Here is a 53,742-nt window from a genome sequence, read left to right as displayed (position 1 = left end):
TTTTAGTTTTTTTTTATTTTTTAAGAAATTTTTCGCTAAAAAATAATAATTTTATATATTAATTATAAATTTTTTTTTTTTTTTTTTAATTTTTTTTGTAATGTTTTTTTATTGATTTTTTACTTATAAATTAAAATTTTTTTTTTCATTTTTATTTTTGGTAAAAACAAATTTTTTAATTTTTTTTTTTTTTTTTTTTTTTTTTTTTTTTTTTTTTTTTTTTAATTTTAATTTTTTAATTTTTTTTTAATTTAATTTTTTTTTTATTTTAATTTTTATTAAATAAATAATTAAATTTAAATTTTCAAATTAATTTTTTTTAATTTTATTTTTTAATTTTTAAATTAAATATTAATTATTTTAATTTAAATGCAAAATTAATTTATAGTTTTTTAAGATTTAATTAACTTCAAAAAAAAATACTAGTGGGCCCAAAGTAAGCCCCACATATGTGACTATGCCACAATTGCTCTATGTTGGGGAGTGATTTTCCTTTTATAGACAAAATCATTACTCTCCAATATATTTATAAAAGCTGTGAGAATTTGACGTTTTTTGTGATTTACCGACTAATTACCGACTAAATATATTTCATTGGTAATTACCAACGAAAAATTTTTCGTAGGCATTTTTTAAAAAATTTTATTTTCTATTTTGTCCTTAATATTACCTACGAAAAGCATTTCGTTGGTAATTACCGACGAAAAAAATTCGTAGCAAAATTTTTTGAGCTTTTTAAATTTTGTCTTATCTATTTTCTCCTTAATATTACCTATAAAAAACTCTTTGTTGGTAATTGCTGATAAAAAAGTTTTCGTAGGTAAAATTTTTTTAGTTTTTTAGAATTTTTTTTCTATTTTTTTCTTAATATTACCTACGAAAAGCTTTTTGTTGGTAATTAGCGACGAAAAATTTTTCGTAGATATATTTTTTTAAAATTTTATTTTATATTTTCTCCTTAATATTACTTACGAAAAGCGTTTCGTTGGTAAATATCGATAAAAAAATTCATAGCTAAAATTTTTTTAGCTTTTTACAATTTTTCTTCTCTATTTTCTCCATAACATTACCTACGAAAAACTTTTCATTAGTAATTACCAAAGAAAAAGTTTTCGTAGGTGTCGCAAGGGTTTTTGCGGTCGCCTGGACCGAAGTGAGAAAAGTGAGGAGTCGCTACTTTAATTTTGAGGGAAATTAAAGAAAACCATTTGTAAAGGTAAATTAAAAAGAAACTACTTCGAAAACAGAGATTCTAGTGTCTGTATACGGGTGGGGAAGGTATTAGGTATTCTACCTCGTCCCTCAACGAGGGTAAGCAGATTTAACTTTATACTCTTCATAAATTAAAATTGGTAATTTGGGGGGGAGGGGGGGGGTGGTGGTGGGTTTGGAGTGACGATATTAGTCCTTCGTATGGATAAAAGGAATATTTGATATTTCACTATTCAGGGCTGCCCAAGAACACTAGTACTTGAGATGACCCTTAGTGAGTAGGAGTCGTGTAGCGGATTTTTATTTAGGGATTACTTTGTATATTGAAGTTGTGATATTTTAATTTGGATTTTAGTTAAGAGAATACGGGTAAGAAATTTCTCCCAATCCTTTGATATATTTTGTTAAGAGTTTGAGCGGGAGATTTCAAATAAGACTCTCCTCCGATCTCCACATATGTTATTAAGATTTTTTACTAAGAATCGAGTGAGAACTCTCCCCCGGTCTCTTAAAGTATTCAGCTTAAAGTTTGAGTGAAGGATCTCGGATAAGAACTCTCCTCCGATCTCCACATATTTTATTAAAATTTTGGTTGAAAATCGGGTAAGAACTCTCTCCCGATCTCTTAAAGTATTATACTTAAAGTTTGAGTGAAGGATCCCGAATAAGAACTCTCCTCCGATCTCCACATATTTTATTAAGATTTTGGATGAGAATCGGGTAAGAACTCTCCCCCGATCTCTTAAAGTATTCGATTTAAAGTTTTAAGTGAAGGATCTCAGATAAGAACTCTCCTTCGATCTTCACATATTTTATTAAGATTTTGGTTGAGAATCGGGTAAGAACTCTCCCCCGACCTCTTAATATATTATGTTTTTTTTTTTTTTTAAATTAAACCGAGCTCGGGCAAGGACTCTCCCCCGAACTCTTAATGTGTTACGGAATTACATTTTATAAGAACTATGAACTAATGATTCTAGTGACCGAGGGCGCAAGAAACCCCTGCCAAGCTCTTCCTGACCCACTGAGCCTTATAACTAGGGAGTGGATGCAAGACCAAACTTCTCATCGATCTCCTATGTGATCGCCTTATCAGAATTCTTTGATTGGCGATATCCGATCTTCTAATCACTAGTCGGGGATCCGATCCTATCTTGATTCCCGCTCTATTATGTTATCACCTGGGCTCGTTTCATAGCCTGACCTCATAACTTATTTGTTTGACCTATTATTCGACCTTTTGTTACACCTATCCTTTTGTCATTTTCATTTGATTGAAAACTCTCATATCGAAATACTCCTGCCTACATCCTTTTGAGTATTTACAAGTTGCCTGTGAATTGAACGTCTACTCTTGAAGGAAATGAAAACTAAATGAAATTTGCAAATGAAATAAACGAAGACACAGGAAATAACTATTGGCCTAGACAATCTATTTTGAGATTTTAGTGCAACTAGATATAGAAGAAATTTCAAAACAAAGCTGAAGAAAATAAACAAGGGTATTCAACAAAATAATAGTTTAGACGTTTACCTGTGGGAAGTTGAGGAGACGGCTTGAATGACTTCAGAATCCACAAACCTTGCAAAGATGAAAGCTAACCACCGAAAGACTAGTACTTACTCGAAGTAATGAGAACCAAGTTGGAATGAAGTTGAGCTTGGAGAGTAATGTACTGATATTACGGCGGTGAGGATGAAACTGAATGAAAATGGTCTTACAGAGTAATGAACAGGCACTGAAAATGAAAATTTCAGGGTTCAGAACTCCTTTGATGAAGATACTTAAAAAAACAGGTTTCTGAAGTTTCTCAACACTACAAAAGCTCAGAAGGGCAAAGTAGCAAGACTGAATCAAATTTCAGAGTCTTTCCACTATAATCACCACCACCTTTTTTTTGTCCATCCCCTCTACAGTATTGCATGCAAGTATTCATAGGGAACGGGTGCTATAATGAAGGGTCAGGATCTCACCAGGGGAGATGGAGGGTTTAGATTCAAAAGGACATAATCTGATGTCTAGGAATTAAAGAGAATCAAGGTGGAGGGCTGGGATCCCGTTCAGAATATCCGTCCTTTCTTCTTTTAATCCAACGGCTCAGGGTCTTGCCTTACAAGATGGATCCGAAGGCTGGGAATAAAAAGCGCCGAACCTGTCGTCTACTTTTTGATCCAAGGGCTCCGGATTCATCCTTACGATTATGATCAACGGTGGAGATCGAGATGTATAGGACTGCCATAACTGTTTTGGCGTTTGTCAGCTAGGTGAGCGTTTTTGCAGATGAGGCGTGTGGTGAGGATCTAATCACATCTGCAATGCTTTAACTAACTCGGCTCTGATAATGAAGAGAGTTGATTGAAAGTTATTTAATCTTTCTATGCTTTTCGATCTCTATTTCTTCCGATCTCCCTATTATGACCCTCTCCTTTTCCGATCTCTCTCGTATCGGGTCCCCCCTCATTTCCCAATCTCTCCCATTCTAGATTTTTTCTCTTTATCTGACTTGTTTTGGTTAAAGCAATTAATTCCTCAGTTACCGATGCATCCGCTTCGGTTTCTGTATGCAATAAATACCCAGGCCCTATATATATGCACCTACGGAAAATCCCCTTAACACTTCAATTTTCCTCCTCCAATTTTTTTTCAATTCTCCATTTCTCCAATTCTGGCTTCTCTGGTAACAATTCTGATTATGTTGGCTACTTTTGATCTTTTGCTGACTGTTTCCTTCGCCCTTCGCCTGAAAATTTATGGCCTTGGCGATATGAAAACCATAAGGACATCATCTGATGACAGTGAGGGAACCGGCCTTGGCGATATGAAAACCATTCGTGCCGATCTCGAATCGGTCTACCAGTATAATCGGTGGACCGATTTCGGGCAAGAGGACTGCTAATTTCAATCTTAATATTGGTGACCGCCTCTTGAAGTTCATTTGGCCCCCAACCACATTGAGAGTTATAGTCACCCTATCTGAGCTGCACATCTATCCAACACTTGTGGCTAGCTTTCTGATCAAACACATCTTTTGATTCAGCCACAAGACTAGGCTTTGACATAGGCCATTATCTGGAGTAGTCCTAAACTAGGTAAAATGTAGTGCTGATCTTTAGAGATCGCCCAAATGATGTAATTTGGTCTTTAAAGATTCCCCCAATGATGTATTCCAATCTCTTGAGATTGCCTAAATGATGTAATCCGATCTTTTGGAAATGAAATGAAATTTTATTTAAAGGTTTTTATTTTATTATTGCATTAGTTATTTTTTGATCTCTGATATGCATGTCCGATCTGATCCCTAAATGAATCGCCATTAGCCAATCCATGGTTTTGGAAGTTTGTTCAATCCGAAGACCTCGGCTGCCTGATCTCATTTATTCCATTTTTATTATGTTTTCTAGAACCTTCTTGCGATGTGTCAAGGAGGCGTGCCGGTTCCGCTAACCGATGCGTCGCTCAGGACTTTGTGAGCATTTAATGCTCATACGGGTATAAATAGGGGAGAGGCACGTCAGTCATTTCCTTATGTCATTTTTAGAACCTCTCTAGCAATCCTAGCGTTTTCTCTCATTTTTTCAAGTTTTTCAGGCACCGATCACATTCTGGTAAGGATTTTGATTCGTTTCTTGGTTAATTTCTTTTGTTTTCCTGAAAATGAGTGGCGCTGAGGGTCAAAGAGCTGCGAGCCCACCTTCCATCCATATTTTGTGGACCTCAAAAGAAGGCGATGTGACAGGGCCAAGAGGACTCCCCAGTACAGCCATCGTTTCGATTACTAGTCCGGCTGCCAAACCGAAGCGAGGAGTGTCTTCTAGAAGAGAAAACCTGCCAGTGGATGAATTACCTTCGGTCCTGAGAGAGACTGATCTTCAATCTGTAAGCCAAGAGTACAATCTGCGGATCGACTCTTTTGAGCTGATCAAGTGCCATGGCGACCTTCGAGCTGATCACTTCTTTGATGAAGGCGATCTCCTCATAGTATACGAAGAACAACTGAAGGCCAGACTCCGTTTTCCTTTGGACAAGTTTTACAAAGCCATCCTAAAGTTCCACAACGTCTCAGTAGCTCAAGTGCATCCGAACTCCTGGTGGACTTTAATAGCTTTCCGGGGCCTCTGCCGAGCTAAGGGACTGGAACCCATGGCTAAAGTCTTTATCGAGCTACATAGGCTTGCCTGAAGGAAGGATGACGAGTTCTGGTTCTTTCAGGCTTAGGCGAACTGCTCACTCTTTACCGATCTCCCTTTTTCATTGAAGAATTGGAAGGACCATTTTTTTATATTGAGGAGCAAGATTCCAAACGGCTTTGAGGGTATCCCACGGAGTTGGCAACACCTGGTCGCTCCGATTCCGAAGAAGATCACCTTAAATAAGGACGAAGACGCCATGGTGAGAGAGTTAAAATCTCAGGTGTCCACCCAAAAATTCTCGTGCTTAAACGCTGTTATGGCCGAACTGAAGTATTGGATTATGCGGCTGATCACCAACGAAGACTACGAGCTTCAATTCTCTGACCTTGGCCCTAGTACAATCCATATCTCTAGCCTCTGAATCTTAGCGAACTCACTGACTTCATCCTTTTTACAGGTATGGCAGGTGGCGACACTTCTAAGGAGAGCCGTAAGCGAAAGAGGGAGGTCTTTCGAAAGTCGCGGGCGATGAAGGAGGCCACCATTACTGCTGCTCAGACTCCTTAGCGTGAATTGGTAGAGGTGCCGAGCTCTCCTCCCCGACCTTAGAGCAGGCGATCCCAGAAGTAGAGGTCGTTGTTCCTCCTCCTTAGCAGATCGAACTTCCACCTCCCTCGCCTCCTCCGATCTCTTCCAATGTGGAAGAGGACTCTTCTGGTCCTACTGTCAGGACACTTTCTCGGGGCGCTTAACTCCTGATCCAATCACTAAAAAGGAATCATTCCACCCGAGGGAACCCCGGGTTAGCCAAAGTCATGGGCGCCTCTATTTTCTTCCAAAAAGATCAGAACAGATTGGCAGAGGAGAGCATCGATGATATTCTAACTCAGACAATGAGCTTGGGCTTGGAGGCTTTTGCCAATCAACATGTTATCCGAGAGAAAGCCCATGCCTTAAGGAGAGAGATTCTTAAGGCGGTCCAGGATGCCTCAGCTGCACAAGCTCAACTCTCCTCTGCTAATGACTACTTCATCAGAATGGAAGATCAGATGAAGCATTACGAAGAGAGGATAGCGGAGGTGGAGTGAGAACTTAAAGACTCCTAGGCTGGTCGATCTGCCGATCTCACTCATTTCGATGAGGAACTTTGGGCAAAGGAGGAGGAGCTCCGAGCCAAGGATGAAGAGCTCCAGGCCAAGTAAGAAAAAAGCACAACGAAAGAGGTTAGGGCATATGTGAACGCCCATAATGATCTCCTGGCTGAGCTGAGGAAGCGTTATCCCGAGGAGGACTTCTCTTGGATGAACCAGCTCATTCTAGAGGTCAAAAAGGAGAGCGACGAGGAGCCGAAGAGAGAGAGAGAGAGAGAGAGAGAGAGAGTCAGAGAGTGGATGATGTACCTAGGGAGCAGGTTGGGGGTGATCCACCTGCTGAATGACTTATATATGTTTTACTTTAAAATGAATAGAAATCCCTTTTTGTTTAATTTCTTTGATGAGATCGGAAAGCGTCCAATTTGTCTGAGTACTTAATTGATTGAATGTATTTAAGTATTAAACTTGAAAGCAACCATTAATCAGAGCATAAGAGATTGGAAAAAACATTATGCGCGAGCATGAGATTAGACTAAGCCATAACCAAACCCCGGGTAAAACTTTGGAATATTAGAATTGAAAAGACTTGACATTGACTTAAACTTTTAAGATAGGAATCATCATTAGACTAGATAACAACCTTAACTTTGTTTTAAGGAAAATCTGGGGTCTTCAAACAAGAAGCCTGATCACCTCATTAGTCGGACAAAGTTTTACAATATTTGTATAGAGAGATCTAGGAGCATTAGTAGGCAAGACTGGATGGTCCGGAGACCCAACATTGATTCGAACCCCCTCTAATAAGAGATCAGAAAATAATTAACTTAAGCATGAGATCAATTTATTTCATAGTCGAGCAATTAGTGAGCTCAGAAAAGCCATTTATGATCGAAGGACATCAGTTGAGAGCGGATAATAAAATGAAAAGTTTAAAAGTTCCTTGACTTCGAAGGTCAGCCAAAATATGGTGTCTACAGCTGCCCCTCTTTACATAATTTCTATTAAAGAGAATGAAGTTCTCTTATATAGGAATTCTGTAAAGATTCAGACCCATATTTTGGACGATTGGGATATCAAAACCAGAGATCAATGATGAAAATTAAATAATGAAAAGTAAAATCAACTTGTGATCGAAGAACCAGAGGTTGATGACAAAAATTTAAAATGCTGAAAATTAAAATCAACTTGGATCAAGGAACTAAAAGTTGATGACAGAAATTTAAAATGCCAAAAATTAAAATCAACTTGGATCAAGGAACCAGAGGTTGATGGCAGAAAATTTAAAATGCCGAAAATTAAAATCAACTTAGATCAAGGAACCAGAGGTTGATGGCAGGAAATTAAAATGCTGAAAATTAAAATCAACTTGGATCAAGGAACCAGAGGTTGATGACAGAAATTTAAAATGCTCAAAATTAAAATCAACTTAGATCAAGGAACCAGAGGTTGATGACAGGAAATTAAAATGCTAGAAATTAAAATTAACGTGGATCGAGGAACCAGAGGTTGATGACAAAAAATCAAAGTGCTAAAAATTAAAATCAACTTGGATCAAGGAACCAGAGGTTGATGACAGGAAATTAAAATACTGAAAATTAAAATCAACTTGGATCAAGGAACTAGAGGTTGATGACTAGAAATCAAAGTGCTGGAAATTAAAATCAACTTGGATCAAGGAACCAGAGGTTGATGGCAGGAAATCAAAGTGCTGAAAATTAAAATCAACTTGGATCAAGGAACCAAAGGTTGATGGCAGGAAATTAAAATGCTGAAAATTAAAAGCAACTTGGAGCAAGAAACTAGAGGTTGATGGCTAGAAATCAAAGTGCTGGAAATTAAAATCAACTTGGATCAAGGAACCAAAGGTTGATGACAGGAAATTAAAATTCTGGAAATTAAAATCAACTTGGATCGAGAACCAAAGGTTGATGACAGAAAATTAAAAATGTCCTTACAAAGTAGACCTTACAAAAGATGTTCCTCCAGTCAAAGTGTACTCAACAAAGTTTCGAAGATAGATAATTAATGGAGAGAGTCAGAACGAGTCCCAAGGCTTGGTTTACAACTTCCTCTTTTTACTCACTTCTTCAGGGTGTCCCTCTAGGTTTTGGCTCCTTACTTATTCTGCAGAAAGGGCCCTTGCGGGTTTTTGCTCTTCTTTACACATCTTGCTAGGAGCCTCCTTTCGAGTTTTCACTCCTATATTTTTTTTTTTAATCTCCCGGCCATCGTTCGTCCCCTGCAAATCTCATAGCATAGTACATGAAGTTATCAATATTCAAATCCTGATCTTATAATAAAGTTTTAACGATTTAATAGCACATAAATGAAGGGTAGATAAGAAAAATAGAGTGAAGGAGCAATTTTATTATGGCTTGAGAACAAAGGTACTGTTTCAAAGGAAACGGGTACAAGGATAAATCTCACAAATTCCTTGTAGCTAACTTTGAACTCACTTAACTGCCCTTATTTCAAGTAATCTTTTAACGAACGTTCGTGCTGTAGTGACTTATTTCCTTTCCTGGTCTCGTGGTCCCTTCCTTATTTTTCCATTTTCTGGTTCTAGGGGCGCCCTTTTGGGTTTTCACCCCTAGATTTTTATTTTTTATTTTTATCATTTTTTTCGCTCGCTTTTTCAGGATGCCTTTCAGGTTTTCACCCTTTGCTCATTTTGCAGAAAGCGCCCTTGGTGGTTTTCGCCCTCTTTCGAATGTTTTGCTAGGAGCTCCCTTTCGGGTTTTCACCCCCACATTTTTTTTTAGGCATAATACCTTTTGACAGCATCTGCATTCACGGGTCTTGGGAATTCTTTGCTGTCTATATGAGTCAAGATCAGCGCACTGCCAGAAAATGCCTTTTTAACCACATAGGATCCCTCATAAGTTGGCGACCATTTTCCCCTGGAATCATTTTGATTTGGGAGGATCTTTTTCAAAACCAGATCTCCCGATTAGAATTCACGTGGGCGAACACCTTTATTAAATGCCCTAGCCATTCTCCTTTGGTACAATTGCCTATGACATGCTGCTATTAGTCTTTTCTCATCTAGTAAATTTAGTTGGTCCAACCTTGATTGAATCCATTCTGACTCATCAATTCCCGACTCTTTCAGAATTCTCAGGGAGGGAATTTCCACTTCTATAGGTAAAATAGCCTCCATTCCATAAACCAATGAGTATGAGGTTGCCCCAGTCGATGTCCTTACGGAGGTCCATTAAGCATGAAGGGCAAAGGGAAGCATATCATGCTAATCTCTATAAGTGATGGTCATTTTCCTTATTATCCTCTTGACGTTTTTATTAGCGGCTTCCACCGCTCCGTTCATCTGAGGACAGTATGGTGAAGAATTGAGATGCTGGATTTTGTACTGATCACATAAATTTCGGATCTTTGGACCGTTCAAATTCTTAGCATTATCTATGATAATTTCGCTGGGGAGGCTGTATCGGCAGATGACATTATTCTTGAGAAATTTGAGGAATGTGTTCTACGTGATATGTGCATATGACGTTGCCTCAACCCATTTAGAAAAGTAGTCAATAGCCACCAAGATGAATCTGTGCCCATTGAATGCCTTGGGATTAATAGGACCAATCACATCGATGCCCCACATTGTGAAAGGCCAAGGTGAGATAAGATTAAACAACTAATGAGGTGGGACATTTATCGGATCAGCATAGATTTGACACTTATGACACTTTCGAAAGTACTCGATGTAGTCTTTTTCCAAAGTGGTTCAGAAGTATCCCGTCTCATGATTTGCTTGGCCATCATATGCCCATTAGCGTGAGTTGTGCAATTCCCCTCATGAGTCTCAAAAAGGATCCTCCTTGCTTCTTTTGCATCCACGCATCTCAATAATTTGCCATTGGAGCTCCTTTTGTACAAAATTTCACCACTGGGGAAGTATTTCAATGCTAATCTCCTGATTATTCTTCTCTCATTTCTGCTTGCCCCGAGAGGATATTCCCTGGTTTTGATGTAGACCTGGATATCATGATACTAGGGTTTGCCATCAGTTTCTTCTTCGATCATGAAGCAGTATGCCGGCTCACTCCTTGCTTTGATTTGTAACTCCTGTGTTATTTGCCCCTCTTCCATCTGAGTCATGACAGCTAGAGTGGCTAAGGCATCGGCGAACTGGTTCTTATCATGGTTGAGGTGGGTGAAGGAAATCTCTTTGAATTTCTTGATCAATTCCAAGAGGTACTTTTGATATGGGATCAGTTTTGGGTCTTTAGTTTGCCATTCCCCTTTGACCTGATAAATGATCAAGGCCGAATCTCTGTACACCTCCAACTTTCTAACCTTCATTTCGATGGCAGCTTGTAAACCCATCACACAGGCTTCATACTTCGCAACATTGTTGGTGCAGTCGAACCTTAACTTGATGGCTATTGGGAAGTGTTTTCCATCAGGGGATATCAAAACTGCCCTAATCCCATTACCGGACAAGTTAACTGCTCCATCGAAATACATTTCCCATACATCAGTCGATTCTTTATCCTCACTGCTGACCTCATTAACATACTCATCAGGGAATTCGAAATCCAAGGGTTCATAATCTTGGATCGGGTTCTCTGCTAGGAGATCAGCAATAACGCTCCCCTTTACTACCTTTCTTGTCATGTAGACAATGTCATATTGAGAGAGTATGACCTGCCATTTTGCTATCCTCCCAGGCACGAACGGGCTTTCAAATACATATTTGATCGGGTCCATTCTGGAAATCAGCCATGTTTTGTGATTCAACATGTAATGCTTGAGTCGATTTGCCGTCCACACCAAAGCGCAACAGGTTTTCTCTAGGAATGAGTATCTCGACTTGCAATCATTGAATTTCTTGCTTAAATAGTAAATGGCTCTTTCTTTTCATCCTGTGTCATCGTGCTACCCCAGAACGCACCCCATTGAACTCTACTGAACTGCCATGTACAAAATCAGCGGCCTTCCCATCACTGGAGGAACCAATATTGGCGGGTTTGACAAATACTGTTTAATCTTTTCAAAAGCCTCTTGACAAACTTGATCCCACCGAGCAGTGTTATTCTTCCTGAGTAGCTTAAAAATGGGTTCAGCTTTAGTAGTGAGATTGGAAATGAATCTCGAGATATAGTTCAGTTTTCCCAGGAAACTTTGCACTTCCCTTTCTGTCTTTGGGGATGGCATTTCTTGAATGGCTCGAACTTTGTTTGGATCCACTTTTATTCCCTATTCACTTACTATGAATCTCAATAGCTTACCAGATCTAGCCCCAATCACACACTTAGCTGGGTTCAGTTTCAGTTAGTACTTCCTGAGCCTTTCGAATACCTTTCTCAACACTTGTACATGACTTTCTCCCTCTCTAGACTTGATAATCATGTCATCCACATACACCTCCACTTCCTTGTTTATAATGTCATAGAATAATGTAACCATAGCGTGTTGATAGGTAGCTCCAGCATTCTTTAATCCAAATGGCATGACCCGATAACAAAATACCCCCCACTGAGTGATAAAAGCAGTCTTATCTTTGTCTTCTTCATCCATGGGCATTTGGTTATACCCGGATGCCTTATCAATGTATGAACATCTACCCAATCCTGCAGCGTTATCTACCAGCACATCTATGTGAGGGAGAGGGAAATCATCCTTCAAGCTCGCCTTGTTGAGATCCCTATAATCAACACACACCCTGACTCTTCCGTCCTTCTTCATTACTGGGACAATGTTAGCTATCCACTGAGGGTATTTAACCACTTCCAGGAATCCAGCATCATACTACTTTTTGACCTCATCCATAACTTTGAGTAGTGTGTCGGGATTCATTCTTCTCAACTTCTGCTTCACTGGAGTTGTCCCAGGAATCAGAGGGATCTTGTGAGTTACTATTTGAGGATCCAATCCAGGCATATCATCATAGCTCCATGAGAATATATCCAGGAATTCTTTGAGCAAGCTGACCATACTCTCTAACTCTCCACTTTCCACAACCTTAAGTTCCCTTTTCATTTCTTCAGTGCCTAGATTTATGGTGTGTGTTTCATCCCTGCAAGGCACTAGGGAAGGCTCATCTTTTTCACCCCTTTCTCCTATAAGTTCTTCTTCAGAATCACTTGAAGTAATGGCAGTTACGGGAGTTTCACAATTAACATAAGGAACTTCTAAGTCAATTGAATTATTAGACGCGAATTGGTCAATAGTCCTGAGGAAATAAAAGTGGAGTATATTAAAAGAATGGATTTTAAAGGAAAAGAGAATTGGATGCAAAACGTGCTATTAATTCATTAATCTATTTATCATAAAAAAGGGTCCATTTACAGCATTACACTTGTCACCATGGACAAAATGATCAAGTGTTGATAACAAAATGTACTTCACTCGAGATTGAGCACAGGAATGTCTTCTGCTTCCCAATTATCCAATTTTCGCCCCTCAGCAATTGGTGAGTTCAGTACCTCAGACAGGGAGTCCAGCTATATGACATCAATGGATGGTTATTCAGGAGATTCTTCACTTTCTTCTGGATTCTCGATGACCGGTTTGGTGAAGACATCCATGATTTTTGGGACAACTTTCATTTTTACAGCATTTCGGTCAAACCGTTGATCCCAGAGCATGTTCCTCATTCAGAATCTCCATCCATGAGAGCATCTTCCTCATATCCCAGTCCGAAGTGGCCGATCTTCTGAATAGCCGGTGCGGGTTCAACAATTCCTTGTAACGCAGCAACCAATCCCTTGCCCTTCTCATAGTCACTTTTGAACATTACCTTTGCAACCATAGCTGTAGCCCTTTCATCTCTCGGGGGAGTTCCTTGTAGCTCGAGTGCTTGGAAGGAGCTTTCCAAGGACCTTTTAATTGTTTTCACATAGGGAACCGATTAAGGCTTAGTGACTAGCATGGCTTCTTCCCCTCTCACTGTGATGATTTTTTCGCCCATAATGTACTTGATCCTTTGGTGCAAAGTTAAAGGCATCGCATTTGCCGAATGCATCCAGGGTCTCCCCAATAGCATGGTGTAAGTAGGCTCGATGTCCATCATTTGGAAAGTGACGTTGAAGGTGCATGCCCCAATCTATAGTGGCCAATCGATGTCCGCACCTCTCTTTTAGTACCATCAAAGGCTCTTACCACTATGGCACTTTGGCAGATGGCTGAAGGATCAACGAGTAGTCTTGCCAAGGTGGCATTAGGCAAGACATTGAGGGCCAATCCGTTGTCTATCAAGACTTTGGCAACTATGCACCCTTTGCATTTAACCGTCACATGTAGGGCTTTGGTGTGCTTCAAGCCAGCCGGATCTATCTCATCTTCCGAGAAAGTAACAAAACTGGATGCCTGAATTTGCCCAACTATTTTCTCAAATTGCCTCGGTGTGATATCAGGGTTCACAAAGGCCTGGTCCAGAATCTTTTGCAAGGCTTGGCGATGCACTTCCGAGCTTAAGATTAGCGACAGTAATGAAATCCGAGCAGGCGTCTTTCTCAGTTGCTCAATGATGTCATACTCACTCTGCTTCATTATTTGTAGTAGCAATTCTTCCTCTTCTTTTTATTCAGTAGGCTCCTCTTTCTCAACCCTCACAGCCTTCTCCTCTGTCCTTTCTTGTGGCTCTCCCATTTTTACTTTCCCCTTCTTCTTTTCAGCCTCATTATTCCCATAACATCTCCCACTTCTGGTTATAAATTCTACTTCTTGATCTGGTGGAGAGGAGTTGCTGGTTGGGTTTGGTTAGGGAGAAGTATCGTTGGAGGGTCCAGTGTAGGTCATTTCAAAATGCTCGTGAGGAGCAAAGCATGGTTTGGGAGGAGTGATGGGTTGAGCGTGGGTATGGTTGAGGCTAGGAGTTGAAGTGCTGCTGGATGCCTCCTGAGTAAAGACTTAGAGATTATAGTTCCAAGGCACTACATGGGTGTTTGTGACTGGGAGTTGAGGAGGGGTTCGGGTGACTATTATTGGTGGTGTTTGTGTGTTGGGAGCAGAGAAGATTAATCTTGGATTAGGGGTGGAGACATCTCGGTCGAACCTGGCTGTATTTACTTCACCCTCCATCTTTGATCTCCGTTGACATCTCAAAACTTTGAGGGACAACACTCTCCGAACTTCTTGCCGGAATCCCTCACAATTGCGTAGCTCATAATCAGCTGCTCCTCCATGGTAGGGGCATCCCGTATCACTTTCTGACCCCGATGTCTGAGGGCAGAGGTAACCCTCTCTTACTGCCTTTGCAAAAATCCTCTCGAAATGAGGAATTAGCTGATCTACCTCCATAATTGACCTTTCATCTGAAGGCTCTATCATATTTACACCATTGCCTATTCCATGATTGGGCAATAGGTTTGAAGTGACATTGGGAAGAGAGCCATTTCCTTTAATCTTTAGCCACCCATTTCTGATGAGGGCACGTACTCTTCCCCTGAGAGCTCCACAATTGTCAGTTGAGTGCCCGAGTGCCCTGCTATGATATTCACATTGGGCACTAGCGTCATACCACCTAGGATATGGTGGCTGAATCGAGTCTAGGGGGATAGGAGGTTGAAAAGTGAAAGAGGTTAAAGCTTGATGGGAATCAACCATTATAGGGAGTGGGGGAGGTAGTGGCAAATTTGGTTCTGATGCCGGTCTATTTTGGGATATCTCCTTTATCAGTTTCATGAGCTCTGAGACTTGGTCTCTCAATTCGGAAACTTGTCCCTATAGGTTTTGGACTTATTCCAAATCTTCCATTATCTTCTTTGTTCGAGACCTTGTTAAGTACATTCATTTTGGTTGAACTGCTTGCTTGGTCAGGCTTGCTTTGCTTGGAGCAATATTGATTTCCTGTGGGAAATAATTTTAAATCAGTTTGAAATTCTATTAGAGTTAGGGATCCTAACTGGACAAAGGATACGGTGGCCTATAACCTCCAAAAATGGAGTCCGCAGAAAGATAATTGTGTCAACTTTATCATGGCATCGCTCGATAGTCCGACGGTGAATGACTGGATTGAATGCGTGTCTATGATACTTGTCCATATGGCACATTCATCTTTTCATACAACCCTAGCGAGGATAGTTCCTATGGGAGTTATACTATTCATTCATATTTAGCTAAACAATGGTCCAAAGTGATTCATTAATCAAACAGTTCATACATAGCATTCTTTACAATTACCTAGGCTCAAGGAGACTCTTTAAAATACAATGACATTTTTTTGAGATACTCATAGAGTCTTTCTTCTTGTCTGGCGAGGTTGAATGTCCTCAAGGCATATTCAGATTCTGGCATGAGCTCTTGTTTCCCTTGGGCTATCATTCTTTCTAGCTAGTCAACATTTTCTCTCAGCTCTTGATGAAGGGTTGCTTGCCTTTCTTTTTCTTTTCTTTCTTTAGCACACTCTTTCAAAATATCATTGATAAGTTGTGCCTGCTCCTTTAGTTCAAGCTTCTTCTTTTTTCTTTCTTATTTATACTCCTCCATGAGTATCTCCTGGTATTCCATTTTCTCTTGCAACTTTCCATTCCGAACTCCTGCCTCTCTTATTGCACCTTGGAGGGAGATCTTTTCTTTTTCACACCGTGTTTCTTGTTCCTCAAATTTCACCTTTTCTATAGTCATTTCTTCCTTGAGCCTTTTCACCTCCTTTTTCAGGATTTCCTATCGATCTTTGAACTGCCTTATCCGTTCTTGTAGTCGCTGGTTCTTGGCATTCGAACTCTGTAGAGAGCTGACCAACTTGACATTAACTTCTTTTGAAAGCACTTCCCGATGGGGTGTGTTGCACTTTGGTTTGGCAGGTTCGAAAATTGGGTATCCCTGATCTCTGCTTGCCCTCCATCTGAGGTAATCTTCCATGGTACTTAGCCCTTTAGGTGACCGTTCAATCATGGTAACCTTTTCCCAGGACTTGCGAAATGATTTCAGTTCTTCCTCTTTGCCGGGTTCATGAAAGAAATGAGCTTGATGAAGTACTTCAACATTGGGTGCAAGCTGGGTTGAACCGAATTGCCTTATTACCAAAGCTGGGATGTAACTTGTATATCCGGTCAATCCGATCAAAGGTACCAAATGATTGTCCCCTGTACTGGACAAAATAGGCTGACCCACAGACCATAACTTCCTCCAGTAGTAGTTGTGACTGTTGAAGCTTAGAATCTGCTCTTGCCATTGCAGTTCATTCTTTGGACTTATTGTCAATCTAGTCATTTTTTCAATGAGCGGCTGGTTGGGATACCAAGTTAATCCCTTAGTTTCCAAAGGACATATGTGGCTGAGGATCCAAAGATGTAGCAATTGGAAATAGCACTTGATGGTTCCCTTACCTTGTTGTCGGCAATAGGTTAGGGTCAAAAGGGTCTCTGCAAGGATTGTAGGTATTGGATTAACGTTTTGCTTCTTTACTACCCAAAACATCTCTGTGACACTGTGAGTTATGACTCTCAAAGGTCTGGGAAATAAGATCAGGCCGTAAATCCCCAAAGTTAGTGTCAACGAAACCTGTTCCCATTGCCTGTTTTGAATGTACAGATCCAAATATGTCTTGATGTAAGTCCAATACCACCCATGTGTGCTTCCCTTGATGGTTTCTTTTGCTTTTGCTTCCTCTACAGGAATTCCAAGCATATGCGCGAACCATTTCCAAGTTTGTCTATGCTCAAGGTGTAGGTAGATCCGATTCTGCACCACATAAGGGATTTCTAGCAGCGCTTGATATTCTTCTATAGTGGGAGTTGTATCTATGTTGTTGAAGGAGAACACCCCATACTTGGGATTCCAAGTTGATAGCATGGCCTTTAATGCCGGAACTTGTATTCTAACCTGTATCAAGGTTACAATCCTTCCATACTTTTCCTCAAACTTTGCCTTGACATGATCGGGAAGTGATTTCTAACTGCTGGATAGATCCTCAAGACCGGTCGTTCTAACCTCAAACTTGCTTGGATCGAATGGAGATAATGGGCCGATATCTGCCCCTATGTCATCAATCTATGGGGATTCTGAACTATGAAGTTGTTCGGACCATTGTCTAGCATTCCTTTCTTGCCTTGGAACTCCTTCTGTTGACTGACTCGAGGATGCCATATTAAAGTTTCTGTTTTACCCTTTGTAGATTCCAATTCACAACTTCTGTGGAGAAAATTTGTTAGCAGAATAAATTCAGGTAATTTTGAATTATACTGCTGGTGTGGTAATATCCATACACCTATAAAAGTAGGAAGGTGTTTAGATCATTCTAACAGTATGATTCAAAATTACCCTTTATAAAAAAAATTTAAAAATACAAACAGAGAAAGGTAAAAGCAAGTATGTCCCTTTTGTCCTAAAATAGGGAGAGCCCTAGTACCGGGTAAGTCCTATCTAATTGAATAGTTTTATCTTATAAGGTAGTTCGCTACGGCTTTGAGCTACTGTGATAGTTTAGCTCAAGGTCTAATTTTCTAAAAGCCACAGGTTCCCAAATTGTCCCTACTGTAAACAGTAGAGCCCCATTCCACCACCACGATACTAACAGGAAAATTCCACGAGTATCACAGTAGATGGAATAAGTTTCAATCTGAGCATAAGCCTTCACGGATACTAACGGGGTAAAACCCATGGGTACTGCTACATGACTCCCTCCTATTTCCTAAAAGGGTAAGAAAGTCTGGGTATAGGGCTGAAGTGTGTGAGGACATTATGTAAGTGATCAGTGTGTGAAGGGACATATTTACCTCTTCCCTGTACGGAGGGAGTTTTAGATGGAAATTACTGTGGGAAATAAGAAAACCAAAGTAAGCAAAATGATTAGAAAGAATAATAATAATTAATATATCAAGACTTTCAAATTTTGCAAGTTAAACCCCCTAATTACAGTTTTAATTTATATGAGCATAAAATTAAATCTATTTTTGGACCTCTAAACTAGGGTTAAAAACAAATCCCCAGTGGAGTCACCAAGCTGTCGTAAGGGTTTTTGTGGTCACCTGGACGAGTTCTCACCGAAGTGGGAAAAGTGAGGAGTCGCCATTTTAATTTTGAGAGAAATTAAAAAAAAAAACCATTTGTAAAGGTAAATTAAAAAGAAACCACTTCGAAAATAGAGATTCTAGGTTTGGGGTCCGTATACAGGTGGGGAAGGTATTAGGCATCCCATCTCGTCCCTCAATGAGGGTAAGCAGATTTAACTTTATGCTCTTCATAAATTATATTTGGTAATTGTGGGGGGGGGGGGTGTTGGAGTGACGATGTTAGTCCTTCGTATGGATAAAAGGAATATTTGATATTTCACTATTCAGGACTGCCCAAGAACACTAGTACTTGAGATGACCCTTAGTGAGTAGGAGTCGTGTAGCGGACTTTTATTTAGGGATTTGTATATTGAAGTTGTGATATTTTAATTTTTATTTTAGTTAAGAGAATCCGGGTAAGAAATTTCTCCCGATCCTTTGATGTATTTTGTTAAGAGTTTGAGCGGGAGATTTCGGATAAGAACTCTCCTTCGATCTTCACATATTTTATTAAGATTTTTGATTGAGAATCGAGCAAGAACTCTCCCCCGTTCTCTTAAAGTATTCTGTTTAAAGTTTGAGTGAAGGATCTCAGATAAGAACTCTCCTCTGATCTCCACATATTTTATTAAAATTTTGGTTGAGAATCGAGTAAGAACTCTCTTTCGATCTCTTAAAGTATTCTACTTAAAGTTTGAGTGAAGGATCAAGGATAAGAACTCTCCTCCGTTCTCCACATATTTTACTAAGATTTTGGATGAGAATCGAGTAAGAACTCTCCCCCGATCTCTTAAAGTATTCGGTTTAAAGTTTTAAGTGAAGGATCTCAGATAAGAACTCTCCTCCGATCTCCACATATTTTATTAAGATTTTGGTTGAGAACCGGGTAAGAACTCTCCCCCGACCTCTTAATATATTATGGTTTTTTTTTATAAATTAAACCGAGCTCGGGTAAGGTCTCTCCCCCGAACTCTTAATGTGTTATGGAATTGCATTTTATAAGAACTATGAACTAAAGATTCTAGTGAACGAGGGTGCAAGAAACCCCTGCCAAGCTTTTCCTGACCCACTGAGCCTTATAACTAGAGAGTGGATGCAAGACTGAACTTCTCACCGATCTCCTATGTGATTGCCTTATCAGAATTCTTTGATTGGCGATATCCGATCTCTTTTAATCACTAGTCGGGGATCCGATCCTATCTCGATTCTCGCTTTATTATGTTATCACCTGAGCTCGTTTTGTAGCCCGACCTCATAACTTATTTGTTTGACCTACTATTCGACCTTTTGTTACACCTATCCTTTTGTCATTTTTATTTGATTGAAAACTCTCATATCGAAATACTTCTGCCTACGTCCTTTTGAGTATTTACAAGTTGCCTGTGAATTGAACGTCTACTCTTAAAGGAAATAAAAACTAAATGAAATTTGCAAATGAAATAAACGAAGACACAGGAAATAACTATTGGCCTGGACAATTTATTTTGAGATTTTAGTGCAACTAGATATAGAAGAAATTTCAAAAGAAAGCTGGAGAAAATAAACCAGGGTATCGACAAAATAATAGTTTAGACATTTACCTGTGGGAAGTTGAGGAAATGGCTGGAATGACTCCGGAATCCACAAACCTTGCAGAGGTGAAAGCTGACAACCAAAAGACTAGTACTTACTCAAAGTAACGGGAACCAAGTTGGAATAAAGCTGAGCTTGGAGAGTAATGTACTGATATTAAGGTAGTGAGGATGAAACTGAATGAAAATGGTCTTACAGAGTAATGAATAGGCACTGAAAATGAAAATTTCAGGGTTCAGAACTCCTTTGATGAAGATACTTAAGAAAATTGGTTTCTGAAGTTTCTCAACACTACGAAAGCTCAGAATGGCAAAGTAGCAAGACTGAATCAAATTTTAGAGTCTTTCCACTATAATCACCACCACCTTTTTTTTTTGTCCGTCCCCTCTACAATATTGCATACAGGTATTTATAGGGAACGGGTGCTATAATGAAGGTCAGGATCTCACCAAGGGAGACGGAGGGTTCAGATTCAAAAGGACATAATCTGATGTCTGGGAATTAAAGAGAATCAAGATGGAGGGCTAGGATCCAGTTCAGAATATCCATCCTTTCTTCTTTTAATCCAACGGCTCAGGGTCTTGCCTTACAAGAAGGATCCGAAGGCTGGAAATAAAAGTCACCGAACCTATCGTTTGCTTTTTGATCCAAGGGCTCTGGATCCATCCTTACGATTATGATCAATGGTGGAGATCGAGATGTACAGGACTGCCATAACTATTTTGGCGTCTGTCAGCTAGGTGGGCATTTCTGCAGATGAGGCGTGTGGTGAGGATCTGATCGCATCTGCAATGCTTTAACTAACTCGGCTCTGATGATGAAGAGAGTTGATTGAAAGTTATTTAATCTTTCTGTGCTTTTCGATCTTTATTTCTTCCGATCTCCCTATTATGACCCTCTCCTTTTCCGATCTCTCTCGTATCGGGTCCCCCCTCATTTCCTGATCTCTCCCATTCTAGATTTTTCCTTTTTATCTAACTTGTCTTGGTCAAAGTAATTAATTCCTCAGTTACCAATGCATCCACTTTGTTTTCTGTATGCAATAAATGCCTAGGCCCTATATATATGCACCTACGGGAAATCCCCTTCACACTTCAATTTTCCTCCTCCAGTTTTTTTTCAATGCTCCATTTCTCCAATTCTAGCTTCTCAGGTAACAATTCTGATTATGTTGGCTACTTTTGATCTTTTTCTGACTGTTTCCTTCACCCTTCACCTGAAAATTTATGACCCCGGTGATCAAAAAACCATAAGGACATCATCTGATGACAGTGAGGGAACCAGACTAATTTACCAATCAAGATCGAAAGTGACGATCGTACCGATCTCGAATTGGTCTACCGATATAATCGGTGGACCGATTTTGGGCAAGAGGACTGCTAATTTCAATCTTAATGTCGATGACCGCCTCTTGAAGTTCATTTGGCCCCCAACCACATTGGGCGTCCCGACTGCAGCTCGGTTCTGGTCGATGACATCGGTAATGACTCCGCTCACTTCCATGAGAGTCATAGTCACCCTATCTGAGCTGCACATCTATCTAACACTTGTGGCGAGTTTTCTAATCAAACACATCTTTTGATTCAGCCACAAGACTAGGCTTTGACATAGGCCATTATCCAGAGTAGTCCTAAACTAGGTAAAATGTAGTGCTGATCTTTAGATATCGCCCAAATGATGTAATCCGGTCATTAAAAATTCCCCCAATGATGTAATCCGATCTCTTGAGATCACCTAAATGATGTCATCCGATCTTTTGGAAATGAAACAAAATTTTATTTAAAGGTTTTTATTTTATTATTGCATTAGTTATTTTTCGATCTCTGATATGCATGTCCGATCTGATCCCTAAACGAATCGCCATTAGCCAATCCGTGGTTTTGGAAGTTTGTTCAATCCAAAGACCTCGGCTACCCAATCTCATTTATTCCATTTTTATTATGTTTTCTAGAACCTTCTTGCGATGTGTCAAGGAGGCGTGCCGGTTCCGCTAACCGATGCGTCGCTTGGGACTTCGCGAGCATTTAATGCTCATATGGGTATAAATAGGGGAGAAGCGCATCAGTCATTTCCTTATGTTATTTTCAGAACTTCTCTAGCAATCCAGCGTTTTCTCTCGTTTTTCAAGTTTTTCAGGCACCAATCACATTCCGGTAAGGATTTTGATTTGTTTCTTGGTTAATTTCTTTTGTTTTCCTGAAAATGAGCAATGCCAAGGGTCAGAGAGTTGCGAGCCCACCTTTCGTCCATATTTTGTGGACCTCAAAAAAAGTTAATGCGACAGGGCCAAGCGGACTCCCAGTCTGATCATTGTTTCGACATCGTCCTTTGCCGAGGTAGGCGAGCATCTTCTAGAAGAGAAAACCTGCCAATCGATGAATTGCCTTCAATCATGAGAGAGACCAATCTTCAATGTATAAGCCAAGAGTACAATCTGCGGATCGACTCTTTTGAGCTGATCAAGTGCCATGGCAACCTTTGAGCCAATCATTTCTTTGATGAAGGCGATCTCCTCATAGTATATGAAGAACAGCTGAAGGTCGGACTTCGTTTTCCTTTGGACGAGTTTTACAAGGCCGTCCTAATGTTCCACCACGTCTCGGTAGCTCAAGTGCATCCGAACTTCTGACGAACTTTAATAGCTTTTCGGGGCCTCTTCTGAGCTAAGGGACTGGAACCCACGGCTAAAGTCTTTGCCGAGCTACATAGGCTTGCCCGAAGGAAGGATGATGAGTTTTGGTTCTTTCAGGCTAAGTCGAACTACTCACTCTTTACCGATCTCCCTTCTTCATTGAAAAATTGGAAGGACCATTTTTTTATATTGAGGAGCAAGATTTCGAATGGCTTTGAGGGTATCCCACAGAGTTTGGCAACACCTGGTTCTCCGATTCTAAAGAAGATCACCTTAAATAAGGACGAAGATGCCATGGTGAGAGTGTTAAAATCTCAGGTGTCCACCCAGAAATTTTCTTGCTTAGAAGCGGTTATGGCTGAACTGAAGTATTGGATGATGCGACTGATCACCAACGAAGACTATGAGCTTCAGTTCTCTGACCTTAGCCCTAGTATAATCCATATCTCTGGCCTCTGAATCATGGCGAACTCACTGACTTCTCCTATGTGCAGGTATGGCAGGTAGCAATACTTCTAAGGAGAGCCACAAGTGAAAGAGGAAGGTCTCTCGAAAGGTGCGGTCGATGAAGGAGGCCACCATTACTGCTGCTCAGACTCCTCAGCGTGAATTGGTAGAGGTGCCAACCTCTCCTCCCCAACCTCAGGAGCAGGCGATCCCAAAAGTAGAGGTCGTCGTTCTTCCTCCTCAGCAAATCAAACTTCCACCTCCCCCGCCTCCTCCGATCTCTTCCAATATGGAAGGGGAGTCTTCTGGTCCTACTGTCAGGATGCTTTCTCGGGGCGTTCAAGTCCTGATCCAATCACTAGAAAGGAATCGTTCAACCCAAGGGAACCCCGGGTTAGCCAAAATCATGGGCGCCTCTATCTGCTTCCAAGAAGATCAGAAAAGATTGGCAGAGGAGAGCATTGACGATATTCTAACTCAGGCAATGAACTTGGGCTTAGAGGCTATTGCCAATCAATACGTGATCCGAGAGAAAGCCCACGCCTTATGGAGGGAGATTCTTAAGGCGGTCTAGGATGACTCAGCTGCACAAGCTCAACTCTCCTCTGCTAATGACTACATCGCCAGAATGGAAGATCGGATGAAGCATTACAAAGAGAGGATAGCGGAGGTGGAGCGAGAACTTGAAGACTCCCGGGCTGGTCAATCTGCCGATCTCGCTCATTTAGATAAGGAACTTTGGGCAAAGGAGGAGGAGCTCCTAGCGAAGGATGAGGAGCTCCGAGCTAAGGATGAGGAGCTCTAGGCCAAGGAAGAAGAAAGCACAACAAAAGAGGCTGAGGCATATGTGAATGCCCATAATGATCTCCTGGCTGAGCTGAGGAAGCGTTATCCCGAGGAGGACTTCTCATGGATGAACCAGCTCATTCTAGAGGCCGAAGAGGAAAGCGACGAGGAGCCGGAGAGAGAGAGAGAGAGAGAGAGAGAGAGAGAGAGAGAGAGAGAATCAAAGAGCGGATGATGTACCTAGGGAGCAGGCTGGGGGTGATCCACCTGCTGAATGACTTATATATGTTTTACTCTAAAATGAATAGAAATCCCTTTATGTTCAATTTCTTTGATGAGATCGGAAAGCGTCCAATTTGTTTGAGTACTTAATTGATTGAACATATTTGAACATTAAACTTGAAAGCAATCATTAATCAGAGCATAAGAGATCAGAAAAAAATTATGCGCGAACATGAGATTGGACTAAGCCATGACCAAACACCGGGTAAAACTTTGGAATATTAGAATTGGAAAGACTTAACATTGACTTGAACTTTTAAGATCGGAATCGTCATTAGACCGGATAACAACCTTAACTTTGTTTTAAGGAAAATCTGGGGTCTTCAAACGAGAAGCCCGATCACCTCATTAGTCGAACAAAGTTCTACAATATTTGTACAGAGAGATCTGAGAGCATCAGTAGGCAAGACTGGATGATCCGGAGACCCAACATTGATTCAAACCCCTTCTGATAAGAGATAAGAAAATAATTAACTTAAGTGTTAGATCGATTTGTTCCATAGTCGAGCAATCGGTGAGCTCGAAAAAGCCATTTGTGATCGAAGGACATCAGTTGAGAGCGGATAATAAAGTGAAAAGTTTAAAAGTTCCTTGACTTCGGAGATCGGCCAAAATATGGTATCTATAGTAGGTAAAATTTTTTTAGTTTTTTAGAATTTTTCTTCTCTATTTTTTTTAATATTACCTACAAAAAGATGAAAAAATTTTCGTATGTATTTTTTTTAAAATTTATTTTATATTTTCTTCTTAATATTACCTATGTAAAGTGTTTCATTGATAATTACCGACAGAAAAAATTCATAGCTAAATATTTTGAACTTTTTAGAATTTTTTTTCTCTCTATTTTCTCCTTAATATTACCTATGAAAAGCATTTCGTTGGTAATAATATTACCTATGAAAAACTTTTTGTTCGTAATTACCGACGAAAAATTTTTTATAGGCATTTTTTATTAAAATTTTATTTTCTATTTTCTCCTTAATATTACCTATGAAAAGTGTTTCGTTGGTAATTACCAACGAAAAAAATTCGTAGCAAAATTTTTTTGAGATTTTTAGAATTTTTCCTCTCTATTTTCTCCTTAATATTACCTACGAAAAACATTTCATTGGTAATTACCAATGAAAAAAATTCGTATGTATATTTTTTTTAATTTTATTTTCTATTTTCTCCTTAATATTACCTACAAAAAGTGTTTCATTGGTAATTGCCAACGAAAGATTTGGTCAATATTTTTTTTATTTGGTCGCTAATTTTTTCGCCAATGTTAGGCACCACTTTTACCTATGAAATTACATCGTCGGTAAAGTGTTCGTTGATAATTTTGTCAGTAAAAATTGATTTAAATTTCATTTCTCTTTTTCGTAGGTAAATCATAGGTAAATTACCAATGAGATTTTGTGGTTGGTAATTTTCGTAGTTATTTTTAACATTTCTTGTAGTGAATGAAAGCTGACAACGTAAGGATTAAAGTGATAATATCTGAATACCAGCTGATAGGCAGCTTAGTCAAATTTTCACCAGAATGCTTTGTAGGAAAATTTCTTCTCTTCCTTAGAATATATTTTGGTTAACAATTCAAGGTAAGATTTGTTCCAACATGTTTCCCAATGCATTGGGAGTCATTTGGATGTCGTGTCATCCTTGGAGGTGGCTGAAAATAGCCAAAATCTGTGAAATCCCATTGGTAGCTAAATTAGGGTTCACGAGTCACTTGACAAGCTTAATCTCCACAATCGACTGTTTTGAATGATTTTGATCCCCATGTGTTCATTGGAGGTTGGGGAGGAGGATGGTGATGCATCCCAACAAAAATAACACATGACATGAGGGTGGGCGAAGAAAAAAAAAAGGCTTCAGTGCAAAAAAAGTGGTGGCTTTCAATATGTCATGAACGTGGAAAGGATAGCTTGCACGTGCTATTACTCATGTGGGCTCTCTCTCTCTCTCTCTCTCTCTCTCCCTTCCCTATTCATAGGAGACAGATTTAAATACCCACATAAATCTATTTTAAAATATTAAAATTATCAAAAGATTCTTATAGGTCTTGACTTATTTTTCAAACATATAAAATTATTAAAAAGTGTCGTACAGATTAAACAAAATTTAATATGGCTAAAATGCAAAAGATGAAAAAATAAATAAATAGAACTCTCTCTAAAACTCTCTTTATAGAAATTCTCTCAACTCACAACCTAATCTGAGGGAGAGCTACAGAAATTCTCTCAACTCGCAACCAGATCCTTAATCTGAGGGAGAAGTTACTTCTTGTTGGTGATAGCCCATCCCTCCCTCCTTTAGATCTTTTCTTTTTCCTTTCTTTTCTTGTTTTTGTGTTTTTGTTTTTATATATTTTCTTTCAATAACTCAAATATGTGACCTTTTGAAATAGATATTGGAAATTTGTTCCCATATCTATTCTGTTTGATAGATCTTGAATTGATTTCTCTCAATTTTTATGGTTGTCCCTTCTGTTGTGAAGGTTTAGTTTTTAGTTACTATAAATAAATTGGTTTTATTTGGCTATAGATTTTATATCTTGATTTGCAGGTGTAGATTTTTTAGTAATGGAGTTTAGTAGTAGTGTAGCATGTTCCTCCATTAATGCATAGTAGCTTGAACTCATCTTTATACATAATATACATCATATTCCTGGAAAAAATAGTCTAGGTATGAAAGATTTAGAGAGATTATTTTGTTTTCCAAATCAAACAACTTGGAAGATTTATGTCTTTTATCAATATCATTTTCAAGTAGGAAAGATCCAATATCATTATACTAAAGGATTAGTGAATCTTATTATCTACGATAATAAGTTTTATAGCTGATTAATAGAAGTGAGATCTTGGCCCTTATGTAATTATCTGTAATGTTTAACGCTTTGATATTATTCATGAATTTATGTTTTTCTAAAAAAAAAAAATTCACATAAAAATTAAATTAAATCTCAAAAAATATTAATACACTAGAAATAAAATTGTGGAAGATAATAAATTTTGTCCACCCTCTCTTAACTTTAATCCTTATATTGTGATTGTGCATCAGCTTCAGTTTATAATATAAAACTCCATAAACGTTGATTTGATAGCAATAAAGCCCTTGTTATGATATGATATGATATGCAACAAGTTGCTGAGTGACAAAGATGCTAATTCTGCTACCTAAGAAGTTTTTGTCCTTGCTCACTTGCACATTTCTTATTTGAGACCTAAAAAAGTGCTGTCCATGGGCCTGAAAGATGCTAATTCTGTTACCTATGGGCCTAGAAGAGGTCCATCATTAGTGATATTTGATTTTATTCAGAATGTGCCGGTTGGTTTCAAGAATAAATGTGGAATTAGCAACCATTTGGAAAAGCTGATGTGATCTTCTCTTGTTTATTTGAGGCTCTATTGCTTATGCCACGGAAGTTGCTAAGCCAGGGACTTGTTGCCTACCATGTGTGAAGCTAAGGGGGGTATTGGGCCCCCTGAAATTTTAAAAATTTTGAGGACTTAATGATAATTTAAAAAAAATTTTATTCTTATATTAAATTTTAATGAGTATGAGAACTTGAGAGTTTTAAAAGTTTTAAGTAAGTTTAATAGTAATTTTATATAAAAAAAATTCTAAAATTTTTTTTATTAAAAGTATGATATAATAAAATACAAATCTTCATGCTAAAAAAAATCTAAATTATTATTGTCACTTGATCCTATACTTTTCATCAATTTTATTTTATTATTTTCTTATCTAATAAATCCACAATTACTAATTTCTATTCTTTAAAATTTAAATTATTGTATAATATCATTAAAAAAAAAAGTCTAACATAATTTTCTCATATTTTTTCATCAATATAAAACATTAGTACCTTTTTTTGTTATAATCTCCTTACTATTTTGAATTTTTTTTCTTGCTAAAATGTCTTCACCCTTAAGTTAGAAAAAAAAAGTTTCTTTCATAATATTAGAAGTTAAACCGTGGTTGGGTGTTGGGGGATAACTTTGCTAAGGAACTTCAAATTTTCAAAAGTGTGAAAATATTGCTTACTTGGTTACCATTATTTTTTTAATGAGGAGCTAACTTTCCTCTCCCTAGAGGAAGCAACTTCCTGAGCGTGACCCAAGAAAGTTGAAGTTACTGGGTACAAAAATTATTCCTTCCAACTTTACCCTTCTCTTGTTTTTTCCTATTATAATGTGTTTAGATCCATGAAAAATAATAAAATATTATTGTTTTTATTTTTATATGCATTGATCAAAAGAAAAAAGTAATTAAATTAAATCCAAGAATTTTTATAATATTTTTGGATAAAAAATAAATCATATTTTGTTTATTATTAAATAAGGCCTTATGTGGTTGGGGGATAACTGTAACGCCCTCACTTTAGGTAGTCCATACATTCTACTGTTCCGATGACTAATGTCTATTCGGACAGTCAGAATGTCTAAAACTACACTTAAACTAGGGTGAGGAAATATAAATTGACTGAATAAAGATCAAGAAAATTTGAGAAAAATAAAAGAAATGAAATGACAATAGGTTAAAGGAGTTGAGGTTCCGGCAATGAGTGACAGTACCGGGAAGCGATTGTAAAGACAGTTGCCGACCCCAAACCCATGAGGAACCCTGTGAAATAAATATTTGGGATTAAATTGAAGGTTTTATGAGGATTAAATGACATTAAAAATGTCAAAGAAAATTCAAGAAAATAAAGTCAATCGGTACAGACAAATATAACACGATAAGCACAATGAAGGGCATTTTGGTCATTTCACTCTCAGTGTTGAATTTTGACTTAAATGTCAATTAAGTGAGAGAGATTAAAACACATAAAATGAATTAAAATTATGAAATATGCAATGAAAATGAGAAAAGAAAGAAAATGAAATAAAAATAGAATTATTACCTAAGCATTACATCATTGTGACATAGGCACGATGTAAGAATGATAATATAATGACATAATTAAGAACTGTTAGTAGTATGCCCTAGAGCATATCATTTAGTATGTATCTTGTATATATTTTATTAATAAAAGGCATTTCCACTTTTCTGTTTACATAATATATTTATGTGTAATAGAAAAGGTCCATTGATATTTTGTTAGAAATATTATTCTTAAGTTGTTAAGAATATGAGTGACAATATTTCTAGCACAAAGTATCATAAATAGGTTCACAATCGAGGATACTTCATAATAAGGACATGACTTATCCAGAAAGATTGTATTCATGTTTGTTCCCAAGTTATTTATATGAGATATAAATAAGATGGAATGGTGAGTCTCATGCCATATAACAAACATGATAGGCACTTATAAATGATAAGTAGGCCGAACCAGTGACACTTATGACAAGCACATGGAGTTTACTCTTGTCAATGTTTTGTCATAAATCATATCGGTGCATATAATCTTTAGACACGAGATAGCACAGTTATCTTGTATATAGGTAGTTTGAGTTTGATCGCTTTCATACTTGTACTATGTATGGGTATATGGGCATGTGTTGGCTCCTGCTAGTTATATATGGAGGTAGGTGTTGATCAAGAAGGAATCTGTTCCTCTAAGTAAATAGAGATAAAATCCTATGTTCATTTAATTGTTCTTGATGTTTCAAGTTCCTGGCCAGGACAGATAGATTTATTCAGAAAAGAGTTTCTGATGAGAAAAATCTTTTAATCAAGAACTGGAATTAAAAGAGAACATAATATTCATAGCAAATGGAGTTTGACATAAACCATGACTCCAGCTTGAGTTGGGATTTTGTAACAGAGAGATTCTAATGCATGGTAACATATGATTATAGGTTCATTTAAGGTAAATCTTATTACTAATTGGGTGGCCATGGCATGCTATGCTAGGTGTTAACCATGGTCTATGAGGTTCATAAAATGATTTAGAGAAATCATTTATGGTAAGAAAGAGTTCTGATGATATTAAGAGTTGATATCATGTCTCATTGCCAATTAGTGATGAGCCTAGTAAGTCACACACATACACAAGTTATCACCTATTTAAATATGATTTAATTAATTAATTAAAGAGTTTAATTGATTAATTAAATAGATTTGGTTTGCAATAAAATTGCAAAGTCCCTAGCATGACTTGAAACCAAATCTAGATTATTGGATGTGTAGTATAAATTAAATTTATATTTAAAGTGTTTAAATATGAATTTAATTGATGAGAAATTAATTAATAGAGATTAATTAATTAATTTATATTTGATATAAATTAATTAGAAGAAGAAAATAATTATTTTGGGTTAAGAACTCAAAATTAAGACACTGGGGCATTTTGGTCATTTTGCAGTGTGACACGTGGCACCATGAGATGGTGACACATGGCATAACACATAAGCTTGCCAAATATTTTTAATCATGTAAGATGATTAAAATCAAGATTAAATATAGGTTTGACACTTGGCACAATGTGATTGGGTCACTTAAACCTAGAGCTAATCAAAAGGTGACATGTGGCTAGGGTTTAATGTGTTAACCTAGCTATTTAAGTGGGGTTATGAAAAGAAAACATAACCAGCAGCCTCTCCTCTCATATGTCACGCCACTTTGAGCCTCTCCAGCTATTTCTCTTCATCTCTCATCAATTCAAAGAGATTAGCCATCAATCTCTTGAATTAAGAACACTAGAAATTGTTTCTAGTGTCCTGTTTACATCTCTAATCTCTTAAAAGGCAGAACTTGAATTTCTAATTAATAGAAAAGGCTTTAGAAGCTGTTCAAGGGCTGCCATAGGTGTTCTTGGTGTGGACAAGCTAGAGGGACAACATCTGGTGTCCTGAAGACGAATCTCAAAGGCACGACACGCGCAAAGACATCAAGAGGTTAGTGTAATCGTTCTTGATTTAATCTAGGGTTCTAAAATTAATCTGATTAATTTTAAAATCTTAAATGGCAAATACAGATCCAAAAATATATTAAAAGAGTTTTAATATGTTGTTTATCATTGAAATCAAATAGATAAAAATAAATCTTGCATGGTGCATGTGACCCTAGGTGAAAATTTTTGAATTCAATGGTATAATCTTGTGTTTTTCACGCTTCCGTTCCTTCAAATGGTATCAGAGCCACTATATTTGCCATTTAGATTGTTGATTATATAATTTAATTGTGTGTTTGATCATGAGATCAAGAGATTCATTGCTGGTTGGATCATGAGATGTGGCGTCATACATGGTGAAGCCACCATTGGTGGCGGCAACAATGGTTCCATGGGTGGTTCAAGGTTTGGCTTTTAATTCTGCAATTGTTGTATGATCTAAGGCCTATTCTTTATGTTTTTTTGTTTTAGCAAAAATTACAGTTCTAAATCTTGCTGGATAATTATAATAATGAAAAATAGTAAAGATTTGAATTGTCAAATTAACATTTGATTCCCATTAAATCATAAAGAAGACTTATTTTTATAAATAAAATATTATAGTGATGATGGAAAAAACTTGCATCGCTCCTCAACTAACCCTAACGCTTGGGTTATCGAACCTCAAAAAACTAAAAGTGATTTAACATCTATTATGTGCCTCTTTTATTTATTATGTATCATATGAGTTCCATATATATCATAGAAATAAATCATAGTGTTATATTTAGCTTCCCTAAGTCCAATTTAAAAGCCATAGTTTAAATTTTAAAATTAAAAATTAGAACAAATAGAAAAATAAAAGTTTTGCCTTTCAAGATCATTGGAACCTATTGATTTGTAAAGTTAAAAATGTTATTTTCAAGAAAAAGAATTTAATGTTATATTATATTCATAAATACAGTGAATAATAACATGAATGAATAAAATATTTTTAATATATACTTATAAAGTCTTCTTTTAAAATAACAATGATTTATATAATTATTATTTAACATAATTAATCATTCTTTTATTGTTTAAGTTGTAAAATCAAATTTTATCATATACACTTAGATATTCAATCCTATATTCTAAAAGATATTCCATTGCAAAACTCTTCTAGACCAGGTCTTTTAATTATATAGTTTTCTTTTCCATAAATTCTTTTAACATCAAATTTCATTCAACTTCTCTTTCAATTTAAATTTTTATTTCTTAGTTATCACAACTTTATTTTAGTCATTCGAATTTAATTAATTTATTTAATAAAAATTTTATATAAATTTTTATCACTATTTATTATTATTTTAAACAGTTATAACATAAAGATAAAAGGCAAAATTATTTATCAAGAAATTTTTATAAAAGAGGAAATTATTACCTAAACCTGATTTATAATTAATTCAAAGCACAAATATGTGAGAACCAAGAATTTAATAAATGATCTCACCATATATCTTATGTCTTGAGTACATGATAGATTAGATCTAAATATCAAAAATCCACACAACTACCTTTTAATTATTTTAAATTATTTTTATTATTAATATTATAAATATATTTACCACATACTAATGACACGTTTGAAGTAAACATAGTCAATAATTAATTTTTTTTTCCGATATAACCTTTGTATGTAATTTCTTTTATATTTTTATGAAATTGTGGTTATTTAATTTTTATTTATAATTATTTCTTTTTGGGTAATTTAACATCATGTAGTTATTGATTATAAAAAAGGAAAGAAAGAAAGAAAAAAAAATTTCATGTCCATGCTATATGGCTGTAAAATCCCTTCTCTTGTGTAACTATGTACCGTTGAAGCATTAGAGAATAGATTGCTTTGAACCCAAGCAATGAAGAGAAAGGTTATGGCGGTCGAAGAAGATAGCTCGGATAATAGCGGAGTCGCGTGGTGGAGAGGGCCGTTGCTTGGTAAAGGAGGGTTTGCGTCTGTTTATCTCGCCTATTTGAAGAAACCCAAATCAAGATCTTTTTATCGACCACTTATGGCTGTTAAATCAGCGGAGATCCCTTCCTCAAGTTCGCTTCAAAAGGAGAAAGAGATTTTCAACCATCTTCATGACTGTCCCTACATTCTTGAGTTTAGAAACTACTGTGACTGAGGATGGAAAGATGCTTTACAATCTGTTACTGGAGTATGCTTCTCGAGGAACCCTTGCCGATCGTATAAAGAGATCGGGTGGTTTGGGTTACCTGAATAGAATGTGAAGAGATACACAAGATCTATTCTTAAAGGCATTGGTTCTATCCATAGTCATGATTATGTTCATTATGACATGAAGCCAGACAATGTGCTGCTCGTGCCTAGTGAGGATGGTGACTTTATGCCCAAGATTGGGGATTTTGGATTGGCCTAGAAAGTGCAGAAGACCAATAAGAGGAAGTTTGATTGTTCTATTACTGGGACTGCTTTCTATATTGCACCAGAGACTTTCATTGATAATATTCAGGAATTTCCCTCTGATATTTGGGCACTTAGATGTATGGTTTTCGAGATGTTTATTGGGAAATCACTTTGGGGTTCGAACCCTAATGAAACAACTGAAAAAGCTTGCGAGAGGATTACTGATAGATATGAATTGCCTAAAATTCCTTCTTGGATTTCAAAGGATGGAAAGGATTTCTTGAAAGGATGTCTAGTGAAGAATCATCAGTTCAGATTCACCATTAAGATGTTATTAATTCATCCTTTTGTATCTGGAATAGATGACACAGAAAGCAGCGAATTTTGGGGAGATTGTGGATTAAGGCTGTGTAAACTCATCTGTCACTGGCGATGAAAGTTGTGATTCGAGCTGTTCTGATCAATAGTGGCATTCTATATCTGAATAGGGATCTTCTTCTTGTTTTTGGCCAGATGTTGTGGAAGAGAGTAATGGTGGGGTGTTTTGAAGTTTTCCTGAATCCACAGAATCAGGAGTCCAATGAAGTTAGTACTCCATTCTCTGCTATCATTGGCAAAGGTGTTCTTTGCAATTCATTCACCAACACATGTTTCTTCACATATGGTGGAGAAATGTCCTACTATATTCACCATTCCTACAGGTATACATTGACATCATTTTTAGCTTCAAACCACAATTAACTCTTTCAAAATCGTTATTCGGAATTCCAAGTTAAGTAGCAATTTGATCTTTAGTGAACTATATCATTTGTAGAGCAGGACAACAACTTCAGCAGTACATAATTGGAATTGAAAAGATTTGGTCATGTGAAGGAATTGAATCGAAGATGTGATTTTCTTGCAACGGCAAACAATATGATCCAAGTTGGCCAATGCAGCTGGGATCAGAATGCTGTCCTCTGTGCAATTCTGGAAGGAAAACAATGGCTCTGAATTGCTATATATTGTGCTCAAGACTGACCTTGTTATTTAAAGTTACCCGTAATATTCTTCCCCAAGAGAATTAATTACCTAGTGAATTGGAGCCTATAATGATATTATATGATATGCAGCAAGTTGCTGAGTGACGAAGATGCTAATTCTGCTACCTAAGAAGGTTTTATCCCTGCTCGCTTGCAGGTTTCTTATTTGAGACCTAAAAAAGTGCTGTCCATGGGCCTGGAATATGCTAATCCTGCTACCCATGGGCTTGGAAGAGGTCCATCATTAGTGACGTCTGATTTTATCGGTTGGTTTCAAGAATAAACGTGGAATTGGCATCCATTTGGAAAAGCTGATGTGATCTTCTCCTGTTCATTCAAGGCTCTATTGCTTATGCCATGGAAGCTGCTAAGCAAGGGACTTGCTGCCTACACATTTTACATTTCTATGCAACCAATTCTCTACTAAATGGTGGTTATAATTTGATATTGTTCATTATATAAATAAAAGTCCTTTTTGGTTTAAGGAATGAAAAAAGGTGGCCATATGAGTTCACTGCTATGAATAAGTTTGCTTTTTTTTCTTTCTTTTTTGATAAGCTAAGTTTGCTTTAATTAGTAACACATGCATTGATCTGGGCACAGAAATGTATCATCCTCCATTATGTTCTATGTAGGGAAAAACATTAATTCTCATGACGGATTCAAGACAAAACATGTTTACTTGCGTGACCTGCTGTAACTGTTTAAAGTGTTCATCAAGAAATCTCAAATTCAATTCCCATTAAGATTAGAGCAAAAGGACTAATGGGAAATCCCTATTGAATGGATCATTGCATGTATCAAAGAAAAAATAAATAAAGATAAATGACTTAAACATGGAGGAAAACTATTTTTATGGAATCTGATGGCATCTTTAAGTAGCTAGTTTTGAAAATTTACTATTATTATTGCACTAACTGATAACAGATACACATACATGAACCTATGTATAAGTATGTTTTATAAAAGAAACTTTTTAGCAAGTCTCGTGAAGCTTATTTTTAGAAAGCCTGCACACATTTGGTTCCTTTTTTTTCTATAAATAGGAAATTTTAATAAAATAAGGTATAAAAAACTTTACATGAGCTCATCCAACTAACTTCGATCAACAGACTGCCCCGTACCTGTACACCCAACCCGACCTAGGACAAGGCATGCTAAGGGAAAACCTGGATACTGAAGAACAACAAAGATAACAAAACAGGATTCAAACAATTCAAGAACAAAGTAGACTAGTCCAAAAGCAAATAGAAAGCAGAACTCAGATGAGGACAATATAAACAATAACCCTAAAAATAAAAGAAAGCAATAACGCCTTCAGAGCGTATCAGCCCATGCTTTGCAAGTGAAACAAAGATCAAATTGCCCTCCCGAAGAAAATGAACAAAATGAATCGACGACAAGGATTAAATGAGAACTGAGATCTCCTTGATTACTGAGGACAACTTAAAATATGTCAGAGCCTGTTGTATATCAATTATTCTATGTAGGATAATTTACATGGAATGGCAAAAATAAACATGTATATAGAGTGAGTCTGAAAAAATTATATATATATATTTTTTTAATTTTAGTAACTGCATTTGTATATTTGTCCATCTCCAATTGCTTTGCCATTCTATGTAAAGTATTGACATGATATAACTACTTCACTATATAATTTTTCAAAATGGTGGCCCTATGAGTTCAGTGCTACGAATTAGTAACACATCCATAAATTTGTGCATATAAATGAATAAGCTTCCTCCATTAAAAAATGTTGCTTATGTTCTATATATGCATGGAAAACAAAAGCTCTCAAAAGATAATAGATTTAAACCTATTTTTGTAGAATCTAATGGCATCCATTGACAAATTTATGTTATTATTGCACTAACTGATAACAAATACACACACGTGTATGAAAGCCCATACAAATATGTTTTATAAGAAAGAATGGAATCAATTAATGTCACATTCTTCAATAGCAATGCATTATAATAACTCATGAATGATGACACTATTAAATCTCTCGGATTGAAGATGATTGAATTAGCTCAAAGCTAATTATTATTATTATTATTATTATTATTATTATTATTATTATTATTATTATTATTATTAAGTATTTTAACGTAAAAGGAAAAATTTATCAACAATTTCTTATACGAAATATCTTTTAGTTACAGCAGAATTTACTTAAAAAGTCAAAATCTTTTATATGTTTTTAAATTTAGTCAAATCTTTTAATTTAAATAATTTAATTTAAAATTTTATTATTATTTTCACACTTATCAATAAACCAATTAATAGTTAAAGTGATTAATAAATGTGGCATGTTGACTTAGCTAGGCATGCTGACTAGATTAAAATTTTATTTTTAAATTCATGGGACTAAAATTTTGGTAAATTATTTTTTTAATTTAAAATAAAAAATCGAGATAAAATTTTTAGCATGTTATATAATTTTTATTTATAATTATTTATTTTGGTAATTTAACATTAATTACTTAGTTATCTTATGGGTCAAAAGATATAAAATTAGTTATTAGTTTAAGTTAGGTTTCAAACTGGTGGCAACTAGGAAAATAAAGCTTTAATTTCACGTCGATGTTATATGGTGGTAAAATCCCTTCTTTTGTGTAACCAAGTATCATTGAAGCATTGAGATTACATTGCTTTGAACCCAAGCAATGAAGAGAAAGGTTATGGCAGTCGAAGAAGATAGATCGGATAATCACGGAGTCGCATGGTGGAGAGGGCCGTTGCTTGGCAAAGGAGGGTTTGCGTCTGTTTATCTCGCCTATTTGAAGAAACCCAAATTAAGAAGAGCATTTTATCCACCACTTATGGCTGTTAAATCAGCGGAGGTCTCTTCCTCAAGTTCACTTCAGAAGGAGAAAGAGGCTTTCAACCATCTTCGTGACTGTCCCTACATTCTCGAGTGTTATGGCGAAGAAACTACTATGAGTAAGGATGGAAAGATGCTTTACAATCTGTTGTTGGAGTACGCTTCTGGAGGAACCCTAGCTAATCTTATGAAGAGATCGGGTGGTTGTGGGTTGCCTGAATCGAACGTGAAGAGATACACAAGGTCTATTATTAAAGGTATTGATTACATCCACTGTCACGATTATGTTCATTGTGACTTGAAGCCAGACAATGTGCTGCTCATTCCTGGTGGGGATGGTGACTCTGTGCCCAAGATTGGGGATTTTGGATTGGCCAAGAAAGTTCAGAAGACCAGGAAGAGGAAGCTTGATTGTTCTATTGCCAGGACTGCTTTCTATATGGCACCAGAGACTCTCGTTAATAATATTCAGGAATTTCCCTCTTATCTTTGGGCTCTTGGATGTATGGTTTTTGAGATGTTTTCTTGGAAATCACTTTGGGGTTCGAACCTAATGAAACAATTGAAAAAGCTTGCGAGAGGATTGCTGATAGATATGAATTGCCTAAAATTCCTTCTTGGATTTCAAAGGATGGCAAGGATTTCTTGAAAGGATGTCTAGTGAAGAATCATCTGTTCAGATTCACCATTGAGATGTTATTAATTCATCCTTTTGTATCCGGAATAGATGACATAGATAGCAGTGAATTTGGGGAGATTGTGGATTAGGGGTGCGTGGACTCATTCCTGCTCTGAAGATGCTAATTCTGCTAGCTATGAAGTTTCATCCCTGCTCACTTGCAGGTTTCTTATTTGAAACCTAAAAAAGTGGTGCGGGTCTGGCCTGGAGGAGGTCCATCATTATTGATGTCTGATCTTCTCCAAAATGTGCCAGTTGGTTTCAAGAACAAATGTGGAATTAGCATTCATGTGGAAAAGCTGCTGTGATCTTCTCCGTTTATTCAAGGCTCTATTGCTCATGATAAGGAAGCTGCAAAGCCAGGGCATTGCTGCTACATTTTACTTTTCTATGTAACCAATTCTCTACTAAAGGGTTGCAATTGATATTGTTCATTATACAAATAAATTTCAATTTGGTTTATGAAATGAAAAAAAAAAAGTCGCCAAATGAGTTCACTACTATGAATAAGTTTTTTTTTTTAATAACCTAAGTTTGCTTTAATTAGTAATACACATACATTGATCTGGGCACAGAAATGCTTCATCCTCCATTAAAAATGTTGGTTATGCTCTATGCGGGGGAAAACATTAGTTCTCATAAGGGATTCAAGATAAGACATGTTTAGTTGCTTGTTCTATTGTAATCATTTAAAGTTTTTATCAAGAAGTCTCATTTTCAGTTCCCATTAACATTAGAGCAAAAGAACTAATAGGAAATCTGTATTGAATGGATCATATTATAAGAAAAAAATTTTCGGCAGATCTTGTGTGAAACTCATTTTTAAAAGAGATTATATTTAGTGCACATGCACAATCTCTTCAAATACATGGTCCCATCTTCCTAAAATTAAGGAAAATTGAATTTTTATATCTACGGCAGCACTATTTTTTACCCTGATGTATAAATAATTATCTTATTTTTAGAGGGCTTGCACATATTCAATTCTTATAAATGAATACTGCAGCCTCATGCCACTTGTGAAATTTAAAAAAATTCTAATAAAATTAAACATGTTAGATCGACGCATATAAACTCTACTAAACTAATAGCATAATGGGAGAGCTATCATTCTAGTGTAACCTTATCGGTTTTTCTGGATATTTGATAGAAGATCTCCCTAGTTATGCAATAAAGTTAAAGATAAACCAATTGGGAGATCTCACTATCTGTTAATAGTGAAATTGTACTAATAGTGAAATGCGATAAAAGTTTTTCTGGAGAGATGGTTACTTATTATTGTGTGACCCACTTTTATTATTGGGCAATTTAGTCTCTTTTAAATTAAAATTAAAAAAAAATATAACGCTTCTGAAATCAAACTCCTCAACTTTAATTTTGAGACGAATAGTAAGAATTATATTTTAAGCTAGGGGTGTGCATTATTCGGTTATAATTGAATAACCAAACCGAACCTATAAAATTCGGTTGTTTCGGTAAGAGTAAATTCAGTTCTGTTTGATTTTTTAATAATAATATAAAAAAATTTTCAGTTTTCGATTATCTGTTTGATTACCTTTGATTTGGCAGCTGAACTAACCGAAATAACTGAATTTTAATTATTTAATATATTAATTATAATTTTATTAATATTATATTATTTATATTTATTATTTTTATGATTTTATTATAATATTTAACTTATAATTATTATCTTATTAATATTAAATCATATTTATTATTTTTTATAAATAAAAAAGATAAATATATTTTTATTAATATTCTATTAAATAATTAAGAATATAAAATATATATATATATATATATATATATATATATATATATATATATATTTATATTTTTTTTTTCCGGTTAATTCAGTTCTAACCGATAACCGATCGAATATTTTTTGTTTCAGTTAATTTTGGTTTTCTCTTGAGCTTGGTTCGATTTAATTAATAACTTTAGAGTCAATTAATAATTTAGTTAATTGAGAATTCGGTTCGATTCAGTTTGATTAACTGAATACTCACACCTAACTAATATTTTTTTAAGTACCCAAGAATCGGAGTTGATCATATGGCACTCTCAAGTCGGATGCCACGGTCATGTGGAGTGGCTTGTCATGCCACTCTCTATCTTCTTGTTGGATGCATCTATATATATATATATATATATATATACGCGCGCGCGCGGATATGATAAATATGTAACAATAATGATGCAATTGCATGATATTCAATATCTATTCATAAACTGGAGACTATTCTACTCACTAATCTGGTTAGGATAATGAGGAAGGCTTCTTGATCGGATTACTACTACCAAAACAAAAGAATGCCCAAGATCTTGCTAGAAATCCAACAAAGTTTTTCCCAAAAGTAGAACAATTCCTTGCAAAGAAAACTCAATTTAACAAGTAATAAGCATGCAAGGTCTTAGGTCAGCAACACAAAGAATGCGCGGCCAATCTAGAGCCTACATTTTAATTAAACGTCCTCCATCCAACGGTCCACATTTATTTAGCTGCTTAAATGACTCTAATATCCTTTTCACCTTCAATTATAGTTATTTTAATATGATTTTTATCTATAGCAATCCACAATATTATTTTTTTTAATAGGCAAACAAATTTATTAATAATAAGCAAACAGGCAAGCAAAAGCTGCCTTACAATGGAAATTCAAAACTAGGGATGGCAAAAGTTTTTGAATCCAATCTAATTTACTTTGAATCTGATCAATTTTTTTATCTAGTTTCATCTCAATATTGTGTATAAAATGAGGAGGCCTTCTCCCCATCTCGAATCTCCATCATTGCCCCTCACAATAAAATGATATTATTATTTATTAAAAAATAATTTATTTCTAAGTATTTATGGATTTAAATATTATATTTTTAGAAAAAAAATATAAATATATTAGTAATAAACTTATATTTTATTTTTTTAATAAATAAATCTATATTATTTATTAATGAATCGAAATGAAAATTAAAAATAGAAAGAAAAGTCTCCATAGAGAAACTTGCTCCATCTCGCTCCCAAATAAGTCCCCGCTCAACCCGAACTCTTATGGAGGAAGCAATTCCCACTCCTGACCAGCCTCGTTGTCATTCCTAACAAAAGTTTTGATGGCAAGTCTAAACAAGCAAAACAAAAAACTCATTTGCCAAACTACAAAAACAAGACTCAACAAAATATAGCAAACCAACTAAAAAAGACCCAAAGACCAAAGAAAAACTACAATCAAAATGAAACCAAAACCTTAAGCAATGAACCACTAAGAAGATAACAAAAGGACTAAACCATAGCAGCACAAGCAAATTATGTGCAAAAGAAAACACAACCAAAGCTCAAGGAAGGGACACGCCTAAGTTGGAACCACAAGCTATAAAAACCAAAGATACACTAGCTGACTCGTGAAATGTGAAATTGCCAAAACATGCACTAAGATGGATAGGCAATTGCCACAACATCCACAATATTATTGTACTAATTTATAATTATTGTCCATGCTTTAAGAATACCTGATTTAAAGTAATTTAAGAAGCAATAATTCTAAAAACATAATATGTCAATTTTATAAATTAGGATTATGCTTTACCAATGTAAACTTTAAACTTAGAATTGCCCTAAAATGTCTCAAGTAGCTAAGATAATATCGTATAATATTATAGTGACTTTCTAGATTTTCGTGAGTGTTCAAGTCCCACATGTCTAGGAAAATAGTAGTCTAGGTGTCGATGGAATTTCAACAATGTGAAAACACCTATAGAAAGCCCATGAAAAGTTAGTTAGTAAAGTACTTTTTTTCTTTTAAAAAAAATATCAACATAATGTCAAAAAACTAACCATATAAATTGGGATATTTCATGGGTCTCCAAAATTTTTCAGAGACAAAACTACTCACCACTGGTCTTAAATGAAACCTGGCAACGTAAGGATTAGAGTGATAATCTCTGAATGCTAGCTGATAAGCAACTTAGTCAAATTTTCACCAGAATACTTTGTAGGAAAATTTCTTCTCTTCTTTATAATATATTTAGGTTAACAATTCAAGGTAAGATTTGTTCCTGCATGTTTCCCAATGCATAGGGAGTCATTTGGATGTCATGTCATCCCTGGAGGTGGCTGAAAATAGCCAAAATCTGTGAAATCCCATTGGTAGCTAAATTAGGGTTCACGAGTCACTTGACGAGCTTAATCTCCACAATCCACTATTTTGAATGATTTTGATCCCTATGTGTTCATTGGAGGTTGGGGAGGAGGATGGTGATGCCCCAACAAAATAACACATGACATGAGGGTGGGCAAAGGAAAAAAAGAAAAGGCTTCAGTGCAAAACAAAGTGGTGGCTTTCAATTTGTCATGAACGTGGAAAGGGTTACTCATGTAAGCTCTCTCTCTCTCTTTGTCTCTCTCCCCTACTCATAGGGGAGAGATTTAAATACCTATATAAATCTATTTTAAAATATTAAAATTATCAAAAGATTCTTGTAGGTCTTGACTTATTTTTCAAACATACAAAATTATTAAAATGTGTCATACAGACAAATTAAACAAAATTTAATATGGATAAAATGAAAAGATGAAAAAAAAAAAGAACTCTGTCTAAAACTCTCTCAGAGAAATTCTCTCAACTCACAACCTAATCGAGGAGAGCTACGTAAATTCTCTCAACTCGCAACCACATCCTTGATTTGAGGGAGAGGTTACTTCTTGTTGGTGATAGCCCATCCCTCCCTCCTTTTGATCTTTTCTTTTTCCTTTCTTTTCTTGTTTTAGTGTTTTTGTTTTCATATATTTTCTTTCAATAACTCTCAAATATGTGCCCTTTTGAAACAGAGATATTGGAAATTTGTTCTCTATCTATTCTTCTTGATAAATCTTGAATTTATTTCTCTCAAATTTTTTATGGTTCTCTTTTCTATTATAATGATTTGATTTTTAGTTATTATAAATAAATTGGTTTTATTTGGTTGTAGATTTATATCTTGATTTGCAGATATAGATCTTTACCAATGGAGCTTAGTAGTGCAGCATATTCCTCCATTAATGTATAGTAGCTTGAACTTATCTTTGTATATAATATACATCATATTCCTAGAAAAATAGTCTAGGTATGAAAGATTTAGAGAGATTATTTTATTTTCCAAATCAAACAACTAGTGACTACTTGGAAGATTTACATCTTTTATCAATATCATTTTCAAGTAGGAAAGATCCAATATCATTATACTAAAAATCAGTCAATCTTATTGTCTATGAAAAAAACTTTAAGGACAGATTAATAGAATTGAGATGTTCGCCTTCAAGTAATTATATGTAAAGCTTAACATTTTGATATTATTCATGAATTTATGTTTTTCTAAAAAAAATAAAAAATTCACATAAAAATTAAATTAAATCTTAAAAAATATTAATACACTAGAAATAAAATTGTGGAAGATAACAAATTTCATCCACCATCTCTTAACTTTAATCCTTATGTTGTGATTGTGCTTCAACTTCAGTTTATAATATAAAACTCCATAAATGTTGATTTGATAGCAATAAAGCCCTTGTTATGATATGATATGATATGCGGCAAGTTGCTGAGTGATGAACATGCTAATTTTGCTACCTAAGAAGTTTTTATCCTCGCCACTTGCACGCTTTCTTATTTGAGACCTAAAAAAGTGCTATCCATGCGCCTGGAAGAGGTCCATCATTAGTGATGCCTAATTTTGTCTAAAATGTGTAGGTTGGTTTCAAGAATAAACGTGGAATTAGCATCCATTTGGAAAAGCTGATGTGATCTTCTCTTGTTTAGTCAAGGCTCTCCTGCTTATGCCACGGAAGCTGTTAAGCTAGGGACTTACTGCCTATACATTTTACATTTCCATGTAACGAATTCTCTACTAAATGGTGGTTGTAAATTGATATTGTTCATTATACAAATAAAAGTCATTTTTGGTTTATGAAATGAAAAAAGGTGGCCATATGAGTTCACTGCTATGAACAAGTTCGCTCTTTTTTCTTTGTGATAAGCTAAGTTTGCTTTAATTAGCTGTTAGTAGTATGCCCTAGAGCATATCATTTAGTATGTATCTTGTATATATTTTATTAATAAAAGGCATTTCCACTTTTACTTTTACATAATATATTTATGTGTAATAGAAAAGGTCCATTGATATTTTGTTAGAAATATTATTCTTAAGTTGTTAAGAATATGAGTGACAATATTTCTAGCACAAAGTATCATAAATAGGTTCACAATCGAGGATACTTCATAATAAGGACATGACTTATCCAGAAAGATTGTATTCATGTTTGTTCCCAAGTTATTTATATGAGATATAAATAAGATGGAATGGTGAGTCTCATGCCATATAACAAACATGATAGGCACTTATAAATGATAAGTAGGGCGAACTAGTGACACTTATGACAAGCACATGGAGTTTACTCTTGTCAATGTTTTGTCATAAATCATATCAGTGCATATAATCTTTAGACCTGAGATAGCACAGTTATCTTGTATATAAGTAGTTTGAGTTTGATACTGCTTTCATACTTGTACTATGTATGGGTATATGGGCATGTGTTGGCTCTTGCTAGTTATATATGGAGGTAGGTGTTGATCAAGAAGGTATCTGTTCCTCTAAGTAAATAGAGATAAAATCCTATGTTCATTCAATTGTTCTTGATGTTTCAAGTTCCTGGCAGACAGATAGATTTATTCGTAAAAGAGTTTCGATGAGAAAAATCTTTTAATCAAGAACTGGAATTAAAAGAGAACATAATATTCATAGCAAATGGAGTTTGACATAAACCATGACTCGGCTTGAGTTGGGATTTTGTATGAGAGAGATTCTAATGCATGGTAACATATGATTATAGGTTCATTTAAGGTAAATCTTATTACTAATTGGGTGGCCATGGCATGCTATGCTAGGTGTTAACCATGGTCTATGAGGTTCATAAAATGATTTAGAGAAATCATTTATGGTAAGAAAGAGTTCGATGATATTAAGAGTTGATATCATGTCTCATTGCCAATTAGTGATGAGCCTAGTAAGTCACACACATACACAAGTTATCACCTATTTAAATATGATTTAATTAATTAATTAAAGAGTTTAATTGATTAATTAAATAGATTTGGTTTGCAATAAAATTGCAAAGTCCCTAGCATGACTTGAAACCAAATCTAGATTATTGGATGTGTAGTATAAATTAAATTTATATTTAAAGTGTTTAAATATGAATTTAATTGATGAGAAATTAATTAATAGAGATTAATTAATTAATTTATATTTGATATAAATTAATTAGAAGAAGAAAATAATTATTTTGGGTTAAGAACTCAAAATTAAGACACGAGGGCATTTTGGTCATTTTGCAGTGTGACACGTGGCACCATGAGATGGTGACACATGGCATAACACATAAGCTTGCCAAATATTTTTAATCATGTAAGATGATTAAAATCAAGATTAAATATAGGTTTGACACTTGGCACAATGTGATTGGGTCACTTAAACCTAGAGCTAATCAAAAGGTGACATGTGGCTAGGGTTTAATGTGTTAACCTAGCTATTTAAGTGGGGTTATGAAAAGAAAACATAACCAGCAGCCTCTCCTCTCATATGTCACGCCACTTTGAGCCTCTCCAGCTATTTCTCTTCATCTCTCATCAATTCAAAGAGATTAGCCATCAATCTCTTGAATTAAGAACACTAGAAATTGTTTCTAGTGTCCTGTTTACATCTCTAATCTCTTAAAAGGCAGAACTTGAATTTCTAATTAATAGAAAAGGCTTTAGAAGCTGTTCAAGGGCTGCCATAGGTGTTCTTGGTGTGGACAAGCTAGAGGGACAACATCCGTGTCCTCAAGACGAATCTCAAAGGCATGCATACTGCAGCACATCAAGAGGTTAGTGTAATCGTTCTTGATTTAATCTAGGGTTCTAAAATTAATCTGATTAATTTTAAAATCTTAAATGGCAAATACAGATCCAAAAACATATTAAAAGAGTTTTAATATGTTGTTTATCATTGAAATCAAATAGATAAAAATAAATCTTGCATGGTGCATGTGACCCTAGGTGAAAATTTTTGAATTCAATGGTATAATCTTGTGTTTTTCACGCTTCCGTTCCTTCAAATGGTATCAGAGCCACTATATTTGCCATTTAGATTGTTGATTATATAATTTAATTGTGTGTTTGATCATGAGATCAAGAGATTCATTGCTGGTTGGATCATGAGATGTGGCGTCATACATGGTGAAGCCACCATTGGTGGCGGCAACAATGGTTCCATGGGTGGTTCAAGGTTTGGCTTTTAATTCTGCAATTGTTGTATGATCTAAGGCCTATTCTTTGACTAATTAAAGTGTTTAATTAGTTGTTTTAATCACACAATTAAATTATGATTCAAATCAGAATTTTAAAAATTGTTTGAATGTGATTCAAATCTGAATTTTAAAAGTTGTTTGAATGTGATTCAAATCTGAATTTTTAAAGTTGTTTGAATCATATTTAAATCTGATTTTTTAAAATTGATTCAATAAAATTCAGATCTGATTTTTTAAAAAATATTTGAATGTGATTCAAATCTGATTTTTTTAAAAATGTTTGAATGTGATTCAAATCTGAATTTTTGAAGTTGTTTGAATGTGATTCAAATCTGAATTTTTAAATTTGTTTGAATGAGATTCAAATATGAATTTTTAAATTTATTTGAATCATATTCAAATCTGGATTTTTAAGTTGAATATGAGATATTCAATTTAATTTAAGTATGTATGTTTTATTTAATTGTTAAATAGTGATATGCATGATAGATGATCATGGACTATAAAAGACCAATGTGATTGGATTTATTTCTTTTATGTTTCTTTGGGATTGTAAATTAATTAATTTATTTTAATTTATTTTGGGCATGTATTATTAAATTTGTAATATTTTTGGGTTGTAATTTCATTTATTTAAGTTCTTGTAAATTCGCCTTGGTATGCCAAGGATTACTATGTAATATTGGATTGCAAGAAGTTCAAGGAGGTCAAGAGCATTGGTGGGACCAGTGGGAGGAATTCAATATCAAGTGTTGATTATGTACTCCTTCAGCAACTCTTGTAAAATGAATGAATGAAATGCACCTAGGAATGCCCTGATTCAATTCTTGGTGGCTCAGAATTGAATCCCTTAGAAAGTCCATGATCATACCATATTTACTGCTTATCCATGAATGCATGAGATGTATAGGAATGTATGCAATTATATGATATATGCATGCTAAATGGATAATGTGCAAAGTGAGACCTTAATAGTAATTAGGTTGGCTATAAAATCTTCCAAACAAATGATTAAGTTGGAAATGCTATAATTAAAGTAATTATAACATAAGCCCTCCATTGGGGCAATTATTTTAAGAAATTTTAAATAGTTGCATGAGATGCAATTAATTTAAGAGATTTTCTTAAGAATAATTGTTAAGCATGAGATGTTGTAAATATGTAAATGGTTTGGTGGCCAATATTGGATGTACCTGAGGACATTAAAATTATTTGCATAATTATCGGCTCAATGGGATCAACTTAACTAATGCAAGATAAGTCAATAATGGATGTACAGATTTTGAGCATTAGGGGATAGGTAAAGGATTGAACCTCACATGAGATGTGATGGGCAAGGAGTTGCTCACTTATAGTTTATTGTAATTCCAATAATGGATGTACCTGAGGATGATCAATAGAATTATAAGAATTCAATCACCCACTAGAAATCCATCCAACTAGGATTTCCGTTTTCTACTTTGGAAGTGTAGGATTCGCTAAGTTAGTGGGAGGACCAATTTGATTAAAAGACCATAATCATTTTGGTTAATTACATGATAGATTTACTAATTAATCTGGTTATTTTCTGCAGTTAATTTTCTGATAAAAATGAGCACAAAACAACCACCACCATTCAATATCATTGCAAGAATACTAGATCACAACAGTTGACAGGACCTAATCTGTCGATTGGCTAAGAAATTTGAAACTTGTCTGAACCTTGAACATATAGGATATGTTCTATATTCAAATGTTCCTGGTCCCTTACCTCCAGAGGCCACACAAGAGGAACATGATACTTTGGACAAGTGGAAGGAGCATGATATGAGAGCTAAGTGTTACATGCTTGCTTCCATGAGTAATGAGTTACAGAAGCAACATGAGAACATGCAGAGTGCTAGTGAGATCCTCCTTCACCTACAAGAGTTGTATGGTGAGCACAGCAGGAATGCTAGGTATGAGATATCTAAACAGTTATTCCGTATGAGGATGTCTGAGGGACAGAATGTTGGGGATCATGTCCACAAGATGATTCGGCTGATTGAGCAGTTGGAACATCTTGACTTCAACATGGATTTCCAACTACAAACGGATTTGATCCTTCAGTCCCTTCCTGAGTCTTTTGGGAATTTTGTGACAAATTTTCATATGACTAAACAGGAATGCACATTAGCTGAATTACTCAACATGCTGGTTATTGCCCAAAAGAATATGCCAGGCAATAAAGGAAAAGAGGTAACTTTGGTTGCATCTTCTTCTGCTGGAAAGTCCAACAAGAAGAAGGGCAGTAAGAAAAAGAAACCTCAGATTCCTGGTCCTTCCAAGAAAATAGCTAAACAGAAAAGGAAGACTAAAGCTGATAAAGGCAAAGGAAAGTGTCTCCACTGCCAACAGGAAAGTGTTTCCATTACCAACAGGAAAGTGTTTCCATTGCCAGTAAGAAAGTGTTTCCACTGGCCAGAGTATAGCAATCTAAATGAATGCAATGCCATGGTGAAAACCAACTCAAGTTCAAAATATATTTGGCACTTAAGGTTATGTCATGTTGCAGAAGATAGGATTGCAAAATTGGAGAAAATGGGGATTCTATCCTCATTGGGCTCTGAGCCTACTCCAACTTGTGAATCTTGCCTTCAAGGCAAAATGACTAGATCACCCTTTGTTGGACAAGGGCTAAGAGCTGAAAATATTTTGGAACTAATACATAGTGATGTATGTGGTCCATTTAAAGAAATGGCTAGAGGGGGCTTTCATTATTTTATTACCTTTACTGATGATAAATCAAGGTTTGGGTATTTGTATTTGATGAAATACAAACATGAATCCTTTGAAAAGTTCAAAGAATTTAAATCTGAAGTAGAAAATCAAATAGGAAAAAGTATTAAAGCTCTTCGATCAGATCGTGGAGGTGAATATTTGAGTACTGAATTTGATGAATACTTGAGAAAGCATGGCATTGTTTCTCAGCTGACTCCTCCAGGAACGCCACAACTGAATGGTGTATCTGAAAGGAGAAATCTTACCCTATTGGATATGGTACGTAGTATGATGAGCTATACTGATATGCCAATCTCCTTTTGGGGATTTGCATTAGAATCAGCTTTATATATTCTGAATAGGATTCCATCAAAATCAGTTTCTTCCACACCTTATGAGATATGGCATGGAAGAAAACCAAGTCTTAAGCATGTTAAGATTTGGGGTTGTCCAGCTTATATCAAAAAGCTGAACAATGATAAATTGGAGACCGGATCGAGAAAAGGTCGATTTGTTGGATATCCAAAAGATAGTTTTGGATATTATTTTTATTTGCCTACTTCACAAAAGGTTGTGATAAGTAGAGATGCCACATTTCTTGAACAACAGTTTGTTCAAGAAGGAGGCAAAGGAAGGCAAATAGAGTTAGAATTGGAGAATTCTGACCAACCAACAGATCAGATGGATATAGATCCATCTAGTCAACCTATACCCATTGATGAAACATCTACACTTTGTTCCTCGTAGAACAACCAGGTATCTCACCCACCAATGAGATATGGTTTTCTTCATGAAGAAGAACAAGAGTTGTCTACTCATGAAGAAGTAGATCATGGAGATGATCCACTTACCTATGAAGAAGCTATATCAGATATAGACTCTTCAAAATGGATTGATGCTATGAAATCCGAGATTGATTCCATGTATAAGAATCAAGTTTGGGATCTTGTTGACCCACCTAAAGGTATTGTACCTATAGGGAACAAATGGGTTTTCAAGAAGAAAATTGGTTACGATGGAAAGGTAGAGACCTATAAGGCAAGGCTAGTAGCGAAAGGGTTTCGCCAAAGGCAAGGAATAGACTATGAGGAGACTTTCTACTTTGTTGCCATGCTTAAATCAATTAGGATTTTATTAGCAATAGCTGCATACTATGATTATGAGATTTGGCGGATGGATGTCAAGCGACTTTTCTCAATGGATACATTGAAGAAAACATTTTCATGGAACAACCTAGGGATTTGAATCCCAAGATGGTTCCAAGGTATGCAAGCTAAAGCGATCCATTTATGGGTTGAAACAAGCTTCGAGGAGTTGGAACATCCGTTTTGATGAAGCCATTAAATCTTTTGGTTTTATCAAAAAATGAGGATGAGCCATGTGTATATAAGAAGGTTAGTGATGCTATCACTTTCCTTGTCTTATATGTGGATGACATCGTTGATGGGTAATGATACAGTATGTTGACGACTATAAAGGTATGGTTGTCAAATACATTCTCCATGAAAGACTTAGGGAGGCAACCTATATTCTTGGGATTCGCATCTATAGAGATAGAGCGAAAGAATAATTGGTTTATCCCAAAGTCTATACTTGGAAAAGGTGTTAAAGAGGTTTAACATGCTTGATTCCAAGAGAGGATTGTTACCAGTGAGACATGGTATCCACCTTTCTAAAGAGATGTCTCCAAAGACACCTGAAGAAAGAGATAAGATGGCCAGGATTCCATATGCTTCGACTATTGGAAGTTTAATGTATGCAATGTTGTGTACTAGGCCGGATATCGCATATCTTTATTAGTTTGACTAGCGGTATCAATCCAATCCAGTTTGGAACATCGATAGTACAAGAATATTCTTAAGTACTTGAGAAGAACTAAGGATTTATTCTTGATTTATGGAGGTGGAGACTTGCAATTGGATGGTTATACTGATTCTGATTTCCAATCAGATATCGATGATAGAAAGTCTACCTCTGGATATGTGTTCATTTGTAATGGAGGTGCAGTCAGTTGGAAGAGTTCCAAGCGAGCACGATTGCAGATTCCACTCTCGAGGTGAGTATATTCTTTGCATCGAATCTTGCAAAAGAAGCTGTTTGGATAAAGAAGTTCGTGACAGAACTTACAGTAGTTCCTTCCATTGAGACAACAGTTCCACTACACTGTGACAACAATGGAGCAGTCATACAGGCTAAGGAACTAAGGTCTCAACCAAAATCCAAACACATAGAAAGGCACTACCACATTATCAGAGATATAGTTGGGCAAGGCAATATAGCCATGCAGAAAATAGCATCAGCTGAAAATCCAGCTGATTCATTCACTAAGCCTTTGTCACAAGCTCAGTTAGACTGACATCTTGAGAAGATGGGTCTAAGGTATTGTAATGAATGGCTCTAGTGCTAGTGGGAGATTGTTAGTAGTATGCCCTAGAGCATATCATTTAGTATGTATCTTGTATATATTTTATTAATAAAAGGCATTTCCACTTTTCCGTTTACATAATATATTTATGTGTAATAGAAAAGGTCCATTGATATTTTGTTAGAAATATTATTCTTAAGTTGTTAAGAATATGAGTGACAATATTTCTAGCACAAAGTATCATAAATAGGTTCACAATCGAGGATACTTCATAATAAGGACATGACTTATCCAGAAAGATTGTATTCATGTTTGTTCCCAAGTTATTTATATGAGATATAAATAAGATGGAATGGTGAGTCTCATGCCATATAACAAACATGATAGGCACTTATAAATGATAAGTAGGCCGAACCAGTGACACTTATGACAAGCACATGGAGTTTACTCTTGTCAATGTTTTGTCATAAATCATATCAATGCATATAATCTTTAGACACGAGATAGCACGCTTATCTTGTATATAGGTAGTTTGAGTTTGATCTTTGCTTTCTTAATTGTACTATGTATGGGTATCTGGTCATGTGTTGGCTCCGTCTAGTTATTTATGGAGGTAGGTGTTGATCAAGAAGTAATCTGTTCCTCTAAGTAAATAGAGATAAAATCCTATTTTCATTTAATTGTTGTTGATGTTTCTAGTTCTGGCAGACAGATAGCTTTATTCAGACAAGAGATTCTGATGAGAACAATCTTTTAAACAAGAACTGGAAATAAAAGAGAACATAATATTCATAGCAAATGGAGATTGACATAAACCATGACTCCAGCTTGAGTTGGGATTTTGTAACAGAGAGATTCTAATGCATGGTAACATATGATTATAGGTTCATTTAAGGTAAATCTTATTACTAATTGGGTGGCCATGGCATGCTATGCTAGGTGTTAACCATGGTCTATGAGGTTCATAAAATGATTTAGAGAAATCATTTATGGTAAGAAAGAGTTCGATGATATTAAGAGTTGATATCATGTCTCATTGCCAATTAGTGATGAGCCTAGTAAGTCACACACATACACAAGTTATCACCTATTTAAATATGATTTAATTAATTAATTAAAGAGTTTAATTGATTAATTAAATAGATTTGGTTTGCAATAAAATTGCAAAGTCCCTAGCATGACTTGAAACCAAATCTAGATTATTGGATGTGTAGTATAAATTAAATTTATATTTAAAGTGTTTAAATATGAATTTAATTGATGAGAAATTAATTAATAGAGATTAATTAATTAATTTATATTTGATATAAATTAATTAGAAGAAGAAAATAATTATTTTGGGTTAAGAACTCAAAATTAAGACACGAGGGCATTTTGGTCATTTTGCAGTGTGACACGTGGCACCATGAGATGGTGACACATGGCATAACACATAAGCTTGCCAAATATTTTTAATCATGTAAGATGATTAAAATCAAGATTAAATATAGGTTTGACACTTGGCACAATGTGATTGGGTCACTTAAACCTAGAGCTAATCAAAAGGTGACATGTGGCTAGGGTTTAATGTGTTAACCTAGCTATTTAAGTGGGGTTATGAAAAGAAAACATAACTAGCAGCCTCTCCTCTCATATGTCACGCCACTTTGAGCCTCTCCAGCTATTTCTCTTCATCTCTCATCAATTCAAAGAGATTAGCCATCAATCTCTTGAATTAAGAACACTAGAAATTGTTTCTAGTGTCCTGTTTACATCTCTAATCTCTTAAAAGGCAGAACTTGAATTTCTAATTAATAGAAAAGGCTTTAGAAGCTGTTCAAGGGCTGCCATAGGTGTTCTTGGTGTGGACAAGCTAGAGGGACAACATCTGGTGTCCTCAAGACGAATCTCAAAGGCATGAACATTGCGGCAAAGACATCAAGAGGTTAGTGTAATCGTTCTTGATTTAATCTAGGGTTCTAAAATTAATCTGATTAATTTTAAAATCTTAAATGGCAAATACAGATCCAAAAACATATTAAAAGAGTTTTAATATGTTGTTTATCATTGAAATCAAATAGATAAAAATAAATCTTGCATGGTGCATGTGACCCTAGGTGAAAATTTTTGAATTCAATGGTATAATCTTGTGTTTTTCACGCTTCCGTTCCTTCAAGAACTTAATTCAATTTTTAGGGGATAAATACATAACAAGAGACAAAATCGATCAAAGAAAGTCATCTTCTTCCTTATCTTCCATTTTGGCAGAACTCCATGGAAGAATTTCTTCCTCTATTTTCAAGCTTCCAAGCTTGAATTTCTCTTCCTTTCTCACCTTAAAATCCCTAAGTACCTTCACAAAAAATTAATTTCACACCTTGAGGAAGCTAGTGGTAGCAACAAGAAGGGAAAGAATTGAAGTTTTAGCAAGTCCAACTTGGGTCACAAGAGGTTAGTGCACTAATTATGCTTTCTTCTTATTCTAA

At 35.8% G+C, this 53,742-nt stretch overlaps 1 protein-coding gene and 2 pseudogenes across 1 annotated transcript; 2 read left to right on the top strand and 1 right to left on the bottom strand.

Annotated features, from left to right (window-relative positions):
• Positions 1-16,058: 16,058 nt before the first annotated feature.
• LOC131180608 (uncharacterized) lies at positions 16,059-17,024 on the bottom strand. Its single transcript, XM_058147955.1, has one exon. The coding sequence runs from the start codon at positions 17,022-17,024 to the stop codon at positions 16,059-16,061; it is 966 nt and encodes a 321-aa protein (XP_058003938.1).
• Positions 17,025-32,810: 15,786 nt separating this feature from the next.
• Positions 32,811-33,758, top strand: LOC131180607 (mitogen-activated protein kinase kinase kinase 20-like; annotated as a pseudogene).
• Positions 33,759-37,016: 3,258 nt separating this feature from the next.
• Positions 37,017-38,161, top strand: LOC131180606 (mitogen-activated protein kinase kinase kinase 20-like; annotated as a pseudogene).
• The last annotated feature ends 15,581 nt before the right edge of the window (positions 38,162-53,742 follow it).

Source organism: Hevea brasiliensis, chromosome 6, assembly GCF_030052815.1.
Source record: "Hevea brasiliensis isolate MT/VB/25A 57/8 chromosome 6, ASM3005281v1, whole genome shotgun sequence".
Lineage (NCBI taxonomy): Eukaryota > Viridiplantae > Streptophyta > Magnoliopsida > Malpighiales > Euphorbiaceae > Hevea > Hevea brasiliensis.
Note: the sequence above shows the minus strand (reverse complement) of the source record. Positions and strands in the feature narration are given on the sequence as shown.

What these genes read in the sequence shown, in the direction of transcription:
- LOC131180608 (XM_058147955.1), bottom strand. Translation starts at nt 17,024, where the DNA reads ATGCTTGGAATTCCTGTAGAGGAAGCAAAAGCAAAAGAAACCATCAAG.